This window comes from Coregonus clupeaformis, unplaced genomic scaffold (genome assembly GCF_020615455.1).
Source record: "Coregonus clupeaformis isolate EN_2021a unplaced genomic scaffold, ASM2061545v1 scaf0489, whole genome shotgun sequence".
NCBI lineage: Eukaryota > Metazoa > Chordata > Actinopteri > Salmoniformes > Salmonidae > Coregonus > Coregonus clupeaformis.
The window spans coordinates 96849-168937 of record NW_025533944.1 but is presented as its reverse complement, the minus strand read 5'-3'; the positions used below and the strand labels follow the sequence as shown (position 1 = coordinate 168937).

Genomic DNA, 72089 nt, shown 5'->3' with positions numbered 1-72089 from the left:
CCTTTTCTATGCGCCTGACATTTCACTATCGCCAATTTAGTGGGATACATTAACGCCATCATTAATTCCACAATCTGCTCGTGGTGTTGTATGGGTGTACCATCGCTTTTCTTGAACCCTCGCTGCTTCCAGACTGCCCCAAATAGATGACACACCCCATGTGCATATGCTGAATCAGTACAGATATTAACAGTTTTTCGTTTCCCTAGGATGCAAGCTGCAGTGAGTGCTTTTAGTTCAGCCAACTGGGCTGAGCATGGCTGTGGACAGTACTCTGCTATCACCTCTTTGAAACTTTCTCCTTGTTTTTGCACTACTGCATAGCCTGCATGATTTCCCACATGATCTTTATAACAGGATCCATCAACAAAATACTCTTCTATGCACTCTTCCCCTAGGCTGGACAACGGGGTTGACTCTAAGTCTGGCCTTAGTCGAGTAAATGTCAATGAATCTGCCACACAGTCATGTGCTTGCCCCTCAAACTCTAAGGGGATTCTTTCAGCTGGGTTTACTGTACTGCATCGTTTAATGGAAACATCTGGATAGGTCAATAGAGTCAAGTATTCCAAAGTTCTAGCATTGGTAAGGACAAACTTCCCTTGTTCTATTAGTTCCACTATTTTATGGTGTGTATATATTATTACCGGGTATCCCATAGTAATTGTGGACGCTTTGTCATATGCATATTGTAATGCAGCTAGACCTTGATAACAGGGTGGATATCCCTGGGCAACAGAATCTAGTTTAGAACTATAATACGCAATAGGTTGTTTTCGTCTTCCACTGCATGTCTCTTGCATAAGTACCGCTGCTGCATACCTATCACATCTATTTGCCACATACAACAAGAATGGTTTTGTGTAATCTGGGGCAGCCAGAGCCGGAGCTGACTGTATTTCCTTCTTTATTGTTTCGAACGCAGTCAATGTGTCAATGTTCCATTCCAGGCTTGCTCTAAGGTCTAGTTGTCCTGCTTCTTTCATGATTTCTCGTAGAGGAGCAGTTTTAACTGCATACTCCTCTATCCAGTCTGAGCTGAATCCAGTCATCCCTAAGAACGTCATCATCTGAGCAACTGTTTGAGGTAGTGGTGCCTTGCTGATTCCTTCCAATTGTCCTGGTGATATTGCCTTTGTTCCATGTACAATTGTTCTTCCTAGATATTCAACTTGGGATTGGCAATACTGAAGTTTCTTTTTGACACCTTGTGTCCTCCTTCTGCCAGTCACTTTAAAACCTTTATAGAATCAGCATGGCATTGTTCTAAGGAGGTAGCGCAGATCAACAGGTCATCCACGTACTGGATCAATGTTCCTTCAAGTATTAGATCTTCTAGATCTACTCTTAACACCCGATTGAACAAATGAGGAGAATGCTTAAATCCCTGTGGAGTTCGAGTATACGTAAATTGTCTACCTTTGTAGGTAAATGCAAACAAGTGTCTGCATTCTTCCGCCAGGGGCACACTAAAAAATGCTCCACATAAGTCAATCACTGTGAAGTACTTTTGCTTCTGGGGGAACATTGGTGAGTAGCGTATGAGGGTTTGGAACATCAGCAGGCCAATCTTGTACTATTTCATTTATGGCCCTTAAATCATGTACCAGCCTCCACGTTTTCCCATCTGCTTTAAGGACCGGCAACAAAGGTGTATTACAACAACTTTGTGTTTCTATTAGTACTCCTGCTTTTATCAGTCCTTCAATTGTGCCACTGATGCCCTCTTCTGCTTCAGGTTTCATATGGTATTGAGCCCTCCAAGTGGGCTTAACATGTGGCTTTGTTTTGACAAACACAGGACTTGCCGATTTTACCAATCCAACATCTGTATCATGTTGTTGTCACGCTCTGGCTCCGGGACTTTGTGTGTTGAGCCAGGGTGTGTTCGTTTCGTGGTGTTTTGTTTGGTTGGGTGGTTCTATGTGTTGTATTTCTTTGGTTGGTTCAATGACTCCCAATCGGAGGTAACGAGTGTCAGCTGTCGGCTCGTTATCTCTGATTGGGAGCCATATTTATCTGTATGTTTTCCTGTGGGTGTTGTGGGTTTTTGTTCCGTTTCAGTCATAGTCACTGTTGGACTTCACTATCGTCTTTTGTTTTGTATTTACGTGCTTTATCAATTAAAGTCATCATGTTCACTCAACGCGCTGCGTATTGGTCTGCTCCTTCGTCAGACGATCGTGACAGTTGTGACCATACCTCCTGAGGTATGTTTTTCTCCATTTCCTGTTTTAGCTTGTCCTCCAATTCTGTCACCACCCCTAGCTGTGTTAGCTGTTGGGATGTAACTTCCACTGCCCTGGGGTCCCCAGTCATTATTGTAGTATGGTGTATTTTGATTAAGGCTTTATCTTCCGAGTGATAAATCAGTGGATTTTCTGTTTTGTTCCATTGAATTGTTTTTGCTCGCATCATCATGGTGCCCAAATCCTTAGCCTCCATTCCCTTGTTCACCAGCAAGGTAATGTGTGGGGCAGCTTTAGAAACATTATACCATTTTGCCACAAAGTCTGAGCCATCCATGTCCGTCACCTCCATTGCTGCTCCTTGATTTCCTATAATTATGTACTGAGACATTATAGGTACTGATTTCCCATTTGTATTTAACAACCACAGTTGCTCTAAAAGATCATCACGATAGGGATCATATTGCATGGTGCAGTGAAATTCTGACTTTCCTCTTTCCGCTTCTGGTATCTGAGCCTGAATAAACCTACACCATTTCTTTACTACTCTATCTACTTCTGTCTCAATATCCCCTAACCAATAGACATTGGCTGTATCCTGTTTCATAACCATTTGTAAGTTCAACCCTGCCCTTTCTATAATTACTCCTTCAGAGGAACATCGAATTTGTATACCCATTTTGCATAGGGCATCTCTTCCCAATAGATTGACAGGGGTGTGTTCTGATACAAGTATAGGGAGGGTTGCGGATTTGTCATCCGCTGTCAGGCGAACTGGAGCTGTCATTGGAATTAACTGCGTTTGTCCCGAGAATCCTATAGTTTTGGCATATTTGCCAGACATGGGGAGGTGAGAGGCATAATTTGGACTTACACAAGTGTAAGTGGCTCCAGTATCAACCATCATTGGTGTGCCTCTGTTCTCTATTTGAACCTGCAGCATAGGTTCTTGATCAGCTTGTGTAGTTAGTACTGTAAACTGACCCTCCCCGGTAGGATTCTCTGGGCACCCCTAGTACCCCTGATTAGGCCCAGCCCATGGATTCACAGGACCTTGGATTTGTTGCTGATTTTGTTGCCAGCCGTCAGGTTGCTTCCAATTATTTTGGTTTTTGTTCCCCTGTTGTTGCCAGGGTTTTGTGGGGCAGTTTCGTCTGATATGCCCTTGCTGCTGGCATCCCCAGCAAATTCCAGGTTGCCCTTGTGGGCCCTGATTTCCTCCTTTTTGATTATTTTGCTGAAATGTTTGTTGTTTATTGTTATTATTCCATTGCCGGGGTTGTTGTGCATACACATTCACTACTGGTACTGTGGGTTGTACTTGGGCCTGTGGCGCGGGAGGCAGACATGGCCCTCCTGGAGTAACTGCAGCCATCATTCCTGTTTCATTCGCAGGTGCTGCTACTGGGGCCTGGATTTTCTTCTTCCCTCTGTTTGTCAGTTCTTCCAATTGGAGTTGAGTCAGTTTCCTCTGAATGTCTCTCCCCTGCTCCATAAGTCTCTGTTCATCCTTTCTGTGTTTTTCTACTGCATGTATCACATGGTCACAGAATTCTTTGTGTGTCTTTGAGGTTAGTCCCACCACATCCTCCAGCCTGCTTCTTACTGATTGGGGCATTGCCTCTATTATGGAGTTTCGGAATAGAGTTGTCATCAGTGGGTCCCCTTCTGGATCTCGTTCCGTTTCCAGTCTCCATCGTTTCATCTGTTCATGTAGATAGGCAGCTGGATTCTCAGTTTCTCCCAGTGTCCCCCCTTTCAGTGACTTGGGGTCAATTCTGCTCGGGTATTCCAGTCTTAGTGCTTGCCAGACTCCGGGCGGTGTGAATCAAAGTCCATCCCATCTCCTTGTGGGTCACTCACTTCTCTACTCAGGTCACTGTTCCCCAGTATATCCTCCATCTTTGCCTTTCCAACCACCCTCGCCAACAGTGCCTTCAGATCCCCCACAGCCAGCAGTTTCCCCATGGTCTGTTCCTCAAAAATCCTAATCCATTTTCCCGCCCCATTATGCAAATCTGGCAGACGGGCAACCAATCCTTCCAGGTCCTGTGATCCCCACGGAGCATAGTGAGCCTGGATACCTTTTATCAGAATTGGATATTGTCCCTTATATTTTTCAGGCCTTCTCAATGTTCTCCTATTGCGCAATCTTTCTTCTCTTACGCCTTGATTGCAATCTCCCCATATGTCAGCTGCTGCTCCCTCCTCCTCTAGCTCTCTGCCTGTATGCTGTCTTACCTCACTTTGCTCCCTTTTTTTTCTTTCTTTTTCTCTCAACAATCGCCTCATCCTGTCCATTTCTCTCTCTATTTGTTCGTTTGTTGCTTCAATTTCTGCCATTTCTTCATCTGAGAGTTCTCCATCATCTCTCTTCGTCATTTTCATTATTCCCAATGCTTCCCTCAGCTCTCCATAGCAGTCCAATCTATTTGGCTTGATTTCTGCCCTTCGCTTGATTCCTTCTGTTTCCTTTGAGTCTTTTTCCATCCGTTGGGAGGATGTAAACAAAGGTCTTTCTTCTTCCATTTCTATTTCTCCTTTTATTGATACTACTCCGGACACCTGGGGATATTGTCCACCAACATATGGTGGGGGTCCCAGAGACCAATCTGCTTTCTTTTTGTTTGTTTTCTCATCATCTTTTTTCAACATGTTTCTGGCTTCTCGCATGTTCCTTAGCAATCCTTCTCCTTCCATTTTGAACATGTTGAGTACTTCCTTTTCTCTTTCTTTTTTGACGCTTCTCTTCTTTCCTGTGTCTTTTGTTTTATGGTTCTTTATCAGTGTTTCCATTTCCTCACACACCGAGACATCAAATGTTCCTCCCTCTGGCCACTTGGTGCCCATTTTCCTGGTGCGTTTCTCCCATTTTTCAGATGTTTTCGCTATTTCTTCCTTGCCCAAGGGATACCTGGCACTCAGTATCTCTACCGCCGTTTTATTCATATTTATGGCCTATATTTTTTTTAACTTCCTTTTTAATCTATTTTAGTATTCCTCCTATTTATTTATTCTTATATTAGTATTTGATTTTATTGTTAGACTATTTGTGCTTCTTTGATTATTGTTTGGTTAGAACTTATTTATTATTAATGGGCATTTGACAGTCTCCTTATATCATAATAATATTTCCTGATGTCCACTTTTGTGTGGACACCTCATAAATCTTTCTCTTCCTAGTGTTTTTCCTTAGCTTTAAATCACTCAGCTATATTCGTAATGTAATAATAAAATGACTTAACCTGATGTCCACTTTTCCTTTGTGTGGACAACTTATGAATCCTTCCCTTCCTAGTGTTTTTCCTTAGCTTTAAATCACTCAGCTATATTCTTTATGCAATAATAAAATGACTTATCCTGATGTCCACTGTTCCTTTGTGTGGACAACTTATGAATCCTTCCCTTCCTATTGTTTTTCCTTAGCTTTAAATCACTCAGCTATATTCTTTATGTAATAACAAAATGACTTATCCTGATGTCCACTTTTCTTTTGTGTGGACAACTTATAAATCCTTCCCTTCCTAGTGTTTTTCCTTAGCTTTAAATCACTCAGCTATATTCTTTATGTAATAACAAAATGACCTATCCTGATGTCCACTTTTCTTTTGTGTGGACAACTTATAAATCCTTCCCTTCCTAGTACAGAGATTTTCACACTCACTTTCACTCTCACTCTTTCACTCTTTCACTCTCGGTGTGAGACCGGGTGCGTCCTTCCTACCAGGTCACACTTAAGTAACGGTCCAGGAAAGGTGCGCCAACCTTTCTCCACCCAACACAGAGATTTTCACACTCACTTTCACTCTCACTCTTTCACTCTTTCACTCTCGGTGTGAGACCGGGTGCGTCCTTCCTACCAGGTCACACTCAAGTAACGGTCCAGGAAAGGTGCGCCAACCCTTCTCCACCCAACACAGAGATTTTCACACTCACTTTCACTCTCACTCTTTCACTCTTTCACTCTCGGTGTGAGACCGGGTGCGTCCTTCCTACCAGGTTACACTCAAGTAACGGTCCAGGAAAGGTGCGCCAACCTTTCTCCACCCAACACAGAGATTTTCACACTCACTTTCACTCTCACTCTTTCACTCTTTCACTCTCGGTGTGAGACCGGGTGCGTCCTTCCTACCAGGTTACACTCAAGTAACGGTCCAGGAAAGGTGCGCCAACCTTTCTCCACCCAACACAGAGATTTTCACACTCACTTTCACTCTCACTCTTTCACTCTTTCACTCTCGGTGTGAGACCGGGTGCGTCCTTCCTACCAGGTTACACTCAAGTAACGGTCCAGGAAAGGTGCGCCAACCTTTCTCCACCCAACACAGAGATTTTCAAACGACCTCAAACACAGCTTCTCTCCTCAACACAGAAAATGAGCTGTTATCTGCAGGATTTCTTATTATTCTCATTCATATAGATGAGCAGCCACTTGTGCCAAAATGAATCAGACAGTTGAATGACTCACAGCCACCAAAGTAAACCACTCACTCACATAAGATGAGCAGACCTACTCTTAGTTAACACTTTATCAAAAAGTTTAAGCCCTTGTGACTATTTAACCCGCTCACCTACTCAGGATGACCGGTGTTGCTCCAATTTATGGTGTCACCTACGCCGGATGACCCAACTTTTTTACCTGATCAACCCTACCTAATTTTGGCATCACCACACACAGGATGATGACCTGCCCGTTCAGTCCTCTGGAATTTTAGCTCTCCAAAGCGTTTATCCACAGGATTTATATTTATTTAGCCCCCAGGTATTACACTTCCTCAACACACCTGGACTTCTACTACGCTTTCCTAAGCGACCTGTCAATTCTGCCCTATCTCTCTGTTACACTTTCTCAACACAGAAAAAGGAGCGGCATTACACAGGATTTCTGCCTTCCTAAGCAGCCTATAAACGATACACTTTCGCTACACGTTCATAGCGGTATTCGAAGGACTTAACATGTTATTGTCTGATCACTCAACCAGCTGGACAGCCGCCCGTGTCGAAATGACCCAGACAGAGCGATCAGCAAAATGAATCAAATGAATCGACCGAATCGAACAGACGCATCAGATGAGCAACCGAGTGACCCCGACGATTGAACGCACGAGTTGAGCAGTCGAATCAAACAGATCAATCAGACTGTCCAACTCAGCAACCCGAATGAGACAGATTAATCATCCAACCTGACCACAATCTATCAAATCTCAATGGATTAAATAGAATTTGTAGCAGGATGAACAATTGAATCAGATGTTTTGAAAAGAAAATGGTTCAGACGAACAACCGAGTGTCATTGACAAGTATAGGACGCGTCAAACCGTCGGTTTAGTCAAACAGATACATTCATACTGACCAAATGATCAACTCAACCGAGACAGATAACCCACCCCACTCAACCACAATGACTGACCCACCCAACCCAGGCAAACCTATTTATATTATTTTCTACTTATTGCAACCCTCGAGGCTTTTTTATAATTTAGCATGTATTTTAAATTCAAAAGCTCCCAGTGTCTAATTTTCTGGTTCTTATATTTAGAGAGACCTACTAGGTTTTTCTGCAGATGTTGCCGAGCCCCAGATCGAACCACACAAACGTTATACTATATGAGTAAGAACTTGGCTTACCTCTTAAAAGCGGCCGCTTTTGTTTGTATGGTCCGTCCAAGCCGTTTCACAACCGCAGATGTACACCGTCTCTGATCCATATTTTTAAACTTCTGGACAAGCTCGCCAAATATGTAGTAGAAACATTTGACTAAGAGACAATCAACTCAAAAAATTATCTCTAAAGACACAGGAGCCTGTGAATTCAAGAATTAGACTTTATTGCATAACAAAAAGCCTGAGTTTTTTCTCCATGGAGCAACTGTCTCCCTCTGGCTAAGAGATCTCTTATATAGACACATATGGAAAAAACATGCATACAGTCCTAACTTTTTTTTAGTTCTGCACTCTGCACCACCCCTCTTTTTCAACGTCCAGCTGTTACACATTATCCACTCCAAAATGTCATGAATGCTTTTTTTTCCATATGCAGCCTCTCATTCTATCATTCTATTGGCTCGCGTGGCTTGGGCCCCCTTCTTAAAACACTAATGTACTGCACACTGTTTAAGAGCCTCTGTGAAATAACACATGCATTCATTTAAAACATAGCATACACTTAATGTCTATATTTCTTATTTAAGCATGTTTCTGAATTATACAATATCAAACATGTTTATTACATTTTACCTTTGGCATCTCCCTACATGTGCCATAATGATACATAAAATAATCCTATAGAAGCAGGACTATCAATACATACAGTACCTGTATTGATAGTCCATACTGGGCTTTTCTATGGCTCTACATACAGTACCTGTATTGATAGTCCATATTGGGCTTTACTATGGTTCTACATACAGTACCTGTATTGATAGTCCATACTGGGGTTTACTATGGTTCTACATACAGTACCTGTATTGATAGTCCATACTGGGCTCTACATACAGAACCTGTATTGATAGTCCATACTGGGCATTACTATGGTTCTACATACAGTACCTGTATTGATAGTCCATACTGGGCTTTACTATGGTTCTACATACAGTACCTGTATTGATAGTCCATACTGGGCTTTACTATGGCTCTACATACATTACCTGTATTGATAGTCCATACTGGGCTCTACATACAGTACCTGTATTGATAGTCCATACTGGGCTATACTATGGTTCTACATACAGTACCTGTATTGATAGTCCATACTGGGCTTTACTATGGTTCTACATACAGTACCTGTATTGATAGTCCATACTGGGCTTTACTATGGCTCTACATACAGTACCTGTATTGATAGTCCATACTGGGCTTTACTATGGTTCTACATACAGTACCTGTATTGATAGTCCATACTGGGCTTTACTATGGCTCTACATACAGTACCTGTATTGATAGTCCATACTGGGCTCTACATACAGTACCTGTATTGATAGTCCATACTGGGCTATACTATGGTTCTACATACAGTACCTGTATTGATAGTCCATACTGGGCTTTACTATGGTTCTACATACAGTACCTGTATTGATAGTCCATACTGGGCTTTACTATGGCTCTACATACAGTACCTGTATTGATAGTCCATACTGGGCTTTACTATGGTTCTACATACAGTACCTGTATTGATAGTCCATACTGGGCTTTACTATGGTTCTACATACAGTACCTGTATTGATAGTCCATACTGGGCTTTACTATGGTTCTACATACAGTACCTGTATTGATAGTCCATACTGGGCTTTACTATGGTTCTACATACAGTACCTGTATTGATAGTCCATACTGGGCTTTACTATGGCTCTACATACAGTACCTGTATTGATAGTCCATACTGGGCTTTACTATGGTTCTACATACAGTACCTGTATTGATAGTCCATACTGGGCTTTACTATGGTTCTACATACAGTACCTGTATTGATAGTCCATACTGGGCTTTACTATGATTCTACATACAGTACCTGTATTGATAGTCCATACTGGGCTTTACTATGGTTCTACATACAGTACCTGTATTGATAGTCCATACTGGGCTTTACTATGGTTCTACATACAGTACCTGTATTGAAAGTCCATACTGGGCTCTACATACAGTACCTGTATTGATAGTCCATACTGGGCTTTACTATGGTTCTACATACAGTACCTGTATTGATAGTCCATACTGGGCTTTACTATGGTTCTACATACAGTACCTGTATTGATAGTCCATACTGGGCTTTACTATGGCTCTACATACAGTACCTGTATTGATAGTCCATACTGGGCTTTACTATGGTTCTACATACAGTACCTGTATTGATAGTCCATACTGGGCTTTACTATGGTTCTACATACAGTACCTGTATTGATAGTCCATACTGGGCTTTACTATGGTTCTACATACAGTACCTGTATTGATAGTCCATACTGGGCTTTACTATAGTTCTACATACAGTACCTGTATTGATAGTCCATATTGGGCTTTACTATGGTTCTACATACAGTACCTGTATTGATAGTCCATACTGGGCTTTACTATGGTTCTACATACAGTACCTGTATTGATAGTCCATACTGGGCTTTACTATGGTTCTACATACAGTACCTGTATTGATAGTCCATACTGGGCTTTACTATGGTTCTACATACAGTACCTGTATTGATAGTCCATACTGGGCTTTACTATGGTTCTACATACAGTACCTGTATTGATAGTCCATACTGGGCTTTACTATGGCTCTACATTTTTGTTAGTTTTTCTTTCTCTATGAACTCCAACGCGAAAGGTACTGTTTACTTAAATTTTCATAATGTCAGTACGATGTACAGTATCTCACAAAAGTGAGTACACCCCTCACATTTTTGTAAATATTTGAGTACATCTTTTCATGTGACAACACTGAAGAAATTACACTTTGCTACAATGTAAAGTAGTGAGTGTACAGCTTGTATAACAGTGTAAATTTGCTGTTCCTTCAAAATAACACAACACACAGCCATTAATGTCTAAACTGCTGGCAACAAAAGTGAGTACACCGCTAAGTGAAAATGTCCAAATTGGGCCCAAAGTGTCAATATTTTGTGTGGCCACCATCATTTCCCAGCACTGCCTTAACCCTCTTGGGCATGGAGTTCACCAGAGCTTCACAGGTTGCCACTGGAGTCCTCTTCCACTCCTCCATGACGACATCACGGAGCTGGTGGATGTTAGAGAACTTGCACTCCTCCACCTTCCGTTTGAGGATGCCCCACAGATGCTAAATAGGGTTTAGATCTGGAGACATGCTTGGCCAGTCCATCACCTTTACCCTCAGCTTCTTTAGCAAGGCAGTGGTCGTCTTGGAGGTGTGTTTGGGGTAGTTATCATGTTGGAATACTGCCCTGCAGCCCAGTCTCCGAAGGGAGGGGATCATGCTCTGCTTCAGTATGTCACAGTACATGTTGGCATTCATGGTTCCCTCAATGAACTGTAGCTGCCCAGTGCCAGCAGCACTCATGCAGCCCCAGACCATGACACTCCCACCACCATGCTTGACTGTAGGCAAGACACACTTGTCTTTGTACTCCTCACCTGGTTGCCGCCACACATGCTTGACACCATCTGAACCAAATACGTTTATCTTGGTCTCATCAGACCACAGGACATGGTTCCAGTAATCCATGTCCTTAGTCTGCTTGTCAGCAAACTGTTTGCGGGCTTTCTTGTGCATCATCTTTAGAAGAGGCTTCCTTCTGGGACGACAGCCATGCAGACCAATTTGATGCAGTGTGCGGCGTATGGTCTGGGCATTGACAGGCTGACCCCCCACCCCTTCAACCTCTGCAGCAATGTTGGCAGCACTCATACGTCTATTTCCCAAAGACAACCACTGGATATGATGCTGAGCACGTGCACTCAACTTCTTTGGTCGACCATGGCGAGGCCTGTTCTGAGTGGAACCTGTCCTGTTAAACCGCTGTATGGTCTTGGCCACCGTGCTGCAGCTCAGTTTCAGGGTCTTGGCAATCTTCTTATAGCCCAGGCCATCTTTATGTAGAGCAACAATTCTTTTTTTCAGATCCTCAGAGAGTTCTTTGCCATGAGGTGCCATGTTGAACTTCCAGTGACCAGTATGAGGGAGTGTGAGAGCGATGACACCAAATGTAACACACCTGCTCCCCATTCACACCTGAGACCTTGTAACACTAACGAGTCACCTGACACCGGGGAGGGAAAATGGCTAATTGGGCCCAATTTGGACATTTTCACATAGGGGTGTTCTTACTTTTGTTGCCAGCGGTTTAGACATTAATGGCTGTGTGTTGTGTTATTTTGAGGGGACAGCAAATGTACATTGTTATACAAGCTGTACACTCACTACTTTACATTGTAGCAAAGTGTCGTTTCTTCAATCAATCAATCAATCAATCAATTTTATTTTATATAGCCCTTCTTACATCAGCTAATATCTCGAAGTGCTGTACAGAAACCCAGCCTAAAACCCCAAACAGCTAGTAATGCAGGTGTAGAAGCACGGTGGCTAGGAAAAACTCCCTAGAAAGGCAAAACCTAGGAAGAAACCTAGAGAGGAACCAGGCTATGAGGGGTGGCCAGTCCTCTTCTGGCTGTGCCGGGTGGAGATTATAACAGAACCATGCCAAGATGTTCAAAAATGTTCATAAGTGACAAGCATGGTCAAATAATAATCAGGAATAAATCTCAGTTGGCTTTTCATAGCCGATCATTAGAGTTTAAAACAGCAGGTCTGGGACAGGTAGGGGTTCCATAACCGCAGGCAGAACAGTTTAAACTGGAATAGCAGCAAGGCCAGGCGGACTGGGGACAGCAAGGAGTCACCACGGCCGGTAGTCCCGACGTATGGTCCTAGGGCTCAGGTCTCTCAGTTGGCTTTTCATAGCCGATCATTTAGAGTTGAAAACAGCAGGTCTGGGACAGGTAGGGGTTTCGTAGCCGCAGGCAGAACAGTTGAAACTGGAATAGCAGCAAGGCCAGGCGGACTGGGGACAGCAAGGTGTCATCATGCCCGGTAGTCCTGACGTATGGTCCTAGGGCTCAGGTTCTCAGAGAGAAAGAGAGAACGAGAGAATTAGAGAGAGCATACTTAAATTCACACAGGACACTGGATAAGACAGGAGAAGTACTCCAGGTATAACCAACTAACCCCAGCCCCGACACATAAACTACTGCAGCATAAATACTGGAGGCTGAGACAGGAGCGGTCCGGAGACACTGTGGCCCCATCCGAAGAAACCCCCGGACAGGGCCAAACAGGAAGGATATAACCCCACCCACTCCGCCAAAGCACAGCTTTTCTTCTTTATTCCCGTGGGCTGCCACCTAGTGTCTGGAATACAACTGTATTAAGCCCCTTACAGATGCGCTCATAAATGTACTGCTATTCACAACATGTTTCAGAGATATCAAGATAGTATAATGCGTGCATTTAATCAAATGCTCACAGTCAAACAACCAATAATACTGTATGCTTGGATCTTTTCCTGTGTTTGGTCCGGACTGCGTTGACACCTGCAGCAAATCACACCACGGTACTACAGCACCAAGGGGTATGAATGGAAACGGAACGAGACCACTCCTTTTGAGCCAACCTAGGTGCATTGTTTGGTGTGCTCCCGAGTGCGTATAGTGTTCACACCAGTCCAAACAAGTTCGAAAAACCCCCCCAGCTCCAAACCAATTTAGTGTGAAAGCCCCTTTAGTGAGTCATTATTTAAGATGCAAGGGGATTTGTAGATGAGTGAGTCTGTGCAGTTGACTGCAATGGATTTGATCTAAAACATGCACAATGTCATGAAGACCACTGCTAATCCATAGAATGAAACCATCCCCTATGAGGACTAATGACCAACTCTGAAACTCACCACACTATGCTGTACTGACAGCATCATCATCACACTAGCATTAATGTTCACACTCTGGGTCTCATTTGTCCACATTTAAACTGGTCTTGGTCTCCTTACAGGTGAGACACATTTAAACTGGTCTAGGTCTCCTTACAGATTGGACACATGGGTCTAGAGGTCTCTAGTGGTTGAGTCTTGGTCTGGGTCTCACTGGTTCTGTTCCAATCAGTCTTGTCTCCATCTCTGGTATATTCAGTACCAATACACCAATGTCATACACTCCAGACCTGGGTTCCAGTGCTTAATTTGAGCCGGATCCGGCACCTCTCAGATTTGACCTCATTTGTTCCTGCACCTATTTGCCCGGCTCCGGTACCTCACGCATTATTTATACAATTTGTTTACTGTTTGCACTGTAAACATTTAAAAAAGCAATCAGAGTTAAATCAAGTTGCCTCCTGGTTATTTCTCCAGCCTCCCAGAAAAACCATCATGTAAAAGCGTGGTGATCCTTCTGTGCAATCATCCTAATCCTTCCCCACTGATTTCAGACCTGCTCTCTTATTTCTACATATGTCCATCCACCGACGAAGTGCACGGAGCAGGTGCAATTTGGACGGAGGCTCAGTTCAAGACCAAACAAGCATATAACCCCTGGCTTGTCAAGCAACATTCAAAGCTTATAATTGTAATAGCCAGTTATAATTGTAATGGCTTAGCAGATAATAACAAAAGAAGAACAATATTTGCATGGCTCAAAGAGAAGGAATATAATATCTATTGTTTACAGGAAACTCATTCAACAATTCTAGATGAAGTTGGGTGGAAAAAGGAATGGGGGGGGGAATATACTTCTCCCATGGGCTAAGAAACTCAAAAGGGGTGATGATATTAATTAACAGTAATTTCAATCCGAATGTGCAAATTGTCCAAACAGATACGCAAGGTAGATAGATTATTTTAAATATGTTATTGGACCCTAAACAAATGTCTCATTAACCTTTACGGACCAAATAATGATGATCTGAGGATGCCTCCCGCGACGGCGTGACCCGTCAGAGCTATAGTGGCCTTGCCATGCGGATATCCTCGCATGCGTTTGTTAACAATCTAGGTCTTAGTTGTTGAAGTGCATCACACATATCTGAATTGTCACTCGAGCTCCAAAAGAGAGACACACAGGGCAGTCACCAGGGAAGTGATGGTGTTATTACTGCACACATGGCAGTCACCAGGGAAGTGAGGGTGTTATTACTGCACACAGGGCAGTCACCAGGGAAGTGATGGTGATTTTACTGCACACAGGGCAGTCACCAGGGAAGTGAGGGTGTTATTACTGCACACAGGGCAGTCACCAGGGAAGTGAGGGTGTTATTACTGCACACAGGGCAGTCACCAGGGAAGTGAGGGTGTTATTACTGCACACAGGGCAGTCACCAGGGAAGTGAGGGTGTTATTACTGCACACAGGGCAGTCACCAGGGAAGTGAGGGTGTTATTACTGCACACAGGGCAGTCACCAGGGAAGTGAGGGTGTTATTACTGCATACAGGGCAGTCACCAGGGAAGTGAGGGTGTTCAGTGCCATGGCAGAGCAGCCAGGCCGACACACAACTCAGCCAGAGAGGGATTCAGGAGAACTCTTTCCAAGGAGTCAAACTGAATGGTGGAAGACCCAGCGACAGAGTCCTTAATCAGAGGGAGTTTTTCTAGAGCTTGGCGAGGAACATGGAGGCTAGAAGGTTCTCAAGGAGGACGGGCGGTGGACAATACAGGATACAGCCAGTTCATAGAGGAGCTGAAGGTGCTTTATGCTCAATACTGGCCAGAGGATGCAGGAGCACTGTATGGAGAAACAGTGATAGAATCTCTCTGCCAGAGGTTTGGCATTGACAGTCCACGTACGGTCATACGGGCCTACAGGCAGTACAGGGACACTGATGGTAATGATAAAGGAGACTTTCCAGATGGACTTAAAGAGATGTTGATGGAGGTCAGCACCATCCCCATCTCCAGATGGACTTAAAGAGATGTTGATGGAGGTCAGCACCATCCCCATCTCCAGATGGACTTAAAGAGATGTTGATGGAGGTCAGCACCATCCCCATCTCCAGTGCAGAAGGCCAGCAGGGATTTTCTCAAATGAATCTGATTTGCACCTCAACCCGCGCCTCTCTGCATACCTCCACCATATCAGGGCTACTCTTTCTGAACCTTGTTGGCCCACCCTGACCAAATTCAACCCAGTCCCCTATTTGAGGTCATGGATTGCTAAAGGACCCAGATGTGTCACAGACACCAGGAGCAAAACAAGAGATAGGGAGGAGAAGACGCACCAGGAAATGGCCGTGTTGTGGAAGGTTCTGGAAAACTTTACAAACATGTTCTGTACTGTGAAGTTAATCTGAATATGCGCTTCATATTATCACATAGGCAGGAGGCCTATATACTATAATATGTGTTCTGTTGTAGCATACATTGATTTATTTTATTTGAAGTATATTCTGATATCAAATCAAATGTTTGTCCTACAGTGATGTCTTGAAAAGTATATGAAATGTGAGTCTTGTAAGCCCCACCTCTGAATATATGAAATGTGAGTCTTGTAAGCCCCACCTCTGAATATATGAAATGTGAGGATTGTAAGCCCCACCTCTGAGTATATGAAATGTGAGTCTTGTAAGCCCCACCTCTGAGTATGTGTTCATATGCATATGGAGGGTGTTCTGCAGTGACACCTAAAAATGTTGCTGTACATTGATGTCTTGAAAATTAGGCTGTAAGAAATTCAGACTTGTAAGCCCCACAGCTACACTAGAGTATGTGGGCATAGTATATGTTGGAGACAAACACGTGGCCGACGCGTGACGGTGGCTGTGTGAGAAGCACGCCTGTATCTCTCACATAACTAGAATGACTGTGATGAGTGTGGTGGAAGGAGTCAAGTGCAGGAGGTTAATCACCGAATACAGAGTTTATTCCTACGTTGACACACAAATGCGCTCCAATAGCGATCAACGAAACAGGCACAGGGCAAACTAACATCCCTGGCAAATACACTGTAACGGAATCCAATAATACATAGGCACAGGAGGGAAATCTACCCTGGCAACACAATGTTATGAGTAGCTCCACCGAGCTACACTACTCTCACAATTAACAATCCCCCACAAGGACAAGGGGGCAGAGGGAACACTTATACACTGACTAATTAGGGGATAGGAACCAGGTGTGTGTGATTGACAAGACAAGACAATTGTGATGATGATTGGGGCAGCAGTGGTTAGTAAGCCGGTGACGACGAACGCCGAAGCCTGCCTGAACAAGGAGGAGAGGCAGCATCGGCCGAAGTCGTGACAATGACATTCACTTTCTATGATCTCTCTGCTCTGATAAACTGAGTTTAAATGTATTTGGCTAAGGTGTATGTAAACTTCCGACTTCAAATGTAACTAGAATGAGATTCACTTTCTATGATCTCTCTCTGCTCTGATAGACAGGGGCCTGAACTCTCATCTCTCAAGCGTTGCACTTCATCATTTATTTAGACTCTATGCTGTAGGCCACCAAAATATTTGATCAACTTCCAAATATTGTTTTACAAAAGATAGAGAGAGAGAGGTAGGCTTTTGGCACGAGTGCATCGGCCATCACCAGTGAGGGAGCTGTGCATCATTGGGTGAGTCAGTGAAACTGGAAAGCATTTTTAGGACTATAATTTCCTCCTCATATTGTAGCCTACAATATGTGTCTCCACACACCTAGGATGGCTATTGATGGATTCAAGACAAGGTCGTTTTTATTGATCTCGGATTCTCAGTTTGTCAGTGTCAAAGTAGCATTTCGATCCCAGGGTTAGAGTTAGTTAGGGTTAGAGTTAGGGTTAGGGTTACTGCTGCTAGTACAGTGTAAGAATGAGGCATCACAGTACTTTTACACCACTGTACTAACAGAAATAATTACACACCAATAAACACACTGTAATTTAAAGTGTTACATCATTCTCAAAGATCAGTCAATACATACAGTATTAATTTCACCTACAGTACATTGTATCCCCCATTGTAGATAATGATCTATAACACATTGTAGAGTTTTACAACCACGTATTAGTTATTATGGATGGTTATAGTTAGTGTCATAGCACATTAGTTTAAGGCATTACACAATTCATTAAAAGCATTATACATATGTACTTCATAGAAACTGTTACCCTTTATATATTCTAACCACTCTATTTATTGTATTCCATATTAAGGGCCCAAACCTAGGAACACAAATCTTTGTCTCTATTAACATTGTGGACAGTTCTCTCTCTCTCTCTCTCTCTCTCTCTCTCTCTCTATCTCTCTCTCTCTCTCTCTCCCCCTCTAACCCCTCCCTACCTCTAACCCCACCCCTCTGGCAGAACCAGGAAGTCCATCCCCCTCCCACAAACTCTCTTCTGAGGAAACAAAACTGATCTGAGTCTCTGTGTCGTCTGTCTGTGTGAGAGTGAACAACTGTCCAAATGGCTCAGCAGGGAGTTTTGCTGGACCAGGACCAGTTCTGTTGTTCTGTCTGTCTGGATCTACTGAAGGAGCCGGTCACTACTGCCTGTGGACACAGTTACTGTAGGAGCTGTATTGAGGACTGCTGGGATCAGGATGTTCTGAAAGGGGTCTATAGCTGTCCTCAGTGCAGAGAGACTTTCACTCCAAGGCCTAATCTGAGGAAAAATAACATGTTGGCTGAGTTGGTGGAGAAACTGAAGAAGACAGGACTCCAGGCTGCTCCCCCTCCTGCTCTGTGCTATGCTGGACCTGGAGATGTGGCGTGTGATGTCTGCACTGGGACCAGAAAGCAGAAAGCCCTCATGTCCTGTCTGGCATGTCTGGCCTCTTACTGTGAGACTCACCTCCAATCTCACTATGAATCTCCTGCTTTGAAGAAGCACAAGCTGGTCAAAGCCACCGCACAACTACAGGAGAAGATCTGCTCTCATCATGACAAACTGCTGGAGGTTTACTGTCTTACCGATCAGCAGTGTATCTGTTATCTGTGTACAATGGATGAACATAAAGGTCATAATACAGTGTCAGCTGCAGCAGAGAGGACTGAGAAACAGGTAAGACCAGAACAACTTGTTGGTGACTGTCTGATAATCAAATAATTAAAGATACAGTAGGATCTGAGGCTGTTTAAATATGAGAGAATTCAAATGAAATCGATCCATGGCAGAAGAAATATGAACACAAACTTTGGTGTATATTGAGTTTGCTCCAAATGTATCACAATTTTCTAAAGTCAAACACTATTATCATTCTGAATTCCCTTTTATGAGTCCAAAGTTCAGTTTCAACCCCTTGATACATGTACGCCTACCATAAAAACTATAATCATTAACATAGCAACAAATAAATATCATATTGTAAATGGACCATCAATATTTTAGACCTTCCTCTCTATGGGCCATATGTCACATTACTATACTATTGATCTACTGGACAAATAAAGCTTGGTAGCTCATTGAAGAGTGATTCTCCACAGAGGCAGCTGGGGATGAGTCAGCAGAAGGTCCAGCAGAGATTCCAGGAGAGAGAGAAGGAGCTGAAGGAGCTCCAACAGGCTGTGGAGTCTCTCAAGGTGAGTATTGTTGACCAGAGGAGACACACCATTTCACTTCTCTCCTCCAGTCAGAGAGAGAGAGAGGCCTCTATCTAATCCCACTGACCCCACTGTTGGAAACAGGACCCCTTTCAGAGAACACACGGCTTAATGTAACTGACGGGATATGAACCCGGGTCTACTGCGGGAGAAACCAACATCTTGGGGGTTCGATTCCCGGGACCACCCATACGTAAAAATGTTTTCACACATGACTGTAAATAGCTTTGGATAAAAGCGTCTGCTAAATGGCATGTTATATATTATTAAGTTCCACCAAGAGGAGATTCCCTACTGGGCCGACACTGATTTTAAAGTCACAAGTGGGGCTACCTCATCACATAACCATGAGTAACCATGAGTGACTCATGTCCGCTATACATTAACAGGGAGCTCTCTCTCTCTCACTCTCTCTCAATTCAATTAAATGGGCTTTATTGACATGGGAAACATATGTTACATTACCAAAGCAGGTTAAATAGATAATAAACGAAAGTGGAATCAATGATCAGAAATGAACAGTAAATGTTACACTCACAGACGTTTCAAAGTAATAGAGACATTTCAAATGTTATAATTCAAGTGAAAACAGAGTGAGTCAGACCGAGTTCTGGAGGTGAAATGGAAATGAATGAGGGAGAGTTAAGTGAGGTAGAAGGTGTGGTGAAGAGCTCAGAACCAGAGCCTGGCATCAATGGACATGATAAAGAAGAATCTGGTGCAGTAGGAGTTACATTGTTGGAGAAAGTGGATCCATACCTTTTGGCAGATTAATTTGTGGTTTCAGGGTGGGTGGGAAAGGAGTTGGGTGCAGTTGAATCAGTGAAGGTAACCTGTAGTGGACTTGTGATATTTGTTTGTGTTTGTTCTGACCAGAGGGAGTGGGCGCTCCGTGTCACGCAACTTGGGTCAAGATCTGTTTCTTGCTTTGCTCTTAGGAACAGGGCACCATTGAAAGGAGTGATTTCTGGGGTAATGTTAAGTGTGGAGGTGGAGCAATTGAAGATGAAGATTCCTGGTGTTTGTGATGCCCTCCGTTTGGTGCAGACCCTGTGTTGAGCGTGGTGAAACATAGGAGTCACTGTCAGCTCTTTTGAGTTTTGAGTCTTTACCCGATAAAGTCATGTTAGGATATATCAGTTATCCTGTTAGAGCTTTTGTGGCGAATCCACTGCGCTGATTCAGGTGCAACATTTATGGTCATGTTGCAGCAGTTTGCAGGAGGGAGATTCCAAGATGTGGGAAGTGTGCAGGAGGGCATGGGATAGAGGTTTGTGTAGTTTCGGTGGATAAAGTTGTGTGTGTCAACTGTTGGGATGCCCATGTTGCTGGGGATCGGAAGTGTCCGGTGCGAGAGAGGCAGGTTGAGGTGGCTAGAGTCAGAGTAGTGCAGAAGGTGTCGTATGCTGAGGCAGTGAAGAAAGTAGAGGAGGATGGGTCAAGGGTGAGAGATCCTGAGAGGATCCCTGTGGGTAGTAGATCTGTGCCAGCACAGAGGGATAGGCCAACGAGTGATATATGCTTCGGTAAAGATAGCTTCTTGGCATTCATAGCAATGGAAGAAGAATCAAAGAAAAAAGATGTTGTGGTGGCAGCTGCAGAGAAGTATTTGGGCATACAAGATTAGACATCAGAAGAGTTACAGGGTGTGTTGAGTGGTGGTGTCCCGTCCTCCCAGGCCGTTGGCATGGTGCAGGAGCAGATAGGGTCAAAGTAGTTGAATGGGGTAGTGGGTATTTAATGAGTGTAGGGGTTAGTTGGAAGGGTGTATTTCTGTATTATTATAATTTCCCCTTTTCCCATTTTGTGTCACAAAGTATAATGGATTGATATTATAGTCCAGTTGGGGGCGGTAATGCAACATATTGGATGCCAACCGCCGTTAAACTCCAAAGAAAAAGAACCGTTATATTATGGCTATGTACAGTGTTGTAACGATGTCTCTGTCTCTCTCATTCCATCACTTTTGCGGTAGTTGGTTGTGTGGGTCTCTGGTTATGAATGGGGTACTGACAGACAATCGTTGATGGATATTTATAGAGCTCTGATCAGGACGACAATTGATTTTGGGTGTATAGTTTATGGAACAGCGGCAAAGACAGAATCCAGTATAAAGCTTTAAGGATATCTATTGGTGCATTTAAATCAACATCTCTATGTGCCTTACTGGTGGAGGCAGGTGAGATGCCTTTGGATATACAGTGTAAAAATGGTCATTATCTTATTGGGTTGAAAGGCTGTGAGGTTGAGCATCCCACTGCTACTGTTCTAGATGACTGTTGGGAATATACTAGTAGACAAGGCAGTGGTTTTGGTTGGACAGTTGGAAAGCTTGCTGATGAGAGTGGTTTGAGGGAGTTGGAGGTTGGCCCTTCTGTGGTGATAGGGGATGTTCCTCCATGGTTACTCCCAGACCCTGTTGTTGATCTAACCTTGGTAGAGAAAAGGAAAGATTGGTCAGAAGTCAGTGATATTGAGAAACTGGTTGACAATTACATTGGTAAAAGTTTTTATGCTTTTCTACCACTTTTCACAGATGGATCCAAGGACCCAGATAGTGGGCTCACAGGAGCAGGCGTTTACGTTCCTGAATTTGATGTGCAGATATGTAGAAGACTAACAGATGAACTGTCAGTATACTCAGTTGAACTGTTGGTGATAATAGTTGCCCTCCAGTGGGTGGAGGACGTACAACCTGTTAGAATTATAGTATACTCAGATTCTCTGTCTGTATTGAATAGTTTATCATCTGGTAAATCTAATAGGAGTGACCTGCTATTGGAGGTATTAATGTTATTATGGAGAATTGAGAGAATGGGTGTAGTAGTGAGATTCTGCTGGGTCCCAGCACATTCGGGTGTGGAAGGGAATGAAATTGTAGACCAGTTAGCTAAAAGAGCTTTGAAACGAGATATAATTTATATTAATGTTCCACTGGGTAGAGGTGAGGCCAAATGTAAGATCAGAGCCATTTTGATAGATGTGTGGTAGAAGAGATGGTACTCTGAGCACAAGGGCCGGCATTTATATGAATAGTTTACAGTTTTACAGAAAGGTCGATGGACCAAGATTCAAAAGTCAGATTAGGAAGGAAGAGGTGGTGTTTACTCGATTGCACTTAGGACATTGTACATTGATCTCGTCATTACATCTGGTTGGCAAGCATGGGAATGGTTTGTGTCTGGAGGGTACGATCGATGAAATGGTGGAGCATGTGTTGTTATATTGTTGTAAGTATGTTGAAGAGAGGGAAAGATTGAAGTGTAGGGTCATTGAGGTTGGACGGGGTTGGGGGGGTTTGGAAGGGATTTTGGGGATGGGGGAGGGTCTATTAGAAGTTAGTAGGGCTCTTTATTTTCTCAGAAGTACTGAGTTAGGAAGGAGGATTTAGAAATGTTGGAAACCGTGATTGACCACACACTCAGGCACAGTAGGTAGCGGCATGCACCTTTAACGTTGGTTTGTGGACCGCCATTATATCATAGAAGAAGAACTTGGTTGTGTGAGAGTTTTGTGGTTCGTGAGGAGGGCTACTATTCTTTTTTCTTTTGGTTCTTGCGTATTTTCTGAATTTATTTTCTCATGGTGGAGGGTTTGTTTATTGGTTTCCACTGTTTATCGTTTAGAGTTGAGGGGGAAGTAGGGGTAGTTTGTCAGGGCGGCGTGATGGCCTCAACCGAGTGGAGAAGAAACGCTGTCGCTTCGGGTGCTTTCCGGAGAAAGGTGTGGAGGAAGTTTTGCTCATGGTCGGCGAACAGGTTGGAGTGGAACATCTGCACTCTGCATCCAGAATGAACAAGGCGGTGGTTGTGTTAATGAAAAAGGTTTGTCTTGTTGCGAGTGGGATTTTTGTGAGGGGTGTGTTGGTGCTGATTTCGCCTCTTTCGACAAGAGTTGTGGTTGCTAACCTGCCTCAGTTTATTACTGACGAGCAGGCCGCAAGTAGTTGGTTAGTTTTGGTAAATTTAAAATAAAGTGGTTTTCGTGTGCTCTCGGCTGGGTGCCAAGCGGAATCCGTTAAACATGTCTCTTTTCGTAGACAAGTGTTTGTTTCTTAACAAACTTCAAGGTTACGCAGGGGAGGGGTGGAAAGCAGGGTTTGCTAGCACAGATAGTTTTGGGTGTTTCTAGTGTGGGGATGTAGGGCATAATGTTAGTGCAGACAAGCGCGACCAGCCGGCAGCGGGGGCTAGGACTAGGCTGGACACAATACATTTTGAACGCCTTTTTCTGATAAAACTACTTAATTACATCCGCCATGGAGCCCAGTTTCATAATATTACCATATGTCCCAGATGCTTGCCGTAGTTTAGAAATAATAGGGCATGTTTCACCCTGCCAGCTCCTATTAGTTGTATTGAGCTCTGAGTGCTATACAGAAACTTTAACCCTACCAATAACCCTAATTCTAGGGTAGGGTAGCCTAGAACACATTTAGAAACTATTTAAGTAATAATATTGTTAGTAAATACCATTATAGTACTAAATAGGTTTTGATGAACAAAATAATCAAAATTCTATCGAAGCACTTTGCTGTTTTTTGTTATTAGTAATTTATTTATTTTTATTATTGCTTGATAAAGTGTCATAATGTTGTCCGATGCGCTAACCTCAACCCTAGAAAACATGCATGATAAAAATCTACTTAATATCTCATATTGGGAGTAAACAGTCTCTGAATAGAAAAGAGGATTGCATCTTCCAGCCCGCCAATAAATTACATCATGCAACCATTTTACTATACATTTACATTTTAGTCATTTAGCAGACGCTCTTATCCAGAGCGACTTACAGGAGCAATTAGGGTTAAGTGCCTTGCTCAAAGGCACATTTACGTCATTTAGCAGACGCTCTTATCCAGAGCGACTCACAAATTGGTGCATTCACCCTATAGCCAGTGGGATAACCACTTTACAAATTTTTTTTTTGGGGGGGGTAGAAGGATTACTTTATCCTATCCCAGGTATTCCTTAAAGAGGTGGGGTTTCAAATGTCTCCGGAAGGTGGTGAGTGACTCCGCTGTCCTGGCGTCGTGAGGGAGCTTGTTCCACCATTGGGGTGCCAGAGCAGCGAACAGTTTTGACTGGGCTGAGCGGGAACTATGCTTCCGCAGAGGAAGGGAGCCAGCAGGCCAGAGGTGGATGAACGCAATGCCCTCGTTTGGGTGTAGGGACTGATCAGAGCCCGAAGGTACAGAGGTGCCGTTCCCCTCACTGCTCCATAGGCAAGCACCATGGTCTTGTAACGGATGCGAGCTTCAACTGGAAGCCAGTGGAGTGTGCGGAGGAGGGGGGTGACGTGAGAGAACTTGGGAAGGTTGAACACCAGACGGGCTGCGGCGTTCTGGATGAGTTGTAGGGGTTTAATGGCACAGGCAGGGAGGCCAGCCAACAGCGAGTTGCAGTAATCCAGACAGGAGATGACAAGTGCATGGATTAGGACCTGTGCCGCTTCCTGTGTAAGGCAGGGTCGTACTCTCCGAATGTTGTAGAGCATGAACCTGCAGGAGCGGGTCACCGCCTTGATGTTAGCGGAGAACGACAGGGTGTTGTCCAGGGTCACGCCAAGGCTCTTCGCACTCTGGGAGGAGGACACAACGGAGTTGTCAACCGTGATGGCGAGATCATGGAACGGGCAGTCCTTCCCCGGGAGGAAGAGCAGCTCCGTCTTGCCAGGGTTCAGCTTGAGGTGGTGATCCGTCATCCATACTGATATGTCTGCCAGACATGCAGAGATGCGATTTCGCCACCTGGTTATCAGAAGGGGGAAAGGAGAAGATTAGTTGTGTATCGTCAGCGTAGCAATGATAGGATAGGCCATGTGAGGATATGACAGAGCCAAGTGACTTGGTGTATAGGGAGAAAAGGAGAGGGCCTAGAACTGAGCCCTGGGGGACACCAGTGGTGAGAGCACGTGGTGCGGAGACAGCTTCTCGCCACGCCACTTGGTAGGAGCGACCGGTCAGGTAGGACGCAATCCAGGAGTGAGCCGCGCCGGAGATGCCCAGCTCGGAGAGGGTGGAGAGGAGGATCTGATGGTTCACAGTATCAAAGGCAGCAGACAGGTCTAGAAGGACAAGAGCAGAGGAGAGAGAGTTAGCTTTAGCAGTGCGGAGAGCCTCCGTGACACAGAGAAGAGCAGTCTCAGTTGAATGACCAGTCCTGAAACCCTCGCGGTTAGCAAATTTACCTCAACATGCCCCTAGCTTGTTCGAGAAGGCAGAGCGGCTCGATGATGGTTGATGAATTTGACAATGAATGTACTAGGAAAATACGTTTTTGTCGACCAGAGGTGACTGAATTAATGTTCAGGCTTGGAACTGCACCATTGACTTTGCTAAAGACAGGAATAGTGAGGGAACTCATTTGGGCTGGGCAGGGGTGTTGAATGATGTTCTGAATCAGTTCCATCTAGTGGACACATGGAGAATTAAGTATCCCACCTCAAAGCAGTATTTGTTGGTGAAGGTGGTTGGGGATAGGGTAAGCACAGCTCTCCTGGATCGTATCTATACATTCAAGAATCATCAACAGGCTATTGAGGGCCTCCATTTTGTCACACCCTGGCTCTGGGACTCTATATGTTGAGCCAGGGTGTGTTCATTCTATGTGTTCTGTTTCTATGTTGGGTGTTCTAGGTTGTGTATTCTATGTTTGCTTGAGTTACTCCCAATCAGAGGCAACGAGTGTCAGCTGTTGGCTGGTTGTCTCTGATTGGGAGCCATATTTATACTGTCTGTTTTCCCTTGGTGTTTGTGGGTTTTTGTTCCGTGTTCGGTCATTGTCACCGTGGACTTCACGAGTCGTTTATTGTTTTGTGCTTTAATATAACAAAGTAACATGTTCGTTCATCACGCTGCGCATTGGTCTACTTCTCTCCCTGAAGATCGTGACACATTCTCCCAGTTGGGATTTCAGACAATCATATTGCCATGGCTCAGTTCTCTGTTTCACCAGGGCCCAGGCAGGTGTCCTATTGGAAATTCATTGTAAAGCTCTTACAAGATGCCACTTTATGCTCAAACTTCCAAGGCTTTTGGGAGAGGTGGGGACAGCAGAAGGGGGAGTTTGGGTCTCTCAGTCAGTGGTGGGATGTAGGGAAAGCCCAGATTCAGGTTTTCTGTCAGCACTAAACAGATTTTTCCTCTTCAGAGGCCAGGAGAGTACTGGGGGAGCTTGAGTGGTTCATTTATGAGGTGGAGGCTGAGTTGGTGGGGCAAAGTGGGGCTACAAGATAATAAATCTGAACTACGCAGGGACCTAGGGGCTTTCTTTTCAGATGAAAGCAAAAGGAGCACTTGTAAGAGCTAGATTTTCCATGTTGAGGGAGATGGATGCTCCTAGCTCTTTTGGGTTGGAAAAATAGAGTGGGGAAACCAAGAAAATCCATTGTTTACGTTGGTCTGATGGGCGTGTAACTTCTGTTGTGGGGGAGATGAGGGAACCTGATGGGTGGGTAACTTCTGTTGTGGGGGAGATGAGGGAGCCTGATGGGTGGGTAACTTCTGTTGTGGTTGAGATGAGGGAGCCTGATGGGTGGGTAACTTCTGTTGTGGGGAGATGAGGGAGCCTGATGGGTGGGTAACTTCTGTTGTGGGGGAGATGAGGCTGTGGAGTTGTACTCTGATTTATAGAGGGCAGAACTGTGTGGTCCTCTGTAGCTCAATTGGTAGAGCATGGCGCTTGTAATGCCAGGGTAGTGGGTTCGATCCCCGGGACCACCCATATGTAAAAATGTATGCACATGACTGTAAGTCGCTTTGGATAAAAGCGTCTGCTAAATGGCATACTATTATTATTATTATTATTATCCTGGGTTTTCTCAGATTCTGCTCACAGACCTTTCCAAACTCTCTCTGTCACAGATAAATCAAATAGACATTTCCCTGGCCTTTCACAAACTCTCAGCTGCTGTCTCTCAGACGGTCTGCCTGTGGATTTTTATAAAAAGTTCTGGGGAATTATTTTACAGGACGTGTGTTGTGTGAGTGCGTCAGGGTGGGGGAGCTGTTGCTAAGCTGTAGACGGGAGGCTTTGACTCTCCTGCCAAAACAAGTAGATTTGAGCGACTTAAAGAACTGGAGGCCTGTGGCATTGCTCTGTTTGGACTATAAGGTCTAAGCGCAAGTTAGTAAACATTTTATGGTCAGTGTGGCAGCGTTCTGACTCCCTCAGTGTCAAGGTTAGACACATCAGGAGCTTAGCGGGAGTGAAGGGGCATCAGTGGCAGGGGGTTGTGGGGGCTGAGAGCATGGCAGGGTATAGGTGGAGGGTGCTCTATAAGCTCCCAGTGCTGGAAAGGTCAGGGGTCCTCCGGTGGAGGGTATTACATGGAGCCCTGGACACCAATAGCTGGTTGACTCGGGTTGACCTGGGAGTTGGGGAGGGGTTTCCGTTTTCTGCAATGACTTCTGTGTTGCCAGGGTAATGCCATTACTGTTGACGCCTTAGGCTTGAGTTTGAGTTGTACAAAATGATCAACAGTGTGGAGATGTTTCAGGAGGTATGGGGGCTCAGGTGAGCTGTCTGTACGGCTGGAGAGGAGGGGTTGGATGGACGGTTGGAATGTGGTGCTGGATGGTGTATTGTACTGTGGTGTTTGGTATTGTATAATGTGATTGTGTGGAGGTTGTGGTGGCACGCAATGTGTTTTTAGGAGGGGGGGTGTTAGTGTAATGAGGATGGCTCATTTAAAGGAAGACAAGTCACTCTCTCTCTCTCTCTCTCTCTCTCTCTCTCTCTCTCTCTCTCTCTCTCTCTCTCTCTCTCTCTCTCTCTCTCTCTCTCTCTCTCTCTCTCTCTCTCTCTCTCTCTCTCTCTCTCTCTCTCTTTCTCTTAACAGCGCTCTGCACAGGCAGCAGTGGAGGACAGTGATAAGATCTTTACCAAGCTGATCCGCTCCATTGAGAGAAGGCACTCTGAGGTGAAGGAGCTGATCAGAGCCCAAGAGAAGGCTCAAGTGAGTCAAGCTGAAGGACTCCTGGAGCAACTGGAGCAGGAGATAGCTGAGCTGAGGAAGAGAAGCACTGAGCTGGAGCAGCTCTCACACACAGAGGATCACATCCATTTCCTCCAGGTAACTAAACTGCCTTGATACATGTGATATGAAACTAAAACTCAATGTGAAACTCTCAATCATTTGGTTCTGCTCCCTCTCACTCTCTCTCTCTCTCCCTCTCTCTCTGTCTCTCTCTCCAGAGTTATCAGTCTCTCTCCGGTACCAGTGTATCTTCAGACTTACCCAGCATCGTTGTCCGTCCTCTTCAGTACTTTGGAGATATGATTAAGACTGTGTCTGAACTGAGAGAGAAACTAGAAGACTTCCTTAAAGGAGAATGGACCAAGATCTCCACTACAGGTGTGTTGAAAATAATAAGAACATCAACTTTAGACCATTGAAAGTTCCCTACTAGTCATATACATGTGGAATATGGTGTGATGATAACATTCCCTCTCTCTGTGAATGTGTTTGTGTGTCTGTATTGAATATAGTGTATGTTGTACTGCCTCCAGAGCCCAAGACCAGAGAACAGTTCTTACAATGTGAGTCTCTTTATTCTGAAGTAACTAACAGTCTCTTTTTACTGACACTCCTAACAATCCCTCTAGAAATATATAGCAATAGTAGATCTAATCAAAGACTGGGTATCTATCTGACTCCTCATATTTCTCTGATTTGATCTCTGCTGTGCTCTAATCAAAGACAGGATAGATACAGTATCTGACTTCACTTATTGTTCTAACTCCCCTCATTGGTCTCTGCTCTGCTCTTCTCCCAGATTTCTGTCAGCTCACACTTGACCCAAACACAGCAAACACACACCTCTCTCTGTCTGAAGGGAACAGAAAGGTGACCAATACAGACCAAGTCCAACCATATCCTGTTCATCCAGACAGATTCACAAACTACAGTATGGTTCTGTGTAGAGAGGGTCTGTCTGGACGCTGTTACTGGGAGGTGGAGTGGTGTGGGGTGTGTGTTACAGCAGTCTCATATAAAGACATCAGCAGAACAGGGACAGATGGTGGATTTGGAGAGAATGACAAGTCCTGGAGTTTACACTATTATAGTGGTGGTTATTGGTTCAGACACAATAATGTTAAGACTAAAGTATCAGGCCCTCAGTCCTCCAGAGTAGGAGTGGACCTGGATCACAGGGCAGGTACTCTGTCCTTCTACAGTGTCTCTGACACAATGACCCTCCTCCACAGAGTCCAGACCACATTCACTCAGCCCCCTCTATCCTGGGTTTTATCTCTCTGGTACTGCTGAGCTGGTTAAACTGTAGTAGGGTCCACATAGATACTAGTCATGCTGGTGTAGTCTATAGCTGAGCTGGTTAAACTGTAGTAGGGTCCACATAGATACTTGTCATGCTGGTGTAGTCTATAGCTGAGCTGGTTAAACTGTAGTAGGGTCCACATAGATACTAGTCATGCTGGTGTAGTCTATAGCTGAGCTGGTTAAACTGTAGTAGGGTCCACATAGATACTAGTCATGCTGGTGTAGTCTATAGCTGAACTGGTTAAACTGTAGTAGGGTCCACATAGATACTAGTCATGCTGGTGTAGTCTATAGCTGAGCTGGTTAAACTGTAGTAGGGTCCACATAGATACTAGTCATGCTGGTGTAGTCTATAGCTGAGCTGGTTAAACTGTAGTAGGGTCCACATAGATACTAGTCATGCTGGTGGTGATGGTCCCCAAATGTTATGATTCATTCTGCTCTGTTTTTATGTACAATGATTTGATTGATTTGATTTTCAGAAGATGTTATGAATTACAATTCAATGCATTCATATTTTTTTAAGTGCAATGTTTTAATCTTATATATTCACATTAATCATGATGTATGCTGTTAATGTATGTTGGTTGTCATTCAGAACCATTGAAATGTTTTCTCAATTGATTCTCTGTCTCAATGTCATTTTCCTCAGTATCATGGAACAGGTAGTGTTACTTACTTGCTAATTGAACTATATGGGCCGGTTTCCCGGACACAGATGAAGCCTAGTCCTAGACTAAAAAGCATGTTCAATGGAGATGTCCAGGAAACCGGCCCTGAATTTGACATCTTTTATTCTCCCGTACTGCTCAGTCAAGCAACATTAAACCTGTCCAGCAGGTGGTGCTATTAACCAAACAATAAAAACATCAGCTATCTTGACTTGTCACTCAGTATATCAGTAATGTTCAGAATTGTACTTTAATATCATTGGAGATTGATGGTTTATTTAATCCACTACCCAGAGTCAGGAACAGATGAAGTTAGGTCTGCTACTGTTCAGTTATTAATTATGATTCATGGTGATGGGAAATAAAAAATACATCTAGTAGTAGTTTTCCTTTGCTATTTATTCCAAGGTGTGTCTTTACCTTGTAAATGGATTGTGTTGAAGCTGGCATGTGGTGTGGATGATAGAATAGAGTGAATAGAGGAGAGAAGAGAGGAGGAGAGGAGAACATAATATAGAAGACAGATAGGATAGAGAGAGAATTCATACCCAGGGGAGTTACTGGCTCTGGCCCAAATGACACCCTGTTCCCTACGTAGTACACTAGGCTACTTCTGACCAGATCTAAAGTAGTGCACTACATAGGGAATAGGGTGGAGATTGGAGATTTGCTCACTGGCATTAGAATATTAGACTATCATACTGTAATGTTAGTGGTTGCCTCATTAGAATATTAGAACATCATACTGCAATGTTAGTGGTTGCCTCATTAGAATATTAGAATATCATACTGCAATGTTAGTGGTTGCCTCATTAGAATATTAGAACATCATACTGTAATGTTAGTGGTTGCCTCATTAGAATATCATACTGTAATGTTAGTGGTTGCCTCATTAGAATATTAGAATATCATACTGTAATGTTAGTGGTTGCCTCATTAGAATATCATACTGTAATGTTAGTGGTTGCCTCGTTAGAATATTAGAAAATCATACTGTAATGTTAGTGGTTGCCTCGTTAGAATATTAGAAAATCATACTGTAATGTTAGTGGTTGCATCATTAGAATATCATACTGTAATGTTAGTGGTTGCCTCGTTAGAAAATTACAGTTTTTTACCATCACTTTGGCACTAATTTCAGAACCTTGACGTCATTTTTCAAAACTCTAGACACAAAACTCACAACCAATGATTAAAATGCACATTTTTCAAAACTCTAACACATTTTCAATTGCTTGGATACAATACACATAAAACTAAGATCATTTGTTCATTTAACAAAAATCACCTGTTCAATATGACACAACTTAACATCAAAGTACTACTATTTCAAAAGGCAATTCACACATTACATTTCAGATGAGTGTCTATTCATTTCATTACAATTATCCAACTATCAATTGATACAACTGCTCAAAATGATAAGTAACTGTTGCATTACTCTTAATGCATAGTTGTATGGAAACAGACAAACAATATTCCATGTTTAGATCATGAAAGTTTCAAGATAACGAGATTCATTGTCACCAATTAGCGTGGAGCATGAACCAATTAGACTACATTATCTATGGATGTAATATTTAATCATCATTCTTTATCAGACACCGTTTCTATGGTCCCATGTACCACCTTTTCAGACTATTTACAGTATTGACAGTACTGCACTGTATGGATGCAGGCCCTTGTAATTGCTTATCCAATTCTGCCAACTCGTTACTGATGATTGAGTTCACTTTGTGGAACGAGTATATAAAGAATTGATGGGATCCACTTGCAACAACATAGCGATACGTACTGTAACATGGAGCCGGCAGGTGATCCAGGTCACAATAAAGGTCAAGCAGTGGTGGGAGGAAGACGTGTTGGTCAAAGGAATGGCAGGGGACAAGCACCACTTCTGAGAGGTGTTCGTGGGCCTCGTTTGAGAGGTGTGGGGGAATGTGGTAGAGGACAAGGCCAAGACATCGGCAGCAACAGTAAAGAGTGCAATGAAATCCGAGCAATAGTTGTAGACCATGTCATAAATCATGGCATGACAATGAGTGAGGCGGCTACAATGATACAACCAAACCTCAGAAGGTCAACCGTGGCCTCAATAATCAGAACTTTCCGCAATGAGAACCGGTAAGTCGTCAGCATGCACTAAACATTATGCTACTCTCAATTGTCAAATGACTGCATACCAATGTTATCACAGAGTAGGTGATGTGACCAAGTGTCTTCTTACTGTAATGTTCCCTGTAGAATTGAGACTAGGCCAAATAGGGGAGGCAGAGGCAAAATTCTGACTGACCAACAAGAGCAGGCTGTGGTCGATTTGGTTCGGGCAAGAAATGATATTCGCCTTACAGAAAATCGCCAGCATATCTTAGACAATGAAGATATGTTTAACAATGTGGAATCCATAAGTTTGCCGACCATTGCACGCATGCTGAAAAGGCACCAGGTGTCTTTAAAACAACTATACCGTGTGCCTTTTGAAAGAAATGCAGACAGAGTGAAGCAAATGAGTACTGAGTATGTTCAGGTATGTTAATTTTCAAGATGGCTGTTGTAATAAAATTCCCTAATAATTCTACATTGTACAGTAATCAGTAAATCTATTTCCAAAATGTATTTTTAGAGGGTGATGGAGCTGGATGCTGATGACAACCATCACAAATTCATATATTTGGATGAGGCAGGCTTTAACCTGGCCAAGACAAGGAGAAGAGGTCGGAATTTTATTGGCCAGCGGGCAACCATCCAAGTACCTGGACAACGTGGGGCCAACGTTACCATGTGTGCGGCTATATCAGAAGATGGTGTGGTGGGACGCAGACTTCGTATTGGATCATATAATGAAGCTCTCCTTGTAACCTTCCTTGATGAGCTCGATCAGGTCTGTAGAGCTGATGGTGTGACCTATGTCATTGTGTGGGATAATGTCAGGTTCCACCATGCTCATATGGTGCAAGCATGGTTTCAGGCCCATGCACAATTTACCACCCTGTATTTACCCCCATACTCTCCTTTCCTTAACCCGATTGAGGAATTTCTCTCCACATGGAGATGGAAGGTTTATGATAGGCGCCCTCATGAACAAGTCACTCTTCTCCAGGCCATGGATGACGCATGCAATGACGTCACGGCAGACCAGTGTCAGGCCTGGATTCGCCATGCCCGAAGGTTTTTTCCAAGATGTTTGGCTAATGAAAACATCCATTGTGATATAGATGAGAACCTGTGGCCAAATCCACAAGACAGAGTTGATGAAAATGTAGAAGTACAGTAATCACTCCTATGTTTTGCTTTTTACAGTACAAGCAAGCAAGTTGAGGAACACTGCATTTGATGTTTTACAGTACTGTATTGTTTTTCATCAATATATTTCAGATTTTGTTCAATGATTCCACTGTGTCTGTAGTATTCTCTCTATTACTGCAGTACTTTTACAGGGATGTATTTACATGTAGTACCATAATGAAACATGTATCACTTATTTTGTACTACAATATTTAATGATTGTTCGTACAATGACACAGTGAAACTATCGGTTGCTTGTGTGTGGGTGATCTAAATTAACGTTTCATTGGTATTTCACAATACATTTGTTTTTTGAACCAATGATTGTGCAAGTGCAAGAGTTCTTTTAAAGATATGAATGCACAATGCAATGTTTTGAACAGCCTGTGTTACAAGTGATGACCGTTTTGTGTCTAGAGTTTTGAAAAATGACGTCAAGGTTCTGAAATTAGTGCCAAAGTGATTGTAAAAAACTGTAACAGTCTTCCAATAGGGCCATGATCTGGTTCAATTCCCCTTTTTTAACATTATTGTAAGAAAATACATCTTTAGACATAGCATATTGTTTGTAGCCTGGTCCCAGATCTGTTAGTGCTCTTGCTAAACAGATGGCATGATGGCACATACAGACTGACACTCAGGCTTCAGACTTTTACTGTCTACCTGATCACCTCTTGGCTGTTGCAATCCTCTGTAAATGTGTCTCTTTTTCTCTTGATGTAAACTGTAGTACTGGCAAACCAGTCAAATCAGAAACTGGGATCATTGTTGATCCATTTATGATCAGATGAGAATATTTAAATCACCCATGTACATGCATGAATACAAACAATTCTGTATTCTGAATCAATGTGATCTTTCAAAATAAAACTCATCATCATGACATTGGAATTGCTCTGTTATTGAATTGATTGACACAATGAATCAGCTATTTTCAGTCATCTATTTAGCAGTATATCCACAGGGGGAGGAAGTGCAGGGAGATGCCTCTGATATGACTGGGTGTCAGGTGGAAGGAGATCACAGAGCCTGGAACAGAGAAGAGAGGAAGACTGGGAAGAGAAAGAAGCATTCATTTGGTTCAAACGTCTCTTGTCTGTCTCTAATACACCAGTAGGGGGCATCCTAACCCTAGCTTCCAGAGTTCACAATACTATCCTCCATGTTGGCAGTTGGTTCCAACACTCCACATTCTAACTTCATCTCAACTACATATGGTGTCCATTGACATTCGAAATCTCCAACCCAGTTTGTCTCTGTGTACGAACAATGTAGCAGCAATAGGTGTGTCAGAAATACGTGCTCAGCCAGCCCCAGTAGGATGTACTGGGGAGCCAGCTGGAAGCAGGCCATGGAGGACACCTGGAGCACCTTCCCTGACAGGGCCTGCTCCGTCAGAGGATAGCCCTTCCTGTGGACCTCAGACAGGCCCGCTACCAGGACAGACTGGGCCGCACACACATGACCCAGCACTGAGAGAGGAGGGGAGGGGACAGGGAGAGAAACAGAGAGAGAGGGGGAGAGAGACATTAACATTGACTGGCTCATTGATGTGGATGGTATTTGTGTGTGTGTGTGTGTGTCTCTGTGTGTGTGTCGTGTATGTGTGTGTGTCTCTGTGTGTGTGTGTGTGTGTTTGTGTCTGTTTGTCTGTTTGTCTGTCTGTCTGTCCGTGTGTGTGTCTGTGTGTGTCTGTGTGTGTGTGATCTCCACATTAATCTAGGTAGCCATAACCAAATCAGTTAGTCACTGAGAGACGATATATCAACACAGAGATGGGCAAAATATACTGTACATCAAAAATGGATCTTGTTAAAAATACCAGATACTCTAAAGACTAATGTATCAAACTAAAATACAAAATACTTTTGTAGTTGTATGTAGATAAAATACAAATACATACAGGTAAATACATTTGCTAGTATACACCTTCACTACAACAACATTCTCAGTGACGGAAGAAAACAGCTTTTATCTTTCTATGACTGTGATATGAGATTGTTAATCTACCTTAGTTGAATGTACTGATGGTAAGTCTCTCTGGATATGAGTCTCTGCTAAATGACTAAAATGACAATGTAAAAATGAACAATTGCAAAGCACACTGGGTATTATTATTGGCCTTCTTTTGGGTGCAGAGCTCATTATTTTAATACCCAGCATATTTTTCAAGTGTTCTTTTTTACATGTATATTTAGTTCATTTAGCAGACGCTCTTATCACACCATAGTGCTATCAGACTTCTGATACCAATGCAGGGTGAAAGCGGGGCCACAAGATGTGAACCGCTATAAAAAATGGTATAGAAAAGTATTTTGTATTTTCAAAATACATTGGAGTGTAGTTCATCCCAGCATAATTCAAATGACTAAATACTCAGAAGTAATTAATATATGTATTTCAAATGCATGTAACATAACTACAAACTATCTCTGCCGACTACCAAAAAATCTGTCACACTTCCTTATCAAAGAAACCACACCCCCTCTACATACAGAGTACACATTTTTGTCATTTACTAGTCACTTTATCAAACCATAGTGCCATCAGACTTCTGATCCCAATGCAGGATGAAAGGGGAACACAAAATGTCCAACCCCTATAAAGAATGGTATAGAAAAATATGTTGTATTTTACAACAACAAAATGTTTTTACAAATTACAGGTCTCAAAAGTATCTTGTTCCAAATACATAGGATTGTAGTTCAGGCCAGTGCAATACAAATGACAAAATAGTCAAAAGCCATTGAAATATGTATTTCAAATACGTATAACAGAGATACTGCCCATCTCTGTCTCCACATTATCTTCTGTAACATGTTGAAGGGAATGCCTGCTGTTGAAGCGTACTCCACCCTAAAGCCACTCTCCAATTAGGGCCACATCCTAGTTAAGCAGTACACCTTGCTGCAGTCAACTCTCTATGCCCGTTTGGTGAGCCACCATGCGGCTGGTGGGTCTCCAACCCAGCCACTATCTCAAAGACTATGGACCTCTTGATGAACTCTTTTGATGTAGTTTTGATTGGTATGGTGGCCAAAGACATTTCAGTTATAGTTTTGACTTAAAGGGATACTTCAGGATGTTGTCAATGAAGCCCTATATTTATTTCCCCAGTCAGATGAACTTGTGGATAACATTTGTGGTGACAGAAATTGACTTAGGTACAAGGTAATTAAGTAAGATGACATACAGTTAGTCTTAAAGGTACTAAACGTAGTTATTGTGTGAAGAAGATATAATGAAGAAAACATTCTGCCAGTAAAACTTCATTAGAACAGTGTGTCGCACAAGTTCCTCTTTCTGGTCCTCTGTCTAAACCAACTGTTCTAGGCGGAGTGCCAAAACAGCTTCTGGGTGAGGGGCAGCATCCTGTTGTTGATCCTCTGTCTAAACCAACTGTTCTAGGAGGAGTGCCAAAAGAGCTAGGTGTTAGGTGAAGTTAGGTGAAGTTAGGTAAGCCCAAGGGGCTTGAGGCTGTGGTATGTTGTGATTGTATGTTACCGCTCAGCTGGTGGTTGACGAATCATTTGTTTTATGTAACCGCTCATTACAATTCCGGAGGGACCTCGTGGTAGCATAAATTTAGCAAACAAAATAATTTTACGACACGGCGGAGGGAGAAATGCTAAACGTGGCCTGCTAATAATGCTTCATGCTTCATGCTAATGCTAATGCTAATGCTAATTTATTCATGCTACATGCCAAATTTGATGCGGGTTATGTTCGATATTTTTTCCTTGGTGGTCCATTGGAATGGGTCGAGCCACCAATATCGTGTTTAGATAGTTTGGGTTAAGTGCCTGATGTTTTGTGAGCTCTGTTAAGTGTTATTGTTTGTCTATAAGGGTAAAGGAGAGGAGGTATAGCGGGACTGCTAATGTTCTGTTGTCTGGAGTGAAGAGAGCTGAGAGAGAGCTACTTCCACTGTGAAATCGTAGTGATGAATGTACTGCGCATGCGTGTGATTTTACGACACTAGAGTGACGTAGGGGTAAATAGGTCACTCCTCTGCTATACTCTTCTGCGGGGAGGCGCAGACGAACGAAGGAACAAAGAGTTAGACATTTAGAGTCTAATGGTGTGTTTTGGTTGTTACATCGGCTGTCGTTTGAAGATGAAACAGTTTTCTTGAGTCCTATTGAATTGATAAATTAGAGATATGTTGACGGATTAAAATAAATAAAATAAAATGTTATTGAGTTACTTATAATAGTCCTGAGTTAAGTTTTTGCTTATTTTTTAGCGCAAATGTGACTAGAGGAATATTGAATGGTTGAAATAACTCAGTGACTGCATAAACTACTAAATTCTTGTCTGTTTGTTTGTTCTTTTGTCATATGAGAGACGGTAGAGAGCGGAAGTGCTGATGTGTACATCATGTGACAGGGTGTGACGCGACAGAGTCTGCTGCAACAGGATCAAGTAAAAAAAATCAAGGCTAGTACTGTTTTGTTTACAAAACCTTCCCCTACAGGATATTTGATGTTATGACAATTTGACAGGGACTTGGCAACAGACTGATCAATTGATGTAATTGCGTATTGGACTTTTTGTGCATGAGTGGGTTTGATTAGAGTTGTGTTGGGAATCGAGTACTGACATTATTCTGTAAGATTGAGGTAATTGGATGCTTATTAAGCAATGGTTTTATGAGTATTGTAGTGTTGTAGGATTAGAAGTCTTTATTTTTTGGATTGCTCTGAAGTTGACTACTTGCATTTAATTTCCTGATTGGATGTGGTAAGATTGCCACTAATCAATAATTTGGTAAAATAAAATAAAATGAATAAGTAAATTGATGAAATAGATGAATAAATTAATTGATTAATTAATTAATTTGGGGAAGAAGAAGAAAAAAATATAGAGAGGAAAATAGGGAGGAAGCTATAGGCTATATAGTCTAAAATAGAAATAATTTACAATAAAGGAATATAAAATAGTTGTTACAAGGGGGAAAAAGAATATCAGGACTATGAAGGTAATTACACCTGTTGATATAGTTGAAAATAGTAAACATTGCAATACCATTAACTAAAAGTTATCTGGAAAATGGAACAAAAGTTGGCCTGACATTGAACAAACATAGCTAGTAGAGGGACTCTTAACCCTGACGTCATCAACATAATGAAAGTGCTTCTGTCAATTCATAAAGCAGATCAAAAGAAAGGGAAAAAAGGGGTGATGGATGTTTGAAGAAGAAGAATACAGGAGATTCGAGTTCTGATAAAAGCAAAGATGAAGACAGCGATAAAGAGTGGGAGAGTAAAGGTGCTTCATATTCAAGAGGATTTTATTCAACAATGATTAGTAAAGAAGAAATAGAAAGAGATATAGACCGATGCGTATCATGCCTGGATAAAGCGAATAGTTTAGAAGAAGTAAAAGAACTGGAGGAACAACTCAAGAAGCTGAAGATACAGAAGAGAAGAAAAACTGCTGAGAAAAGGATCCCACGAATTGGAGGAGAAAAACTAAGAGGATGATGGAAGATGATATTTCGAGGACAGAACTTAGAATATAAGCTTTTGAAGAATACCGATATGTCAACAACAAGAAAGAACAGGACCAAGAAACTCTCAGAAAACTCAATCAAATACAACTGGGGGAGAAGAAGAAGGAGAAGAAAAGCTTTGGTTATGAAGGATCAGAGTGAATCAAATCAACAATCAGTGCTACAGCTTCAACTGAACAAGGTCAAAATGCAATTGTACCAGCCACAACTAGAGGTAAAAGTTGTTTCATATCCATAGATAGTTTCTGGAAAGAGGGAATTTCAGAGGAAGATAAAGGAGGCAAGTGAGGATCATCTGGAGGACAGGTGAACCCTTAAAGGAGCAAGGATTCTAGAGTGCCTAGAAGATCCGAAGGGGGGTGTCAGCTGGTAGCACCAATTAGGGAAAAATATCAAACAATTGAAGTGAAAAAAAGGACTAGGAGAAGTGATAGTGGAAAAGCTTTTATCTGTGTTCAGCCTAAAGAGGTTAAACATCTCACTATGTAAAATTAACTAATTAGGATAGGGATTTGAGGGAGTAAAATAATTGATTACTCTTAAGGAACCAACTGAGATCTAATATAAAAATCAAGAAAATGTAAATACTCATGTTGGTATCAGAACATATAGCTATTGCATTGTTGGGAAGAGATGCATTGTGTAAGTTAAACTGTACAATAAGATGTACACCAGACGGCTGTCTGGTAGAAGATTATAAAATAGTATGGTTTTTGGGAATCATATTTGCTTGAAAAGACAATCTGTCTGAAAAATAATGTTAAAAGGGGTGACTGTTATTCTTGGTTACATTCCTACACCAAGAGGAGAATGAGATTTCAAACTAGGCTAAAAGATGTTCAATCGTTTGCCAAGTCTGTGTGTAAAGAAGTCAGAAGCAGGTGGGGACTTCCCGATCACATATTCTAATATTAGTGGTAAGGGATTTTGTGAATAAATCAGTGAAATGGGTTTTTGAAAAAGTTAGGAGAAAAGTCAGATTAAAAAGTTATGAGAACTAGGGTTGAAGGAACTCTAGGACAGTTAGCTACGTTTCAATGTTAGTTAGTAGTAAGAGAGAGAGAACTAGTGGTGATAGATGGAAATACAAGTCAAGAGTTCAAAGCCTTAGGGAGAATGGATGAATTAACAAAAATGACATCAACACTTCAGCCTATTATAACGACAGCTATGATATTGAGATGGGTTGGAGTTGTGATGCCTGGAGACAACACTCAGATGCTGTTGTTGACTGTTCCTGATCTGGATGAAGATGGACAAGTCGGACTGGATGGAGTATTGATAGATAAATATCCTTTTTGATTATTTGATCATTTTTCTAATGTGTTTCAATATTAGTGTGATTTTAGTATTTTGTTATGAATCAAAGGGGGGAAATAGAATAATGTGATTCATTCATATATCATTTATATTCTTAGTTGATATTGATGTTTTAATTTGAATGTGTTGTTTTGCAAAAGATACTGTTTGGTCTTTTATTTTCTTCCAGAAGCATATGGGGGAATATGTAGAGATTGAAATACTCAAACAAGGACAATATGAAGGGACAATATGAAAGGACAATATGAAGGGACTGGAGGAGATGGAACAAGGAAGGTGTGGAAATGTTCAGAGTCTATCATCGAAGATGCATTGGAAGTCGACACTGCTTAGGAAATGAAGTGTAGTGGACTACATTCCAGTGTCTGCAATGAAATATACACATATTTGCATGTGTAATACATAATTTGTGTCATATTCTTAGGTATTAATTTTTGTAGAATGATATTTGATGTTATTGGATACATGTGGGGATCTTGGATGTTTTTGTTTATTTCGTGGAAGCTTAGGGGACATGGAGTCTAGGCAGGGATAGAGATAATCCACAGTAGGGTCCGATGGGTCGACCAGCCTGAGTGGACATTTTAAATAGTATTTTGTTTGCTGGGGCTTTCATGTGTATTTAATTGCATCATAGTTTCAAATGCATTGATAAAGATGTATGAATTGATCTGGAGTACCTAGGTGGTTGCCTGGGGCAGAGGGGCCGTGAGAGAATTTCACTGTCTTGATTGATGGATGGATATTTGGAAAGAAGGCTGCCAGACAGGTTTTTCGCTCTCACACTTCATAAAGATTTGTTCATATTTCATAGTAATGTATTCACACTCCATAAAGATTTGTTATATTTCATAGAAATATATTTACACTCAATAGAAAAATGTTTTTGGTTTATTGTTAAAGATACTCAATAAGATAAATTGTTACTTGTCATAATCCTATTCTTTTTGTTTTCGAGACTTTTAGTTAGTCTCGAAGGGGAGAAATATGTAGTGTATGGAGAATTATGACTTTGCTAATGTTTTTAAGTGGAACCTGAGAGGATGTTTATTCAGTTTCAGAGGGAGCCGTTTTAGAGTGACACCCCATAGAACAGAGGGAGTCTGTGTGTTGTAGACAGGGGATTGGTCAGTATGGAGAACCCCCATATTTTTGTAAAGATTATAAGTATGGGCTAGAGACAAAGAACATTAGAACAGACTTATTCTTTTGGGACTCTGTTCTCCGGATGCTATAGACATCTGTAAACTTATGCTGAAATCTTGTGATATGAATAAAACTTTTGATCAAAGCTCAGTATAAGCGGACTCCTTTGTTACAGCATAATTAGCAACATTAACTCGACACTACATAACCAATCAGCATTCAGGATTAGACCCACCCGTTGTATAATGATGGACTATTACTCTCATTACCCAGAGAGCTTCGCTGAAGGACACTACTGCTAGTCAGGTGATAACTCACATTAAGTCATTCTTTGCTCGTCATGGGGTCGCAGAGGTAGTCCATACGGACAACGGTTCAGCTGTTCAGCTTTCAGTGATTTTGCTAAACTGTACGGGTTCAAGCATGTCACATCCAGCCCACTATACCCACAGTCTAATGGGTTAGTCGAGAACGGTGCCAAAACAGTGAAACTACTGCTTGAGAAAGCTCTCAACTCAGACAGATCCGAATCTAGCTTTGTTAAACTACAGGGCTACTCCACAAAAAAATTGTCTGTCTCCTGCAGAGCTGTTGTTCAACAGGAAACTCAAAACTAGGTTGCCAGTACTCCTAGAAACAGAGAAGCATGACAAGGTGATTCTTAACCAACGGAGAGAAAAGACTGAACAGAAAAGGTACTATGACAAAGGGTCCAAGGTGCTCAGTGCACTCAGTCCAAATGATAGGGTGAAAATGCGTGATGGGAAAACATGGAGCGCTGAGGCCCGTGTGGTGAAAACAGTGGCAACCAGGTCATGTGATCTAATGACACCTGAGGGAGTTACATACAGGAGAAACAGGAGACACTTGTTACATGTACCTGAGTGTGAGCAAATCATCAACGACCTCAGCCACCCGAGCCACGGCCTGTTCACCCCGCTACCATCCAGAAGGCAAGGTCAGTACAGGCGCATCAAAGCTGGGACCGAGAGACTGAAAAATAGCTTCTATCTCAAGGCCATCAGACTGTTAAATAGTCACCACTAGCTAGCCCCCGCCCAGTAACCTGCCCTGAACTTTAGTCACTGTCACGAGACGTCTACCATCCGGTTACTCTACCCTGCACCTTAGAGGCTGCTGCCCTATGTACAGTGAGGGAAAAAAGTATTTGATCCCCTGCTGATTTTGTACGTTTTCCCACCGACAAAGACATGATCAGTCTATAATTTTAATGGTAGGTTTATTTGAACAGTGAGAGACCAGGTTTGGACACATCTCAGGAGGGATTTTGTCCCACTCCTCTTTGCAGATCTTCTCCAAGTCATTAAGGTTTCGAGGCTGACGTTTGGCAACTCGAACCTTCAGCAATGACAATGACCCAAAACACACGGCCAAGGCAACAAAGGGAGTGGCTCAAGAATAAGCACATTAAGGTCCTGGAGTGGCTAGCCAGTCTCCAGACCTTAATCCCATAGAAAATCTGTGGAGGGAGCTGAAGGTTCGAGTTGCCAAACGTCAGCCTCGAAACCTTAATGATTTGGAGAAGATCTGCAAAGAGGAGTGGAACAAAATCCCTCCTGAGATGTGTGCAAACCTGGTAGCCAACTACAAGAAAAGTCTGACCTCTGTGATTGCCAACAAGGGTTTTGCCACCAAGTACTAAGTCATGTTTTGCAGAGGGTCAAATACTTATTTCCCTCATTAAAATGCTAAATCAATTTATAAAATTTTTGACATGCGTTTTTCTGGATTTTTTTGTTGTTATTCTGTCTCTCACAGTTCAAATAAACCTACCATTAAAATGATAGACTGACCATGTCTTTGTCAGTGGGCAAACGTACAAAATCAGCAGGGGATCAAATACTTTTTTCCCTCATTGTATGTATACTGTGTATAAATATATATTTATACTCCGGACTCCAACATTGCTCGTCCTAATCTTTTTATATTTCTTAATTCCATTCCTTTACTTTTTAGATTAGTGTGTATTGTTGTGTATTGTAACTTATTAATGAACTGTTGGAGCCAGGAACACAAGCATTTCGCTACACCCGCAATAACATCTGCTAAATATGTGTATGTGACCAATAAAATTTTATTTTATTTTATTTTTGAAAGTGTTCCATAATTCTCAATCCATGTTGCGTCTTGCCTAAGAACAGCCCTTAGCTGTGGTACTGTATATTGGCCATATACCACACCTCCTCAGGCCTTATTGCTGAATTAGAACACTTAAGTGTATTATAAGGCCTCTCTCTCTTCCTCCATTCCTCTAACCCCTCCCTCCCTCCTTCTAACCCCACCCCTCTGGCAGAACCAGGAATTCCATCCCCCTCCCACAAACTCTCTTCTGAGGAAAGCGAAACTGATCTGAGTCTCTGTGTCGTCTGTCTGTCTGAGAGTGAACAACCGTCAAATGGCTCAGCAGGGAGTTCTGCTGGACCAGGACCAGTTTTGTTGTTCTGTCTGTCTGGATCTACTGAAGGAGCCAGTCACCATCCCCTGTGGACACAGTTACTGTAGGAGCTGTATTGAGGGCTGCTGGGATCAGGATGTTCTGAAAGGGGTCTATAGCTGTCCTCAGTGCAGAGAGACCTTCACTCCAAGGCCTAATCTGAGGAAAAATAACATGTTGGCTGAAGTGGTGGAGAAACTGAAGAAGACAGGACTTCAGGCTGCCCCCCCTCCTGCTCTGTGCTATGCTGGACCTGGAGATGTGGCGTGTGATTTCTGCACTGGGACCAGAAAGCAGAAAGCCCTAATGTCCTGTCTGGTGTGTCTGGCCTCTTACTGTGAGACTCACCTCCACCCTCACTATGAATCTCCTGCTTTGAAGAAGCACAAGCTGGTCAAAGGCACCGCACAACTACAGGAGAAGAACTGCTCTCATCATGACAAACTGCTGGAGGTTTACTGTCGTACCGATCAGCAGTGTATCTGTATGCTGTGTACAATGGATGAACATAAAGGCCATGATACAGTGTCAGCTGCAGCAGAGAGGACTGAGAAACAGGTAAGACCAGAACTAATTGTTGGTGACTGTCTGATAAACAAATAATTAAAGATACAGTAGGAACTAAGGCTGTTTGAATATGAGATCATTCAAATGATATCGATCCACGGCAGAACAAATATGAACACAAACCTTGATTATATAGATATGTTAACCCAGATTCTCCAAATGTATCACAATTTTCTAAAGTCAAACACCATCATCGTTCGTTATCAAACACCATCATCATTCGTTATCAAACACCATTATCATTCGTTATCAAACACCCAATCAGCTCCCCTGTTTTGTGCACTGTTAAAACTATAATCATTCACATAACAACTTAATAATATAATTTCACACACTCTTCCTCAACATTTTAATCCCTAACTTCTATGGGCCCTATGTCACATTACTATACTATTGATCTACTTGACAAATAAAGCTTGATAGCTCATTGAAGAGTGATTCTCCACAGAGGCAGCTGGAGATGAGTCAGCAGAAGGTCCAACAGAGATTCCAGGAGAGAGAGAAGGAGCTGAAGGAGCTCCAACAGGCTGTGGAGTCTCTCAAGGTGAGTATTGTTGACCAGAGGAGACACACCATTTCACATCTCTCCTCCAGTCAGAGAGAGAGAGAGAGAGGGAGAGAGGCCCCATCCAATCCGACTGACCCCGCTGTTGGGAACCGGCTGTCTGGACCCCTTTCAGAGAATAGTCTTTTTAATGTAACTGATGGGATATGAACCCGGGTCTACCACAGGAGAAACCAACATCTTGACCGTTACACCAAGAGGACATTCCCTATTGGGCTGAGGGCCGACACTGATTTTGAAGTCGCAGGCGGGGCTACCTCATCACGTAACCATGACTGACTCATGTCCCCTATATGTAACAGTGTTGCTTCCGTCCCTCTCCCTCGCCCCTACCTGGGCTTGAACAAGGGACTCTCTGCACACATCGACAACAGTCACCCTCGAAGCACCGTTACCCGTCGCTCCACAAAAGCCACGGCCCTTGCAGAGCAAGGGAAACAACTACTTCAAGGTCTCAGAGCGAGTGGCGTCACCGATTGAAATGCTACTAGCCGCACGCTAACTAGTTAGCCATTTCACACCGGTTACGTATACATTAACATGAAGCACTGCTCTCTCTCTCAATTTAATTCAAAGGGCTTTATTGGCATGGGGAAACATATGTTTACATTGCCAAAGCAAGTGAAATAGATAATAAACAAAAGTGAAATAAACAATCAGAAATGAACAGTAAACATTGCACTCACAAAATGTTCAAAGGAATAGAGACATTTCACATGTTATAATTCAAGTGCAAACAGAGTGAGCCATTTGCCAGACTGAGTTCTGGAGGTGAAATGGAAATGAATGAGGGAGAGTTAAGTGAGGTAGAAGGTGTGGTGAAGAGCTCAGAACCAGAGCCTGGCATCAATGGACAGTGATAAAGAAGAATCTGGTGCAGTAGGAGTTACATTGTTGTAGAAAGTGGATCCATACCTGTTGGCAGATCCATTTGTGGTTTCAGGGCCGGGTGGGAAAGGAGGTTGGGTGCAGTTGAATCAGTGAAGGTAACCTGTAGTGGACTTGTGATATTTGTTTGTGTTTCTTCTGACCAGAGGAGTGGGCGCTCCGTGTCACGCAACTTGGGTCAAGATCTGTTTCTTGCTTTGCTCTTAGGAACAGGGCACCATTGAAAGAAGTTATTTCTGGGGTAGCATTAAGTGTAGAAGTGGAGCAATTGAAGATGAAGATTCCTGGTGTTTGTGATTCCCGCCGTTTGGTGCAACACAGACCTGGTGGTGAGCGTGGTGAAACAGAGGAGTCACTGTCAGTCCTTTTGAGTTTTGAGTCTTTACCCGACAAAGTCATGTTAGGATATATCAGTTATCCTGTTAGAGCTTTTGTGGCGAATCCACTGCGCTGATTCAGGTGCAACGTTTATGATCATGTTGCAGCAGTTTGTAGGAGGGAGATTCCAAGATGTGGGAAGTGTGCAGGAGGGCATGGGATAGAGGTTTGTGTAGTTACGGTGGATAAAAATGTTTGTCAACTGTTGGGATGCCCATGTTGCTGGGGATCGGAAGTGTCCGGTGCGAGAGAGGCAGGTTGAGGTGGCTAGAGTCAGAGTAGTGCAGAAGGTGTCGTATGCTGAGACAGTGAAGAAAGTAGAGGAGGATGGGTCAAGGGTGAGAGATCCTGAGAGGATCCCTGTGAGTAGTAGATCTGTGCCAGCACAGAGGGATAGGCCAACGAGTGATATATGCTTCAGTAAAGTTAGCTTCTTAGAGTTCATAGCAATGGTTATCAACTGTACCGCACAAATGGAACGTACATCACAGAAAATAGATGTTGTGGTGGCAGCTGCAGAGAAGTATTTGGGCATACAAGATTTGACTTCAGAAGAGTTACAGGGTGTGTTGAGTGGTGGTGTCCCGTCCTCCCAGGCCGTTGGCATGGTGCAGGAGCAGATAGGGTCAAAGTAGTGGAATTGGGTAGTGGGTATTTAATGAGTTTACGGTTAGTTGGAAGGGTGTTTTTCTGTATCATTATAATTTCCCTTTTTCCCATTTTGTATCTCAAAGTAAAATATTTTTATATTATGGTCCAGTTGGGGGCGGTAATGCAACATATTGGATGCCAACCACCGTTACACTCCAAAGAAGAAGAACCGTTATATTATGCTATGTACAGTGTTGTAACTATGTCTCCGTCTCTCTCATTCCATCACTTTCACGGTAGTTGGTTGTGTGGGTCTCTGATTAGGAATGGGGTGCTGACAGACAATCGTTGATGGATATTTATAGAGCTCTGATCAGGACGACAATTGATTATGGGTGTACAGTTTATGGAACAGAGGTAAAGACTTGGCTTCAGAAGCTGGACAGAATCCAGTATATAGCTTTAAGGATATGTACTGGTGCATTTAAATCAACGTCTGTATGTGTCTTACTGGTGGAGGCAGGCGAGATGCCTTTGGATATACAGTGTAAAAAATTGTCATTATCTTATTGGGTTGAAAGGCTGTGAGGTTGAGCATCCCACTGCTACTGTTCTAGATGACTGTTGGGAATATACTAGTAGACAAGGCAGTGGTTTTGGTTGGACAGTTGGAAAGCTTGCTGATGAGAGTGGTTTGAGGGAGTTGGAGGTTGGCCCTTCTGTGGTGATAGGGGATGCCCCTCCATGGTTACTCCCAGACCCTGTTGTTGATCTAACCTTGGTAGAGAAAAGGAAAGATTGGTCAGAAGTCAGTGATATAGTGAAACTGGTTGACAATTACATTGGTAGAAGTTTTTATACTTTTTTACTGCTTTTCACAGACAGATCCAAGGACCCAGATAGTGGGCTCACAGGAGCAGGCGTTTACGTTCCTGAATTTGATGTGCAGATATGTAGAAGACTAACAGATGAACTGTCAGTATACTCAGTTGAACTGTTGGTGATAATAGTTGCCCTCCAGTGGGTGGAGGACGTACAACCTGTTAGAATTATAGTATGCTCAGATTCTCTGTCTGTATTTGTCACACCCTGGCTCTGGGACTCATTATGTTGAGCCAGGGTGTGTTCATTCTATGTGTTTATTTCTATGTTGGTAGTTCTGTTGTGTCTATTTCTAGGTTGTTGTATTTCTTTGTTTGAGTGACTCCCAATCAGAGGTAACGAGTGTCAGCTGTTGGCTCGTTGTCTCTGATTGGGAGCCATATTTAAACTGTCTGTGTTCACCTTGTGGTTGTGGGTTTTTGTTCCTTATGCGGTCAGTGTAACCGTGGACTTCACGAGTCGTGTTTTGTTTGTAATTTAGATACTTTAATATAATAAAGTCATGTTCGTTTCACACGCTGCGCCTTGGTCTACTCTCCTTTACGACGATCGTGACAGTATTGAATAGTTTATCATCTGGTAAATCTAATAGGAGTGACCTGCTATTGGAGGTATTCATGTTATTATGGAGAATTGAGAGAATGGGGGTAGTAGTGAGATTCTGCTGGGTCAAAGGTCAGATTAGGAAGGAAGAGGTGGTGTTTACTCGATTGCGCTTAGGACATAGTACATTGATCTCGTCATTACATCTGGTTGGCAAGCATGTGAATGGTTTGTGGTTCGTGAGGAGGGCCACTATTCTTTTTTCTTTTGGTTCTTGCGTATTTTCTGAATTTATTTTCTCATGGTGGAGAAAATATCGTTTAGAGTTGAGGGGGGAGTAGGGGTAGTTTGTAAGGGCGGCGTGATGGCCTCAACCGAGTGGAGAAGAAACCCTGTCGCTTCGGGTGCGTTCCGGAGAAAGGTGTGGAGGAAGTTTTGCTCATGGTCGGCGAACAGGTTGGAGCAGAACATCTGCACTCTGCATCCAGAATGAACAAGGCGGTGGTTGTGTTAATGAAAAAGGTTTGTCTTGTTGCGAGTGGGATTTTTGTGAGGGTGTGTTGGTGCAGATTTCGCCTCTTTCGACAAGAGTTGTGGTGGCTAATCTGCCTCCGTATATTACTTACGAACAGACCGCAAGTAGTTGGTTCGTTTTGGTAAATTTGCAAGTGGTTTTCGTGTGCTCTCGGCTGGGTGCCAAGCGGAATCCGTTAAACATGTCGCTTTTCGTAGACAAGTGTTTGTTTCTTAACAAACGTCAAGGTTACGCAGGGGAGGGGTGGAACGCAGGGTTTGCTAGCACAGATAGTTTTGGGTATTTCTAGTGTGGGGATGTAGGGCATAAGCGCGACCAGCCGGCAGCGGGGGCTAGGACTTTTATATATAAATCTGGTAGCTCTCAAAAGAGCCTTTGCTTTGCTGAGCAGTTCGTTTTCAGGAGTGTGCTGCCTGCCTGCCTTCAGAGGAGTCTGTCTGGGAATAATGTAAATTAAATAAGTTATTGCCAAGCTTTCACAGAGGCCTAGTTTACATTTACATGTGAGTCATTTAGCAGACGCTGTTATCCAGAGCGACTAGGGTTATGTGCCTAAATCTGTACAAGGGTACATCGACAGATTTCTCACCTAGTCGGCTCGGGATTCGAACCACCTTTCGGTTACTGCCCAAAGCTCTTAACCGCTAGATTACAAACCACAAAATGTTAAACACAAAAAGGCAAATGGTAGTAGATAAATAGTAAACTGGTTAAATAAATGACTGCTCTAAGAACTTTCAGAATGCCATTGTTTTGGGGAAATAGGGACATGTCTGTTTATTTCACCAAATATGTCAAATATATGTATTTATTTTAATGGTTTAAAGTTCTACACCATTTGAATCAGGATAATCTCATTTTTGTAATGATGTAAGGCTGGGCAGCGTACTCCGTTGTCATCAAACGCTAGCCCCCAAATACTTTTTGCCCTTGGAACTCTGAGCTCCCCCCATTGTTTTCCTATGGAGAGGCATGCTAGTATATTTAGGAAAATATCTCACAATGTGTTTATTTAGTTTTTTTCATGTCGGACACCATTTTAATCAGTATAATCTCCTCTTTCTAATGACATCAGGTTGGGCAGCGTACTCTGCTGTCATCGATCGCTAGACCAGAAATAGTCAGAAGTTAAAAAAATGTCCCTACTTCCTGGTAATGCAGACATTAGCACACTTGGCACCATCGAGGTGTGGATGTTTACTTTCTACACCAGTTGTTATTTATTACTTATTTTTTTCTGTTTCGTCCTAAGAACAGATTGTAGTGGTGAAATAAAAAGGTAGAAATGTTTTGGTGCCATTTAGGGAAAATGGAATTCTAAGGATCATTCCAGTCAGAAGAGGCTCAGTGATGGTTCGCGTCAATTCATTTGCTTTGGCCTCACGCTAGTGTTCCAGCTCAGCCAATGTTCTTTGGCCGTTTTACAGCCTTCAGTGAATTTTGACTTGTTCTGTTGTCCAGCCTACTAGGACTCAGGGGGCAGAGGCTGGGTCTAGCTCTGCTAGGGGGCAGGCTACTGGAGGGGGTACCAGGAGGGAGGAGAGTAGAGCAGGGTCAAGTGGTGGTGGTACCAGGAGGGAGGAGAATAGAGCAGGGTCAAGTGGTGGTGGTACCAGGAAGGAGGAGAGTAGAGCAGGGTCAAGTGGTGGTGGTACCAGGAGGGAGGAGAGTAGAGCAGGGTCAAGTGGTGGTGGTACCAGGAGGGAGGAGAGTAGAGCAGGGTCAAGTGGTGGTGGTACCAGGAAGGAGGAGAGTAGAGCAGGGTCAAGTGGTGGTGCGCAGGCCGTGGAGAAAGCGGTGGTGGGGAGGGTTGCAGCTGGGCTACATGAGCTGAGGCAGGTTTCTGTAGTAACAGAGACTCCGGTGGGCAAAGGCTTGGTGGGCTCATCCCAGGAAATATTGCCTGTCATTGGGAAGAGGCACTGATCAGGGGGGAAGTGCAGGGGGGCAGAGACTGGGGAGGAGGAGGACGGTACCGTGCCAATGGAGGAGGAGGAGGAAGAGGGGGAGGTGAATCTGCGGGAGCGGAGGACAAGGCGTCTCGTTTTCAGACAGCTCTTTGGATCCAGAGCTGACAGACAGTCAGGCTGAGGGCCCAGTATATTATACGGTGAGAGAACTTTCTTGGTTCCTGATGGAGACTAAAGGGGAAAAATACGGTTCTGCTGGAGTCTTATTTGATTGATCCTGGAAGGTTTGTAAGGTCAGTACAACACGTGATGAAGAATGAGGGGTTTAGTGTCCTCTCACCCAGGTGCGGTATAGGCTGAGAAAATGGGTCATGGGTTCTTAAGGGCATTCTGTTGTGGGGAGATGAGGGAGCCTGATGGGTGGGTAACTTCTGTTGTGGGGAGATGAGGGAGCCTGATGGGTGGGTAACTTCTGTTGTGGGGAGATGAGGGAGCCTGATGGGTGGGTAACTTCTGTTGTGGGGAGATGAGGGAGCCTGATGGGTGGGTATCTTCTGTTGTGGGGAGATGAGGGAGCCTGATGGGTGGGTAACTTCTGTTGTGGGAGATGAGGCAGCCTGATGGGTGGGTAACTTCTGTTGTGGGGAGATGAGGGAACCTGATGGGTGGGTAACTTCTGTTGTGGGGGAGATGAGGGAACTTGATGGGTGGGTAACTTCTGTTGTGGGGAGATGAGGGAGCCTGATGGGTGAGTAACTTCTGTTGTGGGGAGATGAGGGAACCTGATGGGTGGGTAACTTCTGTTGTGGGGAGATGAGGGAGCCTGATGGGTGGGTAACTTCTGTTGTGAGGAGATGAGGGAGCCTGATTGGTGGGTAACTTCTGTTGTGGGGGAGATGAGGGAACCTGATGGGTGGGTAACTTCTGTTGTGGGGAGATGAGGGAACCTGATGGGTGCGTAACTTCTGTTGTGGGGAGATGAGGGAGCCTGATGGGTGGGTAACTTCTGTTGTGGGGGAGATGAGGGAACCTGATGGGTGGGTAACTTCTGTTGTGGGGAGATGAGGCCGCGGCTGTGGAGTTGTACTCTGATTTATAGAGGGCAAAACTCTGTGATCCTGGGTGTTCTCAGGTTCTGCTCGCAGACCTTTCCAAACTCTCTCTGTCACATAGAAATCAAATTGACATTTCCCTGGCCTTTCACAAACTCTCATCTGCCGTCTCTCAGACGGTCTGCCTTTGATTTTTTTTTTTTAGTTCTGGGGAATTATTTTACAGAACGTGTGTTGTGTGAGTGCGTCGGGGTGGGGGAGCTGTCGCTAAGCTGTAGACGGGAGGCTTTGACTCTCCTGCCCAATAAAGGGGATTTGAGCGACATAAAGAACTGGAGGCATGTGGCATTGCTCTGTGTGGACTATAAGATGGACGGGTAACTGTGTATCAGGACACCTAATCACAGACTATCTGTTCATAATCAGGAGAAAGCCTTTGATAGAGTGGACCATGAATATCTGTTCAATGTGTTGTTTTGGTTGTGGGGAGGGCTCAGTAGGCCAGTCTGGGTAGGGAGGGGCATTCACCAGGGACAGTTCCATCGTTCTGACTCAAAGCGGTGCAGAGGCTACTGTACCGTACGGAGGTGGGCTGGAGGGAACCAGCATGTGCTCTGTTAAGGAGGGCTGGTGGTTTGGGGCTGGATCAGCAGCTCTTCATTAACATTTAACATTTAAGTCATTTAGCAGACGCTCTTATCCAGAGCGACTTACAAATTGGTGCATTCAACTTAGGATAGCCAGTGGGACAACTACATATCGATCACAATAAGTACATTTCTTTAAACAAGTCAGTGCTAGCAGGTGAAATAAGTCAGGTGTTAGTTTAGACAAAAGTCAGTGGTAGTAAAGGAAGGGTAGAAGGATAACTATTATACTATTGCAGGTATTCCTTAAAGAGGTGGGGTTTCAAGTGTCTCCGGAAGGTGGTCAGTGACTCCGCTGTCCTGGCGTCGTGGGTGAGCTTGATCCACCATTGGGGTGCCAGAGCAGCGAATAGCTTTGACTGGGCTGAGCGGGAACTGTGCTTCCCGTGAGGTAGGGGGCTAGCAGGCCAGAGGTGGATGAACGTAGTGCCCTCGTTTGGGTGTAGGGTCTGATCAGAGCCTGAATGTAAGGAGGTGCCGTCCCCCTCACAGCTCCGTTGGCAAGCACCATGGTTTTGTAGTAGATGCGAGCTTCAACTGGAAGCCTGTGGAGTGTGCGGAGGAGCGGGGTGACATGAGAGAACTTGCGCAGGTTGAACACCAGACGGGCTGCAGCGTTCTGGATAAGTTGCAGGGGTTTAATGGCACAGGCAGGGAGCCCAGCCAACAGCGAGTTGCAGTAATCCAGACGGGAGATGACAAGTGCCTGGATTAGGACCTGTGCCGCTTTCTGTGTAAGGTAGAAACCTGCGGCTGCCGGGGGGTGGAAAACCCCCCAAGAGTCGGCACGCAGGCGGGACTAACGTCTCTTAGGCTGCTGGAGAGAGTCATGGGGGAGGTCCAGGAGGCTCTATAGCTGGTTGGCTCGGGTTGACCTGGGAGTTGGGGAGGGGTGTCCGTTTTCTGCAATGACAGACTGTTCATCATGTTTTTTCTGTGTTGCCAGGGTAATGCCATTACTGTTGACGCCTTAGGGTTGAGTTTGAGTTGTACAAAATGATCAACAGTGTGGAGATATTTCAGGAGGTATGGGGGCTCAGGGGGGCTGTCTGTACGGCTGGAGAGGAGGGGTTGGATGACGGTTGGAATGTGGTGCTGGATGGTGTATTGTACTGTGGTGTTGGGTACTGGATAATGTGATTGTGTGGAGGTTGTGGTGTCACGCAATGTGCTTTTAGGGGTGGGGGTGTTAGTGTAATGAGGATGGCTCATTAAAGTAAGACAAGTCTCCCTCTCTCTCTCTCTCTCTCAACAGCGCTCTTCACAGGCAGCAGTGGTGGACAGTGATAAGATCTTTACTGAGCTGATCCACTCCATTGAGAGAAGGCGCTCTGAGGTGAAGGAGCTGATCAGAGCCCAAGAGAAGGCTCAAGTGAGTCAAGCTGAAGGACTCCTGGAGCAACTGGAGCAGGAGATAGCTGAGCTGAGGAAGAGAAGCACTGAGCTGGAGCAGCTCTCACACACAGAGGATCACATCCATTTCCTCCAGGTAACTCAACTGCCTTGATACATGTGATATGAAATTAAAACACTCAATCATTTGGTTCTGCTCCCTCTCACTCTCTCTCTCTCTCTCTCTGCCTCTCTCTCTCCAGAGTTATCAGTCTCTCTCCAGTACCAGTGTATCTTCAGACTTACCTAGCATCGTTGTCCGTCCTCTTCAGTACTTTGGAGATGTGAGTAAGACTGTGTCTGAACTGAGAGAGAAACTAGAAGACGTCCTTAAAGGAGAATGGACCAAGATCTCCACTACAGGTGTGTAGAAAATAATAAGAACATCAACTTTAGACCATTGAAAGTTCCCTACTAGTCATATACATGTGGAATATGGTGTGATGATAACATTCCCTCTCTCTGTGAATGTGTTTGTGTGTTTGTAGTGAATATAGTGGATGTTTTACTGCCTCCAGAGCCCAAGACAAGAGACCAGTTCTTACAATGTGAGTCTCTTTATTCTGAAGTAACTAACAGTCTCTTTTTACTGACACTTCTAACAATCCCTCTAGAAATATATAGCAATAGTAGATCTAATCAAAGACTGGGTATCTATCTGACTCCTCATATTTCTCTGATTTGATCTCTGCTGTGCTCTAATCAAAGACAGGGTAGATACAGTATCTGACTTCACTTATTGTTCTAACTCCCCTCATTGGTCTCTGCTCTGCTCTTCTCCCAGATTCCTGTCAGCTCACACTGGACCCAAACACAGCACACAAACGCCTCTCTCTGTCTGAAGGGAACAGAAAGGTGAAACGTACAGGCCAAGTCCAACGATATCCTGTTCATCCAGACAGATTCACAAACTACTTGATGGTTCTGTGTAGAGAGGGTCTGTCTGGACGCTGTTACTGGGAGGTGAAGTGGAGTGGGGTGTGTGTTACAGCAGTCTCATATAAAGACATCAGCAGAACAGAGACAGATGGCGGATTTGGACACAATGACAAGTCCTGGAGTTTAGAGTGCTCTAGTGGTGGTTATTGTTTCAGACACAATAATGTTAAGACTAAAGTATCAGGCCCTCAGTCCTCCAGAGTAGGAGTGTACCTGGATCACAAGGCAGGAACTCTGTCCTTCTACAGTGTCTCTGATACAATGACCCTCCTCCACAGAGTCCAGACCACATTCACTCAACCCCTCTATCCTGGGTTTCGTTTAGATAGTTTTTTCCCTTTTTCTGGTACTGCTGGGTTTTGGCTCTTTGGGACTGCTGAGCTGGTTAAACTGTAGTAGGGTCCACATAGATACTAGTCATGCTGGTGTAGTCTATAGCTGAGCTGGTTAAACTGTAGTAGGGTCCACATAGATACTAGTCATGCTGGTGGTGATGGTCCCCAGATGTGATGATTCATTCTGGTCTTTTTGATGTACAATGAGTTGACTGATTTGATCTACAGAAGATGTTATGAATTAAAATGTTATGCATTCATATTTTTTTAAGTGCAACGTTTTAATCTTATACATTTACATTAATCATGATGTATGTTTCTGATGTATATTGTTTGGCATTCAGAACCATTGATATGTTTTCTCAATTGGTTCTCTGTCTCTATGTAATTTCCCTCAGTATCATTGAACAGCTTGTAGTCTCTGCCCTAATTGATGTGTTCTCTGTCACCTGGAGCTGCATGGAAAATGGTCCAGGAACAAAAGGACAATTCCCAAGGACTAGTCAGCCCACTACAAGCTGGTATCACTTACTTTCTACTTAAACTATATGGGCCTGTTTCCCGGACACAGATTAAGCCTAGTCCTAGACTAAAAAGTACGTTCAATGTAGATGTCCGGGAAACCGGCCCTAAATTTGGCATCTTTTATTCTCCCATACTGCTCAGTCAAGCAACATTAAACCTGTCCAGCAGGTGGTGCTATTAACCAAACAATAAAAACCCAGCACATATCTTGACTTGTCACTCAGTATATCAGTAATGTTCAGAATTGTGCTTTAATATCATTGGAGATTGATGGTCTTTTTAATCCACTATCCAGAGTCAGGAACAGATGAAGTTAGGTCTGCTACTGTTCAGTTATTAAATATGATTCATGGTGATGGGAAATAAAAAATACATCTAGTAGTAGTTTTCCTTTGCTATTTATTCCAAGGTGTGTCTTTAACTGTGTGTTGAAGCTGGCATGTGGTGTGGATGATAGAATAGAGTGAATAGAGGAGAGAAGAGAGGAGGAGAGGAGAACATAATATAGAAGACAGATAAGATAGAGAGAGAATTCATATCCAGGGGAGTTACTGACTCTGGCCCAAATGACACCCTGTTCCCTACGTAGTGCACTAGGCTACTTCTGACCAGATCAAAAGTAGTGCACTATATAGGGAATAGGGTGGAGATTGGAGATTTGCTCACTGGCATTAGAATATTCGAATATCATACTGTAATGTTAGTGGTTGCCTCATTCCAATATTAGAATATCATACTGTAAAGTTAGTGGTTGCCTCATTCGAATATTACAGTTTTTTACAATCACTTTGGCACTAATTTCAGAACCTTGACGTCATTTTTCAAAACTCTAGACACAAAACTCACAACCAATGATCAAAATGCACTTTTTTCAATTGCTTGGATACAATACACATAAAACTAAGATCATTTGTTCATTTACACAAAAATCACCTGTTCAATATGACACAACTTAACATCAAAGTACTACTATTTCAAAAGGCAATTCACACATTACATTTCAGATGAGTGTCTATTCATTTCATTACAATTATCCAACTATCAATTGATAGAACTGCTCAAAATGATAAGTAACTGTTGCATTACTCTTAATGCATAGTTGTATGGAAACAGACAAACAATATTCCATGTTTAGATCATGAAAGTTTCAAGATAACGAGATTCATTGTCACCAGTTAGCGTGGAGCATGAACCAATTAGACTACATTATCTATGGATGTAATATTTAATCATCATTCTTTATCAGACACCGTTTCTATGGTCCCATGTACCACCTTTTCAGACTATTTACAGTATTGACAGTACTGCACTGTATGGATACAGGCCCTTGTAATTGCTAACCAATTCTGCCAACTCGTTACTGATGATTGAGTTCACTTTGTGGAACGAGTATATAAAGAATTGATTGGGATCCACTTGCAACAACATAGCGATACGTACTGTAACATGGAGCCGGCAGGTGATCCAGGTCACAATAAAGGTCAAGCAGTGGTGGGAGGAAGACGTGTTGGTCAAAGGAATGGCAGGGGACAAGCACCCCTTCTGAGAGGTGTTCGTGGGCCTCGTTTGAGAGGTGTGGGGGAACGTGGTAGAGGACAAGGCCACGGACCAAGACAGCGGCAGCAACAGCAAAGAGTGTCCAATGAAATCCGAGCAATAGTTGTAGACCATGTCATAAATCATGGCATGACAATGAGTGAGGCGGCTACAATGATACAACCAAACCTCAGAAGGTCAACCGTGGCCTCAATAATCAGAACTTTCCGCAATGAGAACCGGTAAGTCGTCAGCATGTACTAAACATTATGCTACTCTCAATTGTCAAATGACTGCATACCAATGTGTATCACAGAGTAGGTGATGTGACCAAGTGTCTTCTTACTGTAATGTTCCCTGTAGAATTGAGACTAGGCCAAATAGGGGAGGCAGAGGCAAAATTCTGACTGACCAACAAGAGCAGGCTGTGGTCGATTTGGTTCGGGCCAGAAATGATATTCGCCTTACAGAAAATCGCCAGCATATCTTAGACAATGAAGATATGTTTAACAATGTGGAATCCATAAGTTTGCCGACCATTGCACGCATGCTGAAAAGGCACCAGGTGTCTTTAAAACAATTTACATTTTAGTCATTTAGCAGACGCTCTTATCCAGAGCGACTTACAGGAGCAATTAGGGTTAAGTGCCTTGCTCAGGGGCACATCGACAGATTTTTCACCTAGTCGGCTCGGGGATTAGAACCAGCGACATTTCGGTTACTGGCACAACGCTCTTACCCACTAAGCTACCTGCCGCCCTAAAACAACTATACCGTGTGCCTTTTGAAAGAAATGCAGACAGAGTGAAGCAAATGAGGACTGAGTATGTTCAGGTATGTTCAGTTTCAAGATGGCTGTTGTAATAAAATTCCCTAATAATTCTACATTGTACAGTAATCAGTAAATCCCTTTCCAAAATGTATTTTTAGAGGGTGATGGAGCTGGATGCTGATGACAACCATCACAAATTCATATATTTGTATGAGGCAGGCTTTAACCTGGCCAAGACAAGGAGAAGAGGTCGGAATTTCATTGGCCAGCGGGCAACCATCCCAAGTACCTGGACAATGTGGGGCCAACGTTACCATGTGTGCGGCTATATCAGAAGATGGTGTGGTGGGACGCAGACCTCGTATTGGATCATATAATGAAGCTCTCCTTAACCTTCCTTGATGAGCTCGATCAGGTCTGTAGAGCTGATGGTGTGACCTATGTCATTGTGTGGGATAATGTCAGGTTCCACCATGCTCATATGGTGCAAGCATGGTTTCAGGCCCATGCACAATTTACCACCCTGTATTTACCCCCATACTCTCCTTTCCTTAACCCGATTGAGGAATTTCTCTCCACATGGAGATGGAAGGTTTATGATAGGCACCCTCATGAACAAGTCACTCTTCTACAGGCCATGGATGACGCATGCAATGACGTCACGGCAGACCAGTGTCAGGCCTGGATTCGCCATGCCCGAAGGTTTTTTCAAAGATGTTTGGCTAATGAAAACATCCATTGTGATGTAGATGAGAACCTGTGGCCAAATCCACAAGACAGAGTTGATGAAAATGTAGAAGTACAGTAATCACTCCTATGTTTTGCTTTTTACAGTACAGGCAAGCAAGTTGAGGAACACTGCATTTGATGTTTTACAGTACTGTATTGTTTTTCATCAATATATTTCAGATTTTGTTCAATGATTCCACTGTGTCTGTAGTGTCTCTATTACTGCAGTACTTTTACAGGGATGTATTTACATGTAGTACCATAATGCAACATGTATCACTTATTTTGTACTACAATATTTAATGATTGTTCGTACAATGACACAGTGAAACTATCGGTTGCTTGTGTGTGGGTGATCTAAATTAACGTTTCATTGGTATTTCACAATACATTTGTTTTTTGAACCAATGATTGTGCAAGTGCAAGAGTTCTTTAAAGATATGAATGCACAATGCAATGTTTTGAACATTGGACAGCCTGTGTTACAAGTGATGACCGTTTTGAGTTTTGTGTCTAGAGTTTTGAAAAATGACGTCAAGGTTCTGAAATTAGTGCCAAAGTGATTGTAAAAAACTGTAACAGTCTTCCAATAGGGCTATGATCTGGTTCAATTCCCCTTTTTTAACAGTATTGTAAGAAAATACATCTTTAGACATAGCACATTCTTTGTAGCCTGGTCCCAGATCTGTTAGTGCTCTTGCTAAACAGATGGCATGATAGCACATACAGACTGACACTCAGGCTTCAGACTTTTACTGTCTACCTGATCACCTCTTGGCTGTTGCAATCCTCTGTAAATGTGTCTCTTTTTCTCTTGATGTAAACTGTAGTACTGGCAAACCAGTCAAATCAGAAACTGGGATCATTGTTGATCCATTTATGATCAGATGAGAATATTTAAATCACCCATGTACATGTATGAATACAAACAATTCTGTATTCTGAATCAATGTGATCTTTCAAAATAAAACTCATCATCATGACATTGGAATTGCTCTGTTATTGAATTGATTGACACAATGAATCAGCTATTTCCAGTCATCTATGTAGCAGTATATCCACAGGGGGAGGAAGTGCAGGGAGATGCCTCTGATATGACTGGGTGTCAGGTGGAAGGAGATCACAGAGCCTGGAACAGAGAAGAGAGGAAGACTGGGAAGAGAAAGAAGCATTCATTTGGTTCAAACGTCTCTTGTCTGTCTCTAATACACCAGTAGGGGGCATCCTAACCCTAGCTTCCAGAGTTCAGAATACTATCCTCCATGTTGGCAGTTGGTTCCAACACTCCACATTCTAACTTCATCTCAACTACATATGGTGTCCATTGACATTTGAAATCTCAAACCCAGTTTGTCTCTGTGTATGAACAGTGTAGCAGCAATAGGTGTGTCAGAAATACGTGCTGGCTCTCTGTCACTCACAGGCAGGGGTGACGATGGCCTCAGCCAGCCCCAGTAGGATGTACTGGGGAGCCAGCTGGAAGCAGGCCATGGAGGACACCTGGAACACCTTCCCTGACAGGGCCTGCTCCGTCAGAGGATAGCCCTTCCTGTGGACCTCAGACAGGCCCGCTACCAGGACAGACAGGGCCACACACGCATGACCCAGCACTAAGAGAGGAGAGGAGGGAGGGGACAGGGAGAGAAACAGAGAGAGAGAGGGAGAGAGAGTAATTAACATTGACTGGCTCATTGATGTGGATGGTATTTGTGCATGTGTGTGTGTGTGGCTGTGTGTGTGTCTGTGTGTGTGTGTGTGTCTGTGTGTGTGAGTGTGTGTGTGTCTGTCTGTCTGTCTGTGTGTGTGTGTGCTTACTGATGACTCTGGCGGGGTAGAAGTGTGTTTTCTCCATGGACAGGTAGCAGGAGGTGACACACTCCATGAGAGGGGCCAGCAGCAGCAGAGGTAGGATGCTGATGACGTTCATGGCACCGATGGGCAGGAGGAAGCTGTTCAGGTGCAGGTTAGAGTTCATGGTCTGAATGTAGTAACCTGATGGAATCTGTGGGAGAGGTCAGGGTAACAACAGATTCTAGGACAACTTCATGGAGCATAAATAAACATGATAGATTTGCCTGTTTTATCTCATTTGAAGCATGTCAGTGTAGAGCCCTGATGTTCTCCATTACATTGACCTGCCTGAGTGATGCAGGCTCGGTACAGTATCTGCAAGAGGTACAGGGGAAGAGCCTGGCCAGGACCTTGACGTTCTCCATGTGCGTCTCACTGTAGCGCCCCCCGTTGTTCTCCTTGGCGCGGACCTGAAGATGAGGTTGAGGATGTGTTACCTTTCTTGGAGCTGAAGATGAGGTTGTTTTGGACCATACAGTCAGTAGCCAGGTTGTTGGCTACTGACTGCTGGATGTAGGTGATACCCAGAAACACTACCGTCCACTTCAGGTTCACCAGCCAGTAGAACCTGAGAGGACAACATATCAAACAGGGTTGAGGGGAAACTTTTTGGAATTAAATGCAGGACCTGTGATCTCCACATGAATCTAGGTAGCCATAACCAAGTCAGCTAGTCACTGAGAGACTATATATCAATACAGAGATGGGCAAAATATACTGTACATCAAAAATGGATCTTGTTAAAAATACAAGATACTCTAAAGACTAATGTATCAAACTAAAATACAAAATACTTTTGTAGTTGTATGTAGATAAAATACTAATACATATAGGTAATACATTTGCTAGTACACACCTTCACTACAACAACATTCTCAGTGACGGAAGAAAACAGCTTTTAACTTTCTATGACTGTGATATGAGATTGTTAATCTACCTTAGTTGAATGTACTGATGGTAAGTCTCTCTGGATATGAGTCTCTGCTAAATGACTAAAATGTAAATGTAAAAATGAACAATTGCAAAGCACACTGCAGTGTATTATTGGCCTTCTTTCAGGTGCAGAGCTCATTAATTTAATACCCAGCATGCTTTTCAAGTGTTCTTTTTTCATGTATATTTAGTTCATTTAGCAGACGCTCTTATCACACCATAGTGCTATCAGACTTCTGATACTAATGCAGGGTGAAAGCGGGGCCACAAGATGTGAACCGCTATAAAAAATGGTATTGAAAAGTATTTAGTATTTTGAAAATACATTGGAGTGTAGTTCAGCCCAGCATAATTCAAATGACTAAATACTCAGAAGTAATTAATATATGTATTTCAAATACATGTAACATAAATACTAACTATCTCTGCCTACTACCCAACACTCTGTCACACTTCCTTATCAAAGAAACCACACCCCCTCTACATACAGAGTACACAGTCAAGTAGGAAGTCCCTCCCTGTCCTCTGGTGTAGAGTTCCATGAAACACAAAGTCATCTTTGACACTGAACAGAAAGTTATCTTTGACACTGCCATTGCTTAACCTACGGGAGAGAGCACCAAAATGGCAGAGAATCAGGAACTGTTCTGTTGCTCCGTCTGTCTGGATCCACTGAAGGATCCGGTGACTACTGCCTGTGGACACAGCTACTGTATGGGCTGTATTAAAGAAAGCTGGGATCAGGATGTTCTGAAAGGGGTCTACAGCTGTCCACAGTGCAGACAGACCTTCACTCCAAGGCCTAATCTGAGGAAAAATAACATGTTGGCTGAAGTGGTGGAGAAACTGAAGAAGACAGGACTCCAGGCTGCTCCCCCTCCTGCTCTGTGCTATGCTGGACCTGGAGATGTGGCGTGTGATTTCTGCACTGGGACCAGAAAGCAGAAAGCCCTCATGTCCTGTCTGGTGTGTCTGGCCTCTTACTGTGAGATTCACCTCCAACCTCACTATGAATTTCCTGCTTTCAAGAAGCACAAGCTGGTCAAAGCCACTGCACAACTACAGGAGAAGATCTGCTGTCATCATGACAAACTGCTGGAGGTTTTCTGTCGTACCGATCAGCAGTGTATCTGTTATCAGTGTGTGATGGATGAACATAAAGGCCATGATACAGTGTCAGCTGCAGCAGAGAGGACTGAGAAACAGGTAAGACCAGAACAACTTGTTGGTGACTGTCTGATAAACAAATAATTAAAGATACAGTAGGAACTAAGGCTGTTTGAATATGAGATCATTCAAATGAAATCAATCCACGGCAGAACAAATATGAACACAAACCTTGAGTATATTGGGTTTGCTCCCAATGTATCACCATTTTCTGAAGTCAAACACTATTATCATTCCGATTGCCCTTTTAGGAGTTCAAAGTTCAGTCTCAACCCCTTGATACATGTACGTCTACCATAAAAACTAGAATCATTCACATAGCAACATATAAATATCATGTTGTAAATCGACCATCAACATTTTAGACCTTCCTCTCTACGGGCCCTATGTCACATAACTATACTATTGATCTACTGGACAAATAAAGCTTGATAGATCATTGAAGAGTGATTCTCCACAGAGGCAGCTGGGGATGAGTCAGCAGAAGGTCCAGCAGAGAATCCAGGAGAGAGAGAAGGAGCTGAAGGAGCTCCAACAGGCTGTGGAGTCTCTCAAGGTGAGTATTGTTGACCAGAGGAGAGGCATCATTTCACTTCTCTCCTCCAGTCAGAGAGAGGGGAGAGAGGTAGAGGGGCCCTATCCAATCCCACTGACCCCACTATTGGGAACAAGCTGTCTGGACCCCTTTCAGAGTATAGACTGCTTAATGTAACCGGCGAGGTGGGGACAGCTGAAGGGGGAGTTTGAGTCTCTCTGTCAGTGGTGGGATGTAGGGAAAGCCCAGAGCTAGATTTCCGTGTTGAGAGAGATGGATGCTCCCAGCTCTTTCCTTTTGGGTTTGGAAAAACAGAGTGGGGAAACCAAGAAGATCCCTTGTTTTATGTTTGTCATATGGGCGGGTAACTTCTGTTGTGGGGAGATGAGGGAGGCTGATGGGTGGGTAACTTCTGTTGTGGGGAGATGAGGGAGCCTGATGGGCGGGTAACTTCTGTTGTGGGGAGATGAGGGAGCCTGATTGGTGAGTAACTTCTGTTGTGGGGGAGATGAGGGAGCCTGTTGGTGAGTAACTTTTGTTGTGGGGGAGATGAGGGAGCCTGATGGGTGGGTAACTTCTGTTGTGGGGGAGATGAGGCAGCAGGCTGTGGAGTTGTACTCTGATTTATAGCGGGCAGAACTCTGTGATCCTGGGTGTTCTCAGGTTCTGCTCACAGACCTTTCCAAACTCTCTCTGTCACAGAGAAATCAAATTGACATTTCCCTGGCCTTTCACAAACTCTCAGCTGCTGTCTCTCAGACGGTCTGCCTGTGGATTTTTATAAAAAGTTCTGGGGAATTATTTTACAGGACGTGTGCTGTGTGAGTGCGTCGGGCGGGGGAGCTGTCGCTAAGCTGTAGACGGATAGCTTTTAGTCTCCAACCCAAACAAGTAGATTTGAGTGACTTAAAGAACTGGAGGCCTGTGGCATTGCTCTGTGTGGACTATAAGGTCTTTACCAAGGTCCTCGTTAACAGACTGAAGTCCCACCTGGACTCTATTGTACACAAGGACCAAACGTACTGTGTACCAGGACGTTTGGTGGCTCATCTCCCAAGTGTCATACAGAGGGAGGGTTCTGATCATCAACAACTTGGCGGCATCCTCCCTATGGCATAAATTGGCCAGTGATTTCTTTCCGGTCTGGGCATCACTGGCTGAGGGCGGCGGTGCTGTACCTGCCTGTCCAGGAGGGTGGACAAGGCCTGGTGGACTTGGAGAGCAGGGTGGCAGCGTTCTGACTCAAAGCAGCGCAGAGGATTCTGTACCGTACGGAGGTGGACTGGAGGGAACCAGCATGTGCTCTGTTGAGGAGGGCTGGTGGTTTGGGGCTGGATCAGCAGATCTTCATCATGCGGCCGGAGAGACTCAATACAGCAGGGGTCTCTGATTTCTACGCTGCAGTACTGAGGGCTGGAGCTGCCTGTGGAGGGGCCACCACCGTTTCCACCACTGCAAGTGACAGCAGAGACTGGGGACTGGCAGGAGAGTCTGGAGGACTTACTGACTTTTAACACTCTGAGCTTAGTGGGAGTGAAGGGGCATCAGTGGCAGGGGGTTGTGGGGGCTGAGAGCATGGCAGGGTATAGGTGGAGGGTGCTCTATAAGCTCCCAGTGCTGGAAAGGTCAGGGGTCGTCCAGTGGAGGGTATTACATGGAGCCCTGGACACCAATAGCTGGTTGGCTCGGGTTGACCTGGGAGTTGGGGAGGGGTGTCCGTTTTCTGCAATGACAGACTGTTCATCATGTTTTTTCTGTGTTGCCAGGGTAATGCCATTACTGTTGACGCCTTAGGGTTGAGTTTGAGTTTTACAAAATGATCAACAGTGTGGAGATGTTTCAGGAGGTATGGGGGCTCAGGGGGCTGTCTGTACGGCTGGAGAGGAGGGGTTGGATGGACGGTTGGAATGTGGTGCTGGATGGTGTATTGTACTGTGATGTTGGGTACTGGATAATGTGATTGTGTAGAGGTTGTGGTGGCACGCTATGTGTTTTCAGGAGGGGGGGTTAGTGTAATGAGGAAGGCTCATTAAAGTAAGACAAGTCAGTCTCCCCCCCTTCCTCTCTTTCTCTCTCTCTCTCTCTATAGACTACATCCAATTTGCTGAGTAGAGTGTTGGAGGCTATTTTGTAAATGACATCGCCAAAGTCAAGGTTCGGTAGGATAGTCAGTTTTACGAGGGCATGTTTGGCAGCATGAGTGAAGGAGGATTTGTTGCGAAATAGGAAACCGATTCTAGATTTAACTTTGGATTGGAGATTCTTAATGTGAGTCTGGAAGGAGAGTTTACAGTCTAACCAGACAGCTAGATATTTGTAGTTGTCCACATACTCTAGGTCAGACCCGTCGAGAGTAGTGATTCTAGTCGGGTGGGCGGGTGCAAGCAGCGTTCGGTTGAAGAGCATGCATTTAGTTTTACTAGTGTTTAAGAGCAGTTGGAGGCTACTGAAGGAGTGTTGTATGGCATTGAAGCTCGTTTGGAGGTTTTTTAACACAGTGTCCAATGAAGGGCCAGATGTATACAAAATGCTGTCGTCTGCGTAGAGGTGGATCTGAGAGTCTCCAGCAGCAAGAGCGACGTCATTGATATACACAGAGAAAAGAGTCGGCCCAAGAATTGAACCCTGTGGCACCCCCATAGAGACTGCCATAGGTCCAGACAACAGGCCCTCCGATTTGACACATTGAACTCTATCTGAGAAGTAGTTGGTGAACCAGGCGAGGCAGTCATTTGAGAAACCAAGGCTATTTAGTTTGCCAATTAGAATGCGGTGGTTGACAGAGTCGAAAGTCTAGGCCAGGTCAATGAAAACGGCTGCACAGTACTGTCTATTATCTATCGCGGTTATAATATCGTTTAGGACCTTGAGTGTGGCTGAAGTGCACCCATGACCAGCTCGGAAACCGGATTGCATAGCGGAGAAGGTACGGTGGGATTCGAAATGGTCGGTGATCTGTTTGTTGACTTGGCTTTCAAAAACTTTTTGAAAGGCAGGGCAGGATGAATATGGGTCTGTAACAGTTTGGATCTAGAGTGTCACCCCCTTTGAAGAGGGGGGATGACCGCGGCAGCTTTCCAATCTCTGGGGATCTCAGACGTTACGAAAGAGAGGTTGAACAGGCTAGTAATAGGGGTTGCGACAATTTCGGGGCTAGTTTTAGAAAGAAAGGGTCCAGATTGTCTAGCCCAGATGATTTGTAGGGGTCCAGATTTTGCAACTCTTTTAGAACATTAGCTGTCTGGATTTGTGTGAAGGAGAAGCGGGGGGGGGCATGGGCAAGTTGCAGCGGAGGGTGCAGAGCTGGTGGCCGAGGTAGTGGTAGCCAGGTGGAAAGCATGGCCAGCCGTAGCAAAATGCTTGTTGAAATTCTCGATTATTGTAGATTTATCGGTGGTGATAGTGTTTCCTAGCCTCAGTGCAGTGGGCAGCTGGGAGGAAGTGCTCTTATTTTCCATGGACTTTACAGTGTCCCAAATCTTTTTGGAGTTAGTGCTACAGGATGCAAATTTCTGTTTGAAAAAGTTAGCCTTTGCTTTCCTAACTGCTTGTGTATATTGGTTCCTAACTTCCCTGAAAAGTTGCATATCGCGGGGGCTATTTGATGCTAATGCAGTACGCCACAGGATGTTTTTGTGCTGGTCAAGGGCAGTCAAGTCTGAGGAGAACCAGGGGCTATATCTGTTCTTAGTTCTGTATTTTTGAATGGGGCATGTTTATTTAAGATTGAGAGGAAATTACTTTTAAAGAACAACCAGGCATCCTCTACTGACGGAATGAGATCTATATCCATCCAGGATACCTGGGCCAGGTCAATTAGGAAGGCCTGCTCGCTGAAGTGTTTTTGGGAGCGTTTGACAGTGATGAGGGGTGGTCGTTTGACCGCGGACCCGTTACGGACGTAGGCAATAAGGCAGTGATCGCTGAGATCCTGGTTGAAGACAGCGGAGGTGTATTTAGAGGGTAAGTTAGTCAGGATGATATCTATGAGGGTACCCATGTTTACGGATTTAGGGTTGTACCTGGTAGGTTCGTTGATAATTTGTGTGAGATTGAGGGCATCTAGTTTAGATAGTAGGATGGCCGGGGTGTTAAGCATATCCCAATTTAGGTCACCAAGCAGTACGAACTCTGAGGATAGATGGGGGGCAATCAATTCACATATGGTGTCCAGGGCACAGCTGGGGGCTGAGGGGGGTCTGTAGCAAGCGGCAACAGTGAGAGATTTATTTCTGGAAAGGTGGATTTTTAGAAGTAGAAGCTCAAACTGTTTGGGCACAGACCTGGATAGTGTTCCTCTTGTCCAGGTGGGAAAGGGCAGTGTGGAGTGCAATAGAGATTGCATCATCTGTGGATCTGTTGGGGCGGTATGCAAATTGGAGTGGGTCTAGGGTTTCTGGGATAATGGTGTTGATGTGAGCCATGACCAGCCTTTCAAAGCACTTCATGGCTACAGACGTCAGTGCTACGGGTCGGTAGTCATTTAGGCAGGTTATCTTAGTGTCCTTGGGCACGGGGACAATGGTGGTCTGCTTGAAACATGTTGGTATTACAGACTCAGTCAGGGACATGTTGAAAATGTCAGTGAAGACACTTGCCAGTTGGTCAGCACATGCTTGGAGTACATGTCCTGGATCTCATAGGATCGCGTGCAACTTCTCTCTGCACACACCCTTGCTGCACCCTTGCTGCATCCAGGTTCCTATGGTGATGTCTCGGAGTCGTACATGATCACCAGGTTTCAGTTCAGGTAAGTGTCTTGCACTTTTGTTGTGTCGCTCTTTTTGTTTGTCTTTCTGTTACTCCTTTGTGAGTTTGACATTGTGAGCACCTCTGGGTGTTAGCAAGTCCTCATGGATGGCTAGGTTGGTTCTGATGCGTCGTCCTATCAACATTTGTGCAGGTGTTAGTCCGTTCTGCAGCGGTGCGCTGCGGTAGATCAGACTTTTTAGCAAGTTCTCCTTTCCATTTATTTATTTATTTATTTATTTTTTTCGGGGGGATGGATCAGCTTAATATTGCAGATAGATTGTATCTTCTATCAATGTAATTGTCTGCATCACTTCCAATCCCCCATGTTTTATTTTATTTTTTATATATATATTCCCCTTTATTACTTTTCAACCCCACCATCCTTTCCCTACTTTGAGTAAATTAGTGAACAACAACGCCCAGGCCTCTACTTCCGGTCTATACTTACTATCTACACCTTATGGACAGAGTTAATTTTACAATAATTCTATATCTATATATATATATAAAAAAATATATATTTATTTATTTTTTTGCTCCTGAACTTCTTCTACTCTCAACCTCTCCGATCATTTTCATGATGTCCATCCGGTTTGCTTCTAAATGCCATATCTTTCTAACTGCGCTCTTTCCCAAAAGCTCCCAACATACAACCTATATACTTACTATGGACACAGTATGCTTACATTATTAGCTATCTTTGTTATTATTTGTTGTTATTTGTTATTAGTCCCATCCTTCAACTCTATTCAATACCTCCCATCTATCTCTTAACACCATCCATATAGGATTTCTATTTGCCATATATATTTCAACCGTACTGTGATGTTTTACAAAAGTTCTGAACCTTTCTATTCTCATTGCTTCCACAGATTGTGAATTAAAAATAAACATTTTTGCTAAAAGTATTATTATATTATTGATTGATTGACTATGACTTTTCAGATCACCCAGTAATGCTATCTGCAAGGTTAGTTCCAGGTAAATATTGCAATCCTTTAGCCATTCCTGGACCTGTGTCCAAAAACAAGCTACAAATGGACAGAACCAAAACAAATGATCTAATGATTCTATCTCTTCACAGCAAAATCTGCAGAGCTGGGAAGATTGTATCCCCCATATAAATAACATTCTATTGGTAGCAAGAATTTTATATAATAATTTAAATTGAAAGATTCTAATTTTTGAATCCGGTGTCGTTTTGCGTGTCAGTTCATAAACACTATGCCATGGGATCGGTACGTCAAAGATCTCTTCCCAACTATTTTGCAATCTATATGGGACTGCTGTCAATCCTTTGGTCCTTAAGTGAAACTGATATACTTATTTATTTATCAAAGTTTTCCTTAACCAATTATGTTCTTTAATGCAAGGCCGACAGACAAGTTCCTTACTTTCTCCCCCTTCAACTTTCCTCTTCCACTTTTGCGGTAAGGCTGCAATTATTTGGTTGTAATTTTGGGTAGAGCAGACATTTCCATATGTTTTTGTTAGCTGCATGTGCGACATAACTCCACCAGTCCTACCGATGATATCATTTACGAAGATTATACCTTTTTTAAACATTCTGTCAAAAAATAAAGGTTTTTTGTCAATTAGTATATTTGAATTTAACCACAATATTTGTTGCATTATTTGTTCTGTCGTTTCTGGAGGATTAAATTGAAATTGCAACCAACTTTCTATGGCATTTCTGTGGCATTCTATGGCATTCTGTAGCATTTCTTTGCGTAGTGTCATGGGAATGACAATCTTGTTGCCTTTGAACACTATGTCATCCACAACAGTGAGCTTTGGACAGTTGTTTTTCTGTGCAGGCCATCCTATCAGTATTGTTTCTTTCAACTCTGTCATTGTTTGGTCAACTGCTGTCTCTCTCTTTGATCTGCGCCATTCTCTCCAGAAGACACAGGAAGTGATGCTACAACCATGTCAACGTAGGCCTGAATCTCAGTGTTTTTCTGTGTGTCGGCGCTCTCTTTCTTGTCGACTGCTCGAGAAAGAGTGTCGGCAGCGAACATGAACTTTCCCGGGGTGTAGATCATCTTCACATCATACTTTTGCAGTCTGATCAACATTCTCTGGATTCTCATTGGACAATCATTAAGTGGCTTAGACATGATTGACACCAGTGGTTTGTGGTCGGTTTCTACTTGGAAGGCTTGTCCGTAGACGTATTGGTGAAACCTTTTGCACGCGTATGTACTCGCCAGTAGTTCTTTCTGTGTAGCTCACTGTAGCTCAGTTGGTAGAGCATGGTGTTTGCAACGTCAGGGTTGTGACCTCGATTCCCACAGGGGGCCAGTATGAAAATGTATGCACTCACTAACTGTAAGTCGCTCTGGATAAGAGCATCTGCTAAATGACTAAAATGTAAAATGTATTTGTGCATACCTTGTTTCTGCACCTGTCAAGGCTCTGGATGCATAAGCGACAGGTTGCCATGTGTCGTCATGCTGTTGCAAAAGAACTGCTCCCAGGCCAAACTGTGATGCATCTGCAGAAATCCTTGTGCTTTTCTCTGGATCATAGAACCTGAGCACTGTCTCTTCCGTGATTGCCTTCTTTAGGTTTTTGAAGCAGTTTTCCTGCTCATGGACCATTCCCATTCATTTTTCTGTTCCAGAAGACATCTGAGTGGAGCAGACTGTGCTGACAGTTGAGGTATGAACTTTGCAAGGTAGGTGATCATGCCCATAAAGCGTCTCACGTCGTCCTTGTTCTTCGGCGCTCCATGTTGTTGATGGCTGATGTTTTCCTCGGGTCTGGTTTGACTCCATCCTCTGAAAGTACGTCTCCCACGAAAGTAAGTGTTTTCACACCAAACTCGCATTTGTCCTTGTTTAGTTTCAGGTTGACTTTCCATGTCAGGTCCAGCACTTGTCTCACTCGCGTGTCGTGTTCTTCTTTTGTGGACCCCCAGACGATAATGTCGTCCATCATGGTCTCTACTCCTGGAATGTGCTCGAAGATCATGTGAATTGTCTTGTGGTAGACCTCTGGCGCTGAGAGAATCCCATATGGTAGACAAATAATTATGTACCTGCCCTCAGGTGTGTTGAATGTGCATAGCCTTGAGCTTGCATCATCTAGCTTCATTTGCCAGAATCCTGATGAGGCATCAAGCTTACTGAACCACTTTGCTCCAGCAAACTGCGACATTATCTCTTCTCTGGTTGGCAACTTGAAATGCTCTCGCTTGATAGCTTTGTTGAGATCTCTCGGGTCTAGACATATCCTGAGATCGCCATTATTTTTCACCACAATAACCAGTGAGCTTACCCAATCTGTAGGTTCCTCCATTTTTGTGAAGATGTCCATCTTTTCCATGCGTCCGAGTTCCTCCTTGAGCTTTTCCCTCAGTGCAAATGGAACTTTTCTGGAGTAATTTTGTCATCAGTACATATTTTGTGTTCTCCAGGTAAACATCCGAGACCCTCAAACACGTCCTCGTACTCAGCCAGTAGCGATTCTTAGTCATTTTCAGTCTGTGATGTCACTACATACTCTTTTCACCAAATTGAGCTTTTCACATGCACTGATTCCGAGAATAGGCTATACACTCTTTTCCACGATCAGCAGCTGTGCTTTGAACTGTTTTCCTTTGTGCTGTAAAGTTACTATGCAGTCAAGAGGAATGAAACAAGGTTGTCCACTATCGGCAAATCTATTTATTATTGCCATCAGATCCAACAATAATATCAAGGGATTAGAAATCCAGGGCTTAAAAACAAAGGTGCTGATGATTCAAGTTTTCTTTTAAATCCACAACTTGAATCCCTCCACAGCCTCATAGAGGATCTAGATACATTTTCTAACCTCTCTGCATTACAACCAAATTATGATAAATGTACTATATTACGTATTGGATCACAAAAAAATACAATCTTTACATTACCATGTAGTTTACCAATAAAATGGTCTGATGGTGAGCTGGATATACTCAGAATACATATCCCAAATGAAATAAATCATTTCACTCCAATAAATGTTAATAGAAAGTTATCAAAAATAGATAAGATCTTGCTACCATGGAAAGGTAAATACCTGTCAATTTGTGGAAAATTCACCCAGATTAACTCTTTAGTATTATCCCAGTTTACCTATTTGCTTATGGTCTTGCCTACGCCTAGCGAACAGTTTTTTAAATTATATGAGAAATAAG

General features: G+C 43.5%; 3 pseudogenes; all 3 read left to right on the top strand.

Moving 5' to 3' along the window:
• The first annotated feature begins 18088 nt into the window (after window positions 1-18088).
• Window positions 18089-29512, top strand: LOC121547122 (annotated as a pseudogene).
• Window positions 29513-43861: 14349 nt separating this feature from the next.
• On the top strand, window positions 43862-55932 carry LOC121547125 (annotated as a pseudogene).
• A 6084-nt stretch (window positions 55933-62016) lies between these two features.
• LOC121548069 lies at window positions 62017-63290 on the top strand (annotated as a pseudogene).
• The last annotated feature ends 8799 nt before the right edge of the window (window positions 63291-72089 follow it).